At 43.6% G+C, this 57,500-nt stretch overlaps 1 protein-coding gene and 1 pseudogene across 3 annotated transcripts; one reads left to right on the top strand and one right to left on the bottom strand.

The window, feature by feature from the left end:
- Nucleotides 1-12,955: 12,955 nt before the first annotated feature.
- On the bottom strand, nt 12,956-14,266 carry LOC310796662 (vacuolar protein sorting-associated protein 4A pseudogene; annotated as a pseudogene). Its single transcript has one exon. The product of its transcript is annotated as a vacuolar protein sorting-associated protein 4A pseudogene (transcript).
- A 7,019-nt stretch (nt 14,267-21,285) lies between these two features.
- Nucleotides 21,286-38,489, top strand: tfec (transcription factor EC). Of its 2 annotated transcripts, none has more exons than XM_083658323.1 (8): nt 21,286-21,425; nt 26,555-26,809; nt 27,884-27,985; nt 30,263-30,308; nt 31,635-31,691; nt 31,806-31,881; nt 32,881-33,028; nt 35,820-38,489. In XM_083658323.1, the coding sequence occupies exons 1-8, from the start codon at nt 21,369-21,371 to the stop codon at nt 36,252-36,254; spliced, it is 1,176 nt and encodes a 391-aa protein (XP_083514449.1). In that variant the 5' UTR covers nt 21,286-21,368; the 3' UTR covers nt 36,255-38,489. The 2 variants fall into 2 exon arrangements, with proteins under 2 accessions (XP_083514449.1, XP_083514448.1); XM_083658322.1 differs by having other exon boundaries at nt 30,263-30,383.
- Nucleotides 38,490-57,500: the final 19,011 nt, after the last annotated feature.

The following is a 57,500-nucleotide window of genomic DNA, read 5'->3' as shown; positions in this document are numbered from 1 at the left end:
ACTCTTTCAGAGGCTTACACCAGGATCGCACTTCATCCCTGATCCAAACTGTGTGCAGAGTTCAACGCGAAGATCTTATCGTTCAAATGTTTTGAGATGAAACCGATTCGACGTGTCTGTTAGTTGCAGTGTTACAACATCAAGTTTTCTTGCAGAGTAAAGTCCCATTCGTTTTAGTTTACGCGCACATTATCAACACTTAAGTCGAACAAATCCAACGCATGCATCAGCTACACTGACAGCACTGGTGGAACAGCGTGTGAACAGGGTTCAGAGGGCTGGGGTAGGGTCAAAACATCTTAGCTGTTAACCGAGAAATTAAAAGGAGAACCCCCCTCCCTCCTAATTGATTTCCTCCTCAGGTTTCACTTCCTGTTCTCCGGTTGTATTCAATGTGCAGGCAGGCGTGGCCATGTTTCACTTTAATACACTGAAATGACATGAAGGACACACACTGAATATCAAGGAAAAGGAAACCCTGAAACAGCATGTTTGGAAGGAATCATCGACATGTTTTTTGTTTTCATAATCTAGAGATGTTAGTGAATATACAACATATTGACAATCCCCATCTCAGATGTCCTGAGAATCCTCCTCTAACTCATCTGAATCTCCTTATTTAAATCTCCTCCTTTGTAATTGGTATAGATTCAATAAGGGACAATAGCTTTCCCCCGGGTTCACCTCATCAGTGTATTTCATGAACAGAGTAACTGCCTGTACACATTCAGTGTATATTTAAGTGAATCTGACTGTCTATAACAATCTATTTTGTCGTACTGAGGCAGTGCAATGACATTACATCAGCATTGAGAACTCATAGCTTGAAAAACAAACAAAAATCATGACAACATGAACAAAAACGTTGACTTTTGCAAAGTAAAAATGCTCAATTTTGATGGAATAGCCTTTCAAGGAATTTCCACTTTATCTGCGTACAGTACAGTGGACAGTGACAGGAAGGATGACAACAAACGATGACAACAAAAAAAAAAAAAAAGGGAGAAAAGGAGAAAAGGAAATATGGTATAGTATAATATATTATAATATAACTGACGCAGAATGGAAACTAACAGCCAGTGGTGAAGAAAGAGCCACTTAAAGTCAAGGTCAAGTCAGGAAGTCGTCTTGAATAAATGTATTTTATATATCATTGCAATGAGGAGCAAACATGTACAGTACATCCACGAATGAAGTTACAGGCTTACACACTGTTGGATTGAAAATCAGACAAGTCACAAGGCATAGTCAGGTTTTCATACATGAGATTACAAATGGTTTGACGTACATTCGGAGCAATCAGGAAGGCAGGTCAAAGGTGACATTTATCTGTTGCTACTTGCTATCTAACGACCCTGACAATATGCTGACATCACTGGATGGAGACAGAGAAATAGCTGTGATCGAATGTGGGTCAGAGGCGTTATTATGGAACCCACCGCGGATGTGGGCAGACCCTACGCCCGCCTGCGCAGCAGTCAAACACCGGCATTGGCCGGTGTTTGACTGCCTTTGCCTTGACTGCCTTGACTGCCTCTGCCTTGACTGCCCGTTTGACAAGCCTTTTGACAGCTCAAATCTCCCACACCACAAACAGCAAACACATTATGGTCACGTACGTTCCTTAATGTAATACTGTATATGAACGTTAATGTGGCTTCATTGGATCAAGCAACCAATATTAGTCTTTTATTCAAGGCCGGATTAACCATAGGGCAACCGGGGCAGGTGCCCCGGGGCCCTCGGGGTGAAGGGGCCCTCAAAAAAAAAAAAAAAAAAAAAAAAAAAAAAATTTGGGTCGGGCTCATGTTGGGCTCCACAGAACTATGACACAAATCTAAGACCAATCAGGACAAAATAAAATGTGTTTCCAAGAAGATTAAGTCTGATGATTTAGGGCCCTATCGTTGCATCGGCGCAGTTTCTAGGCCGAGCGGCAGGCGCAGATCAAAGCAGTGGGCGTGGACAGGCGCACTTGATATCGTTGTGCTGGCGCTAGATGCAGCCCAAAGCATTACAACCACGCCTTTTAGGCGTAAAATTATGCACTGTCATGCTCATTGGATAAGTGCAATAAACGAATGGCACGCTTGCCTTTTTAGCTCCAATTCCACTGGTCCCGCAAAACCAGAGGAAACCCAAGCCTCTGATCCCCCCCCCCCCCCCACCTCCCTTCATCCCGTCTGTCTCCATATATCGGCTATTATTCCATATTATGATGCTTCTCAAACCAATCTAACTGCAGTTTAAATACTGCAAGCATGTAAATACGCTACACTATAGCAATATCAAAGTGAAAATAATGTTCTATGCATCAGCTAGAAAAATATAGCCTATTAGATTGGTGAAAGTTTGTCCAGAAAGATATCATTTTCTCTCGCCTGCTGCAGGAAGGATGATGCACATAAATATAGCCTACATTATGTCAAGTCATTGCATAAATGTGTTTTTATTGTAAAACTAAATGTGAAATAGGGCCAAGTTATTGGAGGGACATCACAGTATAGCAGATGCCATTAGAAGCGCGTTCCGAAGCGCGTTCCGCTGTTACTTCTCTAAATCACGTTAACTCGACAAGGGGTATATATAGGCCCAGGAGGACATATATGTTTCACATAGGGTGGTGTTTTCATTTCGATGTTTTATTTGGTCCAATATTGAAATGTTGACAATGGCAGGCTGTGTTACCATTACACATTAATTTAGAACTACCTTTTATATCTATTTTGGCTCATTTGGTTGCTATTTAGTAGCGAAATGGAGAAACACAATGCATGCTGGGAACTCAGAGAGAGAGAGAGAGAAGGGTGACAGAGAAGAGGCAGTGAAGGCACAGAATAGGCCTGCTTTTCAAAAGCGCAAAGCGCTAAATGTACGCCAGGTCCCAAGATATCACTAGGCTGGTATTTAGCGCCGACACGCCCACTTTGGGACTGCGCCACGCCCATTCGGCCTAAAGCGCATTTGGCAGCCTAAAGCCTATTGCTATCTTGCCGAAACAGGCGCAAGGCACGTTTTTTTGCGGTTAAGGCCCGTAATAGCGCCGATGGCCTGTGGGAGAATAGAGCCCTTAGTCTCATTGGATGCCTGTGGGCAAGTGGTGACCAGGGGCGCGGGAAGTGGGGGTGCTTGCGGTGCTGCGGCACCCTCTGCTGTTTTGTATTGGAAATGTAATGTCAATTATTTTTTCATCATTGTAAAGCCACAGCACAGTGAAGAGGATATTAATGTGAAGATTAGCCTCTTCCTTTTGCTCTCAGAGTGCATCAGATTCATGCATTTTTCTTTAAAATGTACAAAATTTCTTTGTCCGGGGGGGCACAGACCCCCCTAGAAACCCCCGTCAGACTAATATTTTTATCCTGCTGGTGCTACCTGTTTGCAAAGCCTAGAATCGCCTATGAGTGAGTGAGGAACTGAATCTCTGAAACTGAATAATGACATAATAACAGTATAATACTAATGTTAATTTAAAATTAGATATTCCTCTAAATATGGCGAAAAAACATCCAAACATCCGGACGATGGGTAGGGGGTCCCCTGGGAGCTTCAGTGCCCAGGGGCCCCTGGGGGTGTTAATCTGGCTCTGCTTTTATTTACTTTAGTAATATGCTACCCAACTTGTACCCAGCAATCGGATTTGTGCAGTGATCCCCACACCCCTGTATTCAAACATGAGTGAATTATCGCATATAATTGAACGCCCTACTACATGTATTTTTACCAATTGCCACACAGAATTTTCTGATTGCGTTTTTCTTGAGGGGGGGGAAGGTATGCAAGGATATATTCAATCCAAACTTTATTTAAGACTTCTAAGAGTCCATACAGAAGTAAAAAGCCATTAGATGAAAGAACAATTAGTAATTAAATTTAAAAAAAGTACTGTATATGAATGTAATGCAACAACTTGCAATTGAAATATATATAAATACTAGGCATCTTGCCTGCTACTTCTCATCTCTACTGGCTGCTCCTTGATGGCATACTTCAGGGATGCTGGATCACCTGTCCTGGAGCTGGCAACATACAGCTCAAGGCTGAAAATGGGGCTCTGAAGCCAGACTCCCACTTCTTTCAGACTGTCTGTCCCTGGGACTTGATTTTGCACTTATGACATCACTGCTGACGTCATCAGTGGGACTCTTATGACATCACTGATGATGTGAGCATGGGCGCCTGGCCAATCCCAGTGCTTGACTGCTGCTGAGACGGACGCAGGGCGTGGTCTGCCCATATCTGCAGTGGTTTCCATAATAACGCGGGTCAGAGGCTCTCGTTAAACGTGTGTGTGTGTGTGTGTGTGTGTGTGTGTATGTGTCTATGTATGATTCAAACTATTGGTATTAATAACTATGACTGAAATGACTCTTCTTCTATATAAAATTAAACTCGTATGATAAAACATGTTAGCACTCTATCCCTGCCAAAGAAAGAGGTACCTAATGAGTCAGTGTAGATATTGGCCCTTTAGCTGTCTCTCTCCTCAGTTTCACTCTTCTTCTTTGGCATCGCTGCCTGGGAAGAGCAGCACTGCCTGGGAAGAGCAGCACTGCTTGGGAAGAGCAGCACTGGCGCTCTGGCATTCCTGCCTCAGCCACAAGCGGCTCGCTCTCTCAAACAGCGGGCTGCTGGTTCAAAAAGCGAGGAAACAAAGATAGCTGAGCGGGGCGAACACACAGCTCTTTGTCCACAGCACAAACCATGTATTATTAGTTTGGGTAAGGTCAAAGTTGATCTAATTTTCTGCTTAGTTCTCATTAAACAGCTATTGCATTATTTAATTTCCCAAAATCAAGTTAAGAGGGAGGGGGGTGATCAATATATGTCCACGGAAAGCTTTTGAACAGCGGTTTTGCGAATTTAGCCTACAAATGAACCTTATGTTTGTTAGGGATAGGATCTTCCTTTTTTGATGCCCTGGTGAGCTTGATAGGTCAGACGGCTTGGATGGAAAGATTTGGATCTTCACTCTTACTTTCCGAATCAGGCTTACTCATAGCTGATCAATAAAGGCTTACTCATAACTGATCAATGGGAAATGATTGATAAGGCACAAAAGAAATGGAAAGTGAAAGTTAATTGATTTAATTAATACAGTATGGCCTTTGCAGCGCCTCCAACACGTGTAGAGTTAGCTAACACTTTACAATTAGTCCAGTGTATTAACTAATGTGCATTGTAAAATGTAAAGTGTAATTGTTTGTCACTTATGTGATATTACATATTATTCGGTGCATTATTTTGTTCATTGAAATATACTAGAATATTGTAATTTAAACACTTATTTAAGGGTAACACACATGTTAATAGACTGGGATTAATACTGTCTCTGATATACTGTACTTTACCTTGCTTAGAGGCTTAGAATTGATTCCAGTTTTGACAGTTCTACAGTCTATTTGGATAGAATTCTGTTGAGTGACGTGACATCATATCTGAGTGAAACGACGATAGCCTTGGGCCACCAAAGATTGCGTAAGGTTTTTAGTTTGGCCTTAATTGCGTGTGTGTGTGTGTGTGTGTGTGTGTGTGTGTGTGTGTGTGTGGTAGCAACACAACTAGAAACACTTCAGCGACCTACAGTACATCCTTTTCTCTACCAAATGTTTACAAAGGCAACTATGAGTCCAGACATTAAGGGACAGCAGTCTGCCTTCTACCTGGTTCTGAGGTCGTCCTGGCCTCAGTCAGGTTTCCCCAGAACATCTGCCATTCATCCCTCCTCTTCCTCTGTATCACTTTGTCTTAGGCCGTTATTGAAAATAAGAATTTGTTCTTAATTAACTTGCCTGTTTAAATAAAGGTTGATGATGATGCTGAACTCGGATGGTGACATTGACTGCATCCATTGGTTTAGAACATTTCTGCATTAATAGCCTACTCCATATAAGTGTGCAACTAATGCGAAAACCTCCAAATTGTGACCACACGTTTTCTTGTCTCGCATCATACTATGCTGTCCCATCTCCCTCTTTTCACTGTGGTCTTACTTATGTCTACTCTACTATTCAGTCCCTGCAGGAATAAAAATGAATGCAAATGGAACCAATCTCCGTAAGATTTGTGGGGGCTTTTGCAATTTTAAAAAATTCCTGTGATTTCTCTGCAAAAACAGGTTCCTCAACTTGTAATTTTTAACAGTCCCACAATTTTACCACAAAAAAATCAAGTAAAAATATTGCAAAGTGCATTGCAATTTTTGAGAAAAGCCACTGCAAAATCAGCGTTTTTGATCACAATGCCAAAGAAACTCTGGAGGAAGTGACTATTTAGAGAGAATTTGTAAAATAATGAAAGACTATTTAAAATACTACTATACTTAAAAAAACATTTAACTAACCAATGAAAATTGTTTTGAAACAATGCCTTGGTTTAATTCATTTATAAATATAGAAGTTTTGATCACATTAAGTGTGTCTACAATTATATGAGTGCATGTTGTTTGATGTAAATACACTACGGCCCCTATTCTCCCACAGGCCTTCGGCGCTAAAACGGGCCTTCGGCGCTAAAAAACGTGCCTTGCGCCTGCCTCGGGAAGATATCAATATGGCTTTACGCTGCCAAATGCGCTTTATGTCGAATGGGCGTGGCGCACTCCCTGAATGGGCGAGAATGGGCGTTTCAGCGTTAAATATCGGCCTAATGATAACTTCCCACCTGGCGTAAATTTAGCGCTTTGCGCTTTTGAAAAGCAGGCCTATTTCAGTGCGCTGGTTGCGTGGAGCGCTCCCCTCTGGCTCCCCTCTGTCACCCTTCTCTGTGTCACTCTCTCCCTCTCTCCTCAGTCTGACAGGCACAATACGACTCTCTCTCTCTGACTCCCTCACTCATACACAACACAGACACAACACACTTCCCATAGGAAAAATAAGTTGTAAGTTCACTGCCTGGCATGTCCCAGCATGCATTGTGGTACTCCATTTCGCTACTAAATAGCAACCAAATGAGCCGAAATATATGGTTACATGCTCCCAAAATAATGTGTAATGGTAACACAACCTGCAATTGTAGAACATTTCAATATTGGACCAAATAAAACATCGGAATGAAAACACCACCCTATGTGAAACATATATGTCCTCCTGGGCCTATATATATCTCTTGTCGATTTAACGTGATTTAGATAAGTGACAGCGGAACGCGCTTCTACTGTCATCTGCTATACTGTGATGTCCGCTCCAATAACTTGGCCCTACTTCACATTTAGTTTTACAATAAAAACACACTTATGCAATGACTTTACATAATGTAGGGTATATTTATGTGCATCATCCTTCCTGCAGCAGGCGAGAGAAAATGATATCTTTCTGGACAAACTTTCACCAATCTAATAGGCTATATTTTTCTAGCTGATGCATTTAGAACATTCTTTTCACTTTGATCTTGCTATAGTGTAGGGTATTTACATGCTTGCAGTATTTAAACTGCTGTTAGATTGGTTTGAGAAGCATAATAATATGGAATAATAGCCTATATATGGAGACAGACAGACTGGATGAAGGGAGGGGGGGGGGGGCAGAGCGCTTGGCTTTGTCTGGTTTTACCGGATTTGTCCAGGAATTGGAGCTTAAAAGGCAAGCGTGTGACTCTTTACTGCAATTCTCCAATGAGCGGACTATGCATAATTTTACGCTTAAAAGGCGTGGTTATAATGGTTGAGGCTGAGTGTAGCGCCGATACCAAGATAGCGAGTGCGCTGGTCCACACCCACTTACTGCGCTAGGCGGCCTAGCGCTAGGCCTTAAACGCAGTTTCTACGCCGATTGCAACGATAGGGCCCTACATGTCTGTGGATAGAAATCACATAGTACACCGTGGAAGATCTGAATGAGATTTGCCAGCTTAAGTGCGCAACAACAACAATGAAGTCAAAGCTGGCTTATGAGTGAGTGTACAGTCAGTAGGCTATGTAATAATATTAGATAAGTAGAATAACAGATCTGTGGAACACCACAGTATAGATCAATTTATCGTATAACTTCTGATGCAGATTGAATTATGGTAGTTTGAGAAAATATCCAGTAAAGTGGCTTTGAATGGCGCAACATTGCGTTAAAATAAACAATAAGGTTATTCAGGCTGCTTTTGGGATGCATTCTTTTTAAAGGATAAGTTCATCCAAAAATGAAAATTCAGTCATTATCTACCCGTTCTTCCATCGGCATGGAGTGCCATGCTGATGGAAGGACGGGTGAAGCTTTTTAGTCCACAAAACATTTGTTTTGAGTTTCACAGAAAAACACTGTTGCAGAATTCTCCTAAATAACTGAATTGGATGGTGACCAACTTTAAAACGTAAAAAACCGACATAAACAAGCGCGAATTCGCAATAGCTGCAACCAGATATGCGATGTCAGTCAGAGTGCGACGTCACCCACTCCATTGTTCAAGTTCAAGTTCAAGTTCAAGTATATACACACACACACACACACACACACACACACTTGACACCCATGCCAAATTTAATTATTTCTTCATTATTGCTTATCTGGTGTAATGCAAGTCTCCACAAGCCCTGAGATGGAAAGTTGACTTGAAAATAAGTTTTTTTTTAACATATTTTTTTGCTGAAATCTTCACTATAGCAGTAACTGCACCTCACCTTGTTGAGCACATGGCTACAGTGAAGTGAATGAATGAATGATGAATATAATTATATTTAGAGTCACTTGAGCAACTCGAGCATGCTCAGTTGACATCATCAGTTGTCTGTGACCTGATGATGTGTCAGTGATGTCAGCAATGAGCAATTGTGTCACTCACTGATGACATCACTCATTGATGACATCACTCGGGCTGAGCATGCTCAGTTGAGCAATTGTGCGCTGATGATGTCACAATGTCAAGGGTGACATCACTCTTGGGCAACTTGAACGGTGCGTGTGGGTGTGTCATCATCACAATTGCTCAAGTGACATCAGTGATGAGATCAGTCATTAAATCATCACTGATGACATCATCACTGATGACATCACTCACTGATAATATCACATAGAAATTGGTGATGTCGAGATCTCGAGTTGCATCGGAGCCAAAGTGAACGTGACTTCCTGCTTCAGCACTGTACCAGAGATTTTCATCTGCCATTTATTTTCCCATAGACATTTCGTAATGCTTATAAAAATAGATTTACTTGTTCAAACCAAACAGTTCAGATATATTTAGACAATAGAACATTTCTCTCGGACCAAAACGTAGCTAAAAAACAACATAGAAAAAATATTTTCTTTAAATCCACAAATTTTTTACATTTTGGTCGGAGTGAAATGTTCTATGCTCTCTCCCAATTGTAAATATATCTGAACCGTTTGCTTTGAACAAGTAAAACTATTTTTATAAGCATTTTACGAAATGTCTATGGGAAAATAAATGGTGGATGAAAATCTTGTACAGTGCTGAAGCAGGAAGTGATGTTCATTTTGGCTCGCTTATGTATATAATTGGTGAAGTCACCAGTGATGTCACTCGAGCACTCGATGATGATGTTTCAAGTGTCAAGTGTCAGCAAGGTCAAACGGCGCGGTGGGGCTGTCCTTTTTCTTGGCAAAACCCATCCAACTCTGCTCTGCCTCTGATTGGGTTGCGTTTAGGGTTGGTTTAGTTGCTTCTTCTTCTGTAGTGTTTTATGGCAGTTGGCATCCTTTAATGTTGCATTACCGCCACCTTCTGGATTTATCCATGCACTGTTTCCCTACATTCTGTTTGTCGATCCGGCAACTCCTGGTTTGAGTTGCATTAAAAGAGTTTGTATAAAGGCTATGTGAGTGAAGTAATCAGTAATGATCTCACCAGTAATGTCACTCAAGCAATTAACAATCTTACTACTACCATAGACCAGACCAGCACATCCGGGTAATTTGCAAAACTTGAAGGCCGTGCCCCTTTTTAGGGGATAACACAAGCCACTCGCGTTGACTTCAATGTAAAATAGCAGTACCCAAAACATCTATAGAAAAATAACAGAATTATCCTTTATAAATGACCCAAAGACACCATGACATGACAATATATTTCAACTCGGCCGGCCATAGAATGCGCAAGATACATCGACACGAGGTACTTGCCTTATATGAACGCTGTATCCAGTTTCCACCAGGTTACATGCATCGTCCACATTGACGGTGTCACGCCTACCCTATCGCAGACCAGTTTTTATTTTTATTTTATTGTTAGTGAAACTATAACAACACAGCAACTCTTCGGCATATCTCTATCAAATTAAACCGTTTTAAATAGTTTGTTTGAAGTGGTTTCGGCTTCTTGTACCGTCGTTTACTATGGTGGGTTTCCCCTAAAAAGGGGCGCGGCCTTGGAGCTGGACGCTTGAAGACGCGACGCAGTTCTGGTCTATAGGGCAACTACGAGCATGCTCAGATTGTGGGACTGTGCCACCCATATTAGTAAGACTAGAAATGACTGAGCATGTAACTTCGTTTTAACTTCGGGCAACTCGGCTGGTGTGTGTGACATCATCACTGATGACATCACTCACTATCACTCATGCATAGAATTGGTGATGTTGAGTTCTCGAGGGGGGGGGGACATGCCTAAACACACTTCTGTTGCCGTATGATGGTACGGTAACAGAATAACCTCATCACGATTCAGTCTATTTTTGTGAGAGCGAGGATATGATGTACTGTATGTCTTCCTTTTTGTCATTGCCCAGGCTGGGCAATGACAAAAAGGAAGAAATACAGTAGATCATATCCTCTCACAAGAATAGACTGAATCGTGATGAGGTTGATTAAAGAGGCTTTAGTTTAGTGAGCTAGTACTGTCTTGCGATCAATCATGTGCATAATTTTAATAGGTCTTCATATAGCTTGAGCCCACCGGGGCGTCTTTCCACCGTCTGCCAAACAGAGATTAAAGTTGTCTACAGTAATTGACATTCAGAGAAGCAACACTGAGTGACGGTCCATCCTGTTCCAACGCACTGGACTGGACAGTGAGCTGAGCTACACTACCCGGACCCCTAGCTAATAACAACATTAATGATTGATTGATTGATTGATTGAATGATTGGATTGATTGGTCTGAAAGCTTACTTACTATTGTAGAAGGAATAGTGGTATAGGCTTACTGATTAAGCACCTCCCACTCCATTGTAACCAATCAGAAACTACCACCTAGAATGGAGGCTCTCTTAAGGGCTGGGATTTATGCCTGTACTGTTTGACATTGAAGAAGACGCAGTGCGCGTCGAAACGTCAGTTTTGTACCTTTATTAAATTTATTTAAGTGACTTCGTGTGCTCCAGCTCACTCATTGGGTTAGTCCTTTTGGAAGTGGCCCATTGACCTGTTTACCTTACTTACTATTGTTGAAAATAAAATAAAAATGTGTTTTAAATTCATACAATCGTGGGTGGCCATGTTGAAATGATGTCAAATGACGCACTGGGAGAAACCAGGGGTTGAGAAATCATACCCGTTTGCGAATAGGAATTCCGAGTTAACGTGGCATTTTATTTGATTTTTGCTAGTAGCAAGTGGCAATTTGCGACCTCCAAGTTATAAACTAACGCAGCATATGTCCCCCGCAAAAGAAAGAAAGTGGCCAGGTCGCTGATGATGTCATACAGTCCTAGATGGCTCAGCCTGGTGGCCAGGTCACTACTATAGCAATCTGGTAACCCAACGGTAAAAACACACACAAAAAACTTGTTTATTTTTTTCTCTCTAACATCTGGGGACAGGCTTGTTTGAATGCATGAATAGTCGGAACTCAAGGGACTCCGGTCGGCAACGGAAGAAAATCCATTTCCGCTCGGTGCAGGCTCTGCCATTGGCTCTGACCGACCTGACCATTTATAGATTTTCTTTCCGGTCCCTGCATGTCGCTCTCAAATCCCTCCGTCGCTATGAAACAATGCTAGCTCGTTGGTAGTTGCTACACGCTGAAAATGGTAAGTTTGACTATACACTGTTTGACTCTCGGTCACTTCCACTCCATTTTGATTGGCTAAAGCGCAGCATGTGAGCCTGCCCCCTACGAGCGCTGTTATTCAGCTTTTCACGGAGCTTGCCGACAGATTTTCGATGAGAATCGAAAGTCAGTCTCGAGAGATTATGTCACAGACAGTGATGAGGTCATAAATCACCAATTGACGTCATACAGCTCGTGGCCAGGTTACTGATGTCATCACTAATGATGTCATAATGTGGGGGGCATATATTCCACGTTCACACACAACCTCATTGTGATGTCCACAGTGATGCAGCTTGAGCAATTATGTCATCTGTGATATCACTCGAGCAATTGTGATGTAATCAATGAGTGATGTCTTCAGTGATGATATACAATGGCTCTGTGCGTAAGTAGAGAAGGATATGAGATCAGTGATGATGTCACAATGCCTCTGTGCGTAAGTAGAGAAGGCTTTATGACATCACGGATGATGTCACAATGGCTCTGTGTGTAAGTGATTTGTAACAGACATTTGATATAAAAACTTGACGGGGTTGAAGCATGTTATTAGACTACGTACGGCTTGTTCTGTCATGCCCCCTTTTGGAGGAAGAAAAAACCTGACAGAGGGTCAGAGGGTAACTGCACTAGTTTAAATAATATCAAGATCATGAACATTCCTTTCACCTTTCAGTATTTATGTCGTGCAAAAAAAGCAACTTCCACTTCAACTTGATCTTTGTCATTAGATTGCCCCATCAGTCTGTGTGCTTTTTCAAAAATAATACAATTTGTAATCACTTCTCCTAGAACGATAACAATAAAGCTCGATCTGAAGGAAAACAAGCCGTGGAGTCTAATAACAGCGTGGCTTTGACTGACTGATGACATCTTATTTTCCCTGTTTCAGCCATTTACTTTGTTAAATCTGTGAGGTGGGTGAGCCAAGCATGTGCAGGCATTTGAAGGGCGGGTAGAAAGCATACAGGATGATCGGGTGATGGGGTGGGTGGTAATGCAGTCATAGTTTAATTTCTCAGCCCTCCATCCCAAAGTCCGCCGTGAACTTCTTGAGCTTCAGCAGGTCTTCGGCATTGACCGTGGGACGGGTGGTGGACAGGGAGCGCAGCATGTCTGACATGCAGACTATGGACTCCAGCAGCTTTTCACTAGGCACATCCATCCAGGTCATCTCTATGGCAGCGGGGTCGCCAGGGGAACAAGGAGTCAGGAGGTCATCCACCATCACCTGGTTGTTGCTAAGGGACGGACCACCAACCCTTTTGAAGTGCGTGGCCGACTGGACCTTCCTGATGGGCTGCATGAGTGCGTCTCGCACGATGATGCTGATGTCGGCTCCGGAGTAGCCGTGGGTCCTGTGGGCGAGCTGCCGAAGGTCGGCCTCGCTCAGGCTGTGCGGCGTGTTGCCCAGGTGAAGATGGAACATCTGGTCCCGGGCCGGCTCCTCCGGCAGGGGGATGTAGATGCGCTTCTCAAACCTTCTGCGTATGGCGGCGTCTAGGACCCAGGGGATGTTGGTGGCTCCCAACACCAGGATGCCTTCGTTGCAGTTTCCCACACCCTGCATCTGCACAAGGAACTCGGTCTTGATGCGGCGGGCCGCCTCGCTCTCGTTCTCATTCCTGGAGCTGCACAGCGAGTCCACCTCGTCGATGAAGATAATGGAGGGCTTGTGCTGGCGGGCCAGGTCGAACAGGTTCTTCACCAGCTTCTCGCTCTCTCCCAACCACTTAGACGTGAGATCAGAGGAGGAGACGGAGAAGAAGGTGGAGTTGTTGGCCTCGGTGGCCACGGCCTTGGCCAGGTAAGACTTCCCTGTACCCGGAGGCCCGAACAGCAGGATGCCTCTCCACGGAGTCCGCTTGCCTGTAAAGAGGTGAGGGAATTTGATGGGGAGGATGACGGCTTCATTCAGGGCCTCCTTGGCCCCGCCCAGTCCAGCCACATCGTTCCACCTGACATTGGGCTTCTCCATTACAATGGCACCCATAAGTTGCACCTGCAGTTTCTTCTTCTCTGGGTTTTCATCCTCGCTGTCACTGTCACACTTGTCATTGCTCTGTGCCTCCTTGACAGGTTTCTTGTCCAGCTTATCTTTCTTCTTCAAGTCGCCCTTGAGCTTCTCCGCTCTGTCTAGACACTCTGCGCACTTTCCTCGAATAAACTCTTTGGCCCTGTCACTGTGGGCCTCATATTTGAGAGCATGTAGGAAGCACTCCGCAGCATGCTCGTACAGGTGCAAGGCCTCCAAATAGTTCTTTGCATTGATCTCCTCTGTGGCTTTGGTCATATCATCCTTCGCTTTCGGTATGATTGACATTGTCATTTTATCTCACTCTTCTGTTATCCGCTCAGATTTCTAGCCTCCCCAATCACTCACTGATGGCATCTTCACCGATGACATCACAATTGCTCGAGTGACATCACTGATGACATCAGCACTGTCTGACATCATCAACCAATGTTGCGACTACGTTGCGATTACTATGCGTTACGATGGACAATTTGAGAATTTACTAATGTACGTTAACAGTCATGAAAATCTGCAGGGAAGTGTGTAACAAAACATAAATAATCTGTTTGAAGTTGCTATTGGCGTGAGGTTTCCAAAGGTTTAATCTTGCGTTTAAGGCAACAATGTCGTTAATTGACAACTTTTTGGGGGCGGATTTTGCTAGCATAGAAAGGTTAGCAGAGCAGCCAGCAGTTTCCGGTCACATCAAGCGAAATGGGTGTGATTTTCGGGGTTTGCTTGGAATGGCTGTGGGATGCATAAAAAGGCGTCAGGGTTACAGGCGTACATGCTGAATGGACTCAACTAAAAACTGTTGGTTTTTAATAATAAACTTTGTTAGTTGTTACCTAAAAGTATAGCGGCATTATTTTCATTCCTTTGGTTTTTGATTTTGCACCAAGGATGAGTTGCAAGTTGTGACTTGTGACAGTTTTTCTTTTTTAATTATTATTAGTACGGTAAACAGATGCACATAAACAACTTTTTGTGAGTAGGATCTTAATTGGGATATGACTACTCAAAATAATATGCAGATGGAAACACTCTCATTGAGTCAGGTATATTTTGAAGCGCTACTGACATAGTGTACAGTACATACCACAACCTAATCTGATGGCAGGACACAGGGATAAATAAGGAACTAACCTTTTTTAGTGTCTGTGTGTATGTGTATGTGTGTGTGTGTGGGGGGGGGGGCTTATGTGTGTAGATCTCTCAGGTGTGCCCATGAACAGGGCCTTTGTCATTGCTGATGTGCCCTAAACGATTTAGGGCAAAATCATATTATTCCATTTCAACTAATTGCATCTCCTCTGCCTGTGCCCTCCTCCTCCTCTCTCTCCCTCTTCACTTAGATTTCACAAGTCTTTCAGATTAATGCAATTGTTTATGTAATGTTTTCTGCTTGTAAAAGTGAAGGTGGGAAATTAATCAGTCTTGTTGTCAGAGTGAACCGTGTGGATATCGCAGTTGATATCAGTGAAGCCAGTAAGCCCAAAAGGAAAAGGGACACTACAAAAACTATGTATCTTAACGAGTCATGTAATCTAGTAGAGAGTTTTAAATTGTATTTTTTTTAGCTTGAGATGAATGTGGTCTGTTAATGCGGTTTCCAGAAATGTCTTGACTCAAGTGTCATTTTTTGATACTAATAGAATGATCTGCCTTATTTGACCTTGAGTGAAGATATTGACACTTGCTTCTAGAAAAACTTTTTCTAATCTGCTAAAAGAAAAGAAAAAAGGGGGGGGGGTTTGTGAAAAAGTCACAACTAATGACTTTTTCAGTGTAATTAGAACTACTTATGTTAACCCATTGATACCTGATGCAGCATTTGTGTGTGTATCCCTTTAAGACTGCGAACCGTGTGAGCGGGTCACGGTCTTAAAGGGATACACACACAAATGAGGGATATACACGCAAATGCTGCATCAGGTATCAATGTGTTAATGAGGTAAATAGGCTAAAAGAAACATGTTATGTTGTTGTGAATGACAGTATGGCTGCACGTCACCACCATGGACAGCGCTGTTTGTCGTTTGGGGTGCGAAAATGGGCTTCTGTGTGTGTGTGTGTGTGTGTGTGTGTGTGTGTGTGTGTGTGTGTAGGCCTATGTGTGTGAATGTGAACGTGTTGGACACCATCACTGTCCTTGGCCCATTCTGCACCCTTCCACTGTGGAAGGTGGAAACTTTGTGGAACTTGAAGTTCCACAAAGTTTCATGAAAATTGGCCCAGTAGTTTCTCCATAATCCTGCGGACAAACAAACAAACAAACGGCACTGAAAACATAAACTCCTTGGTGGAGGTAACAAGACTAAATGACTTGCTAAAATGGTAATTTTTCATACTGTATATATTTTTTGCAGTGGAGTTGCACAGACTGCTGCTGATTAACGAATTAAAGTTTATGAAGCTTGTGACTGATTTTCATAAAGTTGCATTGTCTGCATGGCAAAGAAAGCTACAGTACATAAGGCGGATCATTTTCATAAATTCAATATCCCATCAACGTAACAGGCACGCACGCATGCACACGCACTCGCGCGCACGCACGCACGCACGCACACACACACACACACACACACATACACACACACACACACACACACACACACACACACACACACACACACACACACACACACATACTTTCACATGTAATCCAGTTAAAATGGCTGTAATATTTAATTCATATGAGTATCATTAAAAGTGCAGTGGTGCTGTGTCCATTATGCATTCCTTTTCTAGCAGGATAAAACAGCCCTCAGATGTGGGAGCAGCACTTTGAAGTGTTGTCTCAGAAGCGGGCCAACTCTTATAGGAAGTCCCTGATGTTTTAAACATGGCGTGCGCAGGGACTAACAAAGGTGAGCACTGTGGGCTCGCCCCAAGATCAGCCAAAAATGGCCAGCTAGGAATTTGGGTAGATGAGTAAAGGTTGTACACACAGTGGACATCAAATAAACAAGAAGTAGACAAATACACCAGTGGGTATACTGCTGAAGTGGTGGGTGTGCAGACACACACCTCGACATGCACACCTACACACACACACGAATGCACGCCACACACACGCACGCACACACACACACACACACACACACACACACACACACACACACACACACACACACAAAGTCAACAGACATGAAGAATAACTGAGCATGTCATGTGCCATTCAGACCTTCCAAATGCAGCAAAAGTGATTTGGAACAAAATCAAGAACAAAAATACCATAAAAAAACATAACTGACCGATTTACTGACTTTATTCAGATTATGTTTGGTTATATCCAGAGTTCGTATCCTGTTTGCAGTCATCATATTTTTTTTATTTTTTTTTGCAATACATTTTTTATTGTAACTTTTTGTAACAAACCATACAAAACAAAGATATGCAGTGAGTGTGACTTTATGAAATATAAGATTACAGAAAAATAATTAGCAGTCTTTCAGGAAGTATGCATACAACGGGCCCAAGACATGGGATGCAACTGAAGACTATTGGGTCTACTTTAGCTTGATGGTTAACGTGTTTAGCTTGATGGTTAACGTGTTGGGCTTGTAAGCTGGAGACCCGGGTTCGCGAACAGGCCTCGCCTGTGCCGTTACATTGGTGTCAGAAGTGGGATGGGATGGCCGCGCGGTCATCGGAAGGCAGCCCGGATGGGATGCGTGAGGAAGCCGAAAGCGTCCGCCAGTTGCTGCACCAAGCTGGTAAGGCAGGGAGTAAGCTGAAGCGCAGGGGCTGCGCTTCCCACAGGAGGAGGTAGTGTAGCGATCCTGGGTCGCTAAGGATAAGAGCAAGCACGTGAGCCTAAGCTAAGGGGATTGTCCCTTTAGCTTGATGGTTAACGTGTTGGGCTTGTAAGCTGGAGACCCGGGTTCGCGAACAGGCCTCGCCTGTGCCGTTACAATACTGAGGATATGATGGCCAAACAAAATAGCATAGTAAACCTATGGAAACAGACAGACCTACAGTATGGAATTTAGATTTTATTTTAGTACTGGGAGGGCAAGGTATTTTATTTTGATATACATTACGAAGGGGTCCAGGGGAGGACATATCAAGTTTTTTATTTTTGCATTGTGTTTCGCTATGTATGTTTTATATCCATCGGCAAATGGTTTCTCCCTACCGTGTCAAACTTCAGGGATGCGTGCTGTGGAAACAAACAAACCAGGAGGGAATCAGCAATCAAATCAAAAGTAGAAAATGGAGATGGATCAGGCATACACTTAGAAAGGAATCAACCAACATAACAAGACCGGTGTGTGTGTGTGTGTGTGTGTGTGTGTGTGTGTGTGTGTGTGTGTGTGTGTGTGTGTGTGTGTGTGTGTGTGTGTGTGTGTGTGTGTGTGTGTGTGTGTGTGTAAGATCTAGCTGTTCGCCCTACTGGATGTGCTCGGCTCGGGGTCTGCGACTAACATGAAGTTAAACTCTCAACATTTTATTTTATTTTCAAAAAGTAAGGCTCATGTTTATGAGAAATGGCCCTGTACACTTGAATCATGATCATTGAATGTTTGTATGATTCATAATTGTAATGTATTAATGTTCGTAAAGGTCTGATAACATCAGTAGCTTAGCTTGTTAGCTAATCTAAAGATGTTGGACATTTTGGGCATGTTAATTCCACATGCCTGACTTACAGCCAATCACAATGCGTGCACAAGCCGATCTTGTAGGCGAGCAGATCTTACACCCACGCCGGCTCTGGACTACAACCCACATGGAAAGAGGAAGCCAGGGAGCCCAAAAACCAACTGGAGGCGGTCCACGCTCGAGGACAGATTTAAGCACACTAAATTGCGAAAGCTACATTGATCTTACAGAATGTCTTTCAAGGATTCATCCCTACTACGCCAGGCATACTGTATGTGTTCTCATTGGCACCATTAATTAAGAGCTGATGAGAGCTCCGTGTATTATGACATCTCAAAAGGAGAGGGTCCAAGATATAGTAAGAGAATGAGGAGGCTTCCTGTGAGTTGCAATCCATTCTCTTGGCTGCTGTCAGTCCGGCAAAAATGACACGCTTTTTGAGTTTGGAAAGATTAAGAGTTGATAGGTCATTTATGCATCAAAGCACATATAGTTATAGGCACTCAGGCATTAGATACATAATACTATCAAGACTGGCATTTCCTATATAATGAAATCACCAACCATGGACACATCCTGTATTTTAAACTGCACTGTAAGAGTTGAAGACATCACCTTATTGAACACTTCAGTGTCAAATTAAACGACTCTCCTCTAAATTCCTAATCTGCACTTGATAGATTTAAAATCGAGTCACTGTAATTGGATTTGCCTTATTGCATTCACTGTACTTCAGTTTAGTTCTGATAAATGTATTTAAGTGTTTGAAAAGGTAAGACCCTGAAGTATTAATAATCAGACTGAGAGCAGAGAGTCAGTCAACGGTGAATTTAAACTTAGAGGTACATAATGCTTTTATGTTGATCCACTGGATCAGCTTATCTTATCACAAGTGGAAATGATCGAGAATAATGTCAAGTTTTTTTGACAAGTAAAAGCTATGTTAACAGAAACAGTTAACATGTCTCAAGGATTTTTTTCTTGCCCAGGCAGCCAGCTAGTGCAGTGGCAGATTCCCTGCCTACATGAGGGCCGCAGGTTCAAGCCCCCGTGTTACCTCCAGCTTGGTTGGGCATCCATACAGACACAATTGGCTGTCTCCGGGTGGGAACCTGGATTAGGGCTATATGTCCTGGTCGCTGCACTAGTGCCTCCTCTGGTCGGGAGGGAGGAGAACTTGGGGGAATAGCGTGATCCTCCCACACACTAGTCCTGCCAGTGAAACTCTTCACTGTCAGGTGAATAGAAGTGGCTGGTGACTGCTAGTAGTGGGCAATATGGCCCTAAAATAATATCACCATATATCAGGGCATTTCTGCGATAATGATATTCTTGACAAAAAAAAAATATATATACATTTCCAGAACATACAATTTCAAAAAAATAAGTGTTATGATGACATGTAAAAAGTCTAGCATAAACATAACAGTTTGCCTTCAAAAAATCCCCGTGTTTTGTTGTACATGCTCTTTTGTAACCAAACCACTTCAACACTACTGAAGCCACTCCCCTTTTTGCAATTAACTCTTCCACCGTGGAGCTTCTTGTTGCTGTGTGTACGTCATATTTTACACAGCGTAACAGTGTGATGTCATTACATCAACAAGTTGGAATATTGCCCTTATTACAATATGATTTTTTTTTACGATATGAATATGAATTGTAACAACATATCGATAACGATAAGATATGGCACACCCCTAGCGACCTCACATGTATCGGAGGAAGCATGTGCTAGTCTCCCAGATCAGCAGAGGGGGAGGGGCAATGACTGGGACAGCAGGGGGAATTGGCCAAATACAATTGAGGAGAAAACTGGGGGCAAATCTGAGAAAGGAAAAAAAAATCTTGCTTTGCTGACCATGGTGAGATTCTTTTAGTTGATGAGTCCATTTTCCTGCGTGCAAGAAGTTCTTGGCTTCAGATTTAGCTGATTGTTTTCATGATCTCAGGTTGGGACTGGGGCTACATGGCTGATTTGCAATGACCCCCTTCCAGTTTGCTGTGTCAAGGGATTCTCCCAGGGATGTAACTTCTGGGAAGCCCTATACAGACCTTTCTCTGTGACCTGACAATGACTGGGATATGAAATCAACCAAGAGGTTGCGTTCTGTATATCTGTGAGTATTGTGCACGCATAGGCTACATAGATGCATCTGTGTGTGTTTCCCAATCCCTAGTGTGGGGCATGGTTGTGTTTCCCTAGTGTGGAGCATGGTTGTGTTTCCCTAGTGTGGGGCATGGTTGTAGTTTGCTGGTGTAGTTAAAAGGCCTTGCGAGGGAAGTGAATGTCATGGAGATAACCTGTGGGGGGAATGTGCTGAGTTGGGCTGGATGTTCTGCAGGCAGGAAAGTGTGGTTGATCCAGAAGCAGGAACTCACATTCTGTCAACCTACTAGCCCCCTCCCTAACCGCCATCTGTATTTCTGCCTCTGTCAGGCCTTTCAGTGACCACACACACACACACACACACACACACACACACACACACACACACACACACACACACACAGGAAACAGCCCGTGTGGCTCCCCAATAAGCTGATGTGTCATGTCTTCCTTTCCTTTCCGACATTTCTGCAAAGCTCAGGAAGGACCCTCTCTTCTCTTCTCTCTTCTCTTCTCCTGTCTCAGGAAGGACCCTCTCTTCTTCTTCTCCTCCTGTCTCAGGAAGGACCCTCTCTTCTTCTTCTCCTCCTGTCTCTGTGCGCTGGAACGAGAGAGGCAGAGCTCTATCCGTGACAGCTCCTCTTCTTCTGTAGAATTTGCAGCTCTGCGGCGGGAGACGCTGCCACTCCGGGAGCCATGAGTCGCTGTTGTGTGGTCAAAGTGATCACCATGACAGAGATCCAGCTGCTGCAGGTAGGGGTGGGGTGGGGGGGGGGCTGACTGAGCCACGGGCCCGGGGTGGGGAGGCAGAGCAGGATTGGATGTAGCAAAATGGATGTGTGTGTGTGTGTGTGTGTGTGTGTGTGTGTGTGTGTGTGTGTGTGTGTGTGTGCGCGCGCACACGCGCGTGTGTGTGTGTGTGCATTCATTCCTGCTTGCATGCATGCAAAATTGCCTAGGCTTTCTAAAAGGCATGCTCTTACAACCAGCATAACAGAGTAGTTCATCACTCAGCTGCTGTGGAATCTGGATTTTGCGATGGGTTTGCTATCCCAGGCTTATCTCCACTCACATTTCACAATCTGGAGTGTGTGGTTACAGCTATTTCCTGGTTAGCCGGCTCAGCAAAACTACAGCAAGCATGCCTGAGAAAGATTCTGCTGGTTCCACTTTCATCCTATCTCTGTAGATCCAAGATGGGGAAGGGGGGGCGATGCATTCAGACTCTGCACGGTTGACAGCGTTCTTTTAACTGTGTCAACATGCATTAAAATATAGCGTTTTGCAGAAATGAATCCAAAACTCCTACTCGGTTAGTCCATCATTTGCAAATAAGCTATAGTAGATGTTAGTGTCGCCTGGGGTTTCCGCCCGTTGTTAGATTTTTCTGAAGTGAAAGGAGAACTTGGGCAAGAGTGAAACTAGGTTAGGCAATATAGCATTTCATTTGGAAGAAACACCTGTGTCTGTTACACTGCCTTCCTCAGTGCACAAACTCAATGGGACTTATTTACTCTGAGGTAAATCACATCACTATACAACAGCCTAGACTCTTAAATAATACTCTGCAAGATTTAGCATATGTGTGTCTATTATCCAATGTTTTATTTTCATCGTTTAGCAGATGATCCAGTATTTTAGTTCTGGCAATTTGGCAAAATCACTGTAATTGGGAGCACAGTGCTATGATATGTTACAGAATTCTTTATTGAGGCTGACATATTGTTTGTTAGCAGAACATTTGTAATGACATGCTTTATGGTAAATACACAGGTGCTGACATGCATTAGGTACTGTACACATTCTTTATTGCTGCTTCGCATAAATAGTGTGATATGATTTCATAGGAGAGCCTAAAGCATAGAAGAGCGTTTGTTGGATTTTACAAACTCGCCTTGTGTTTGTTTGTGTGTGTGTGTGTGTGTGTGTGTGTGTGTGTGTGTGTGTGTGTGCGTGTGTGTGTGTGTGTGTGTGTGAGTGCATGCGTGCATGCAATGCACGCCTGTGCATGCCTGTGTGTGCATGTGCGGTTATGTAGACTGTAAGTACATGTTAATGAATTTATGTTTAATTATGTTGTGAAAGAGTCTGAGAAAAAGAGACAGCACGTGTGTTTGAGAAAGAAAGAGAGAGAGTGTGCATGTGGAGGGGTGGGGGGAGTTCTGGATCTGTGTGACATTCCTCATTTTAGTGGTTTAAACATTTCAAATGAAGTTAGCAGGACACAGCTGATCTCCTAACAGTCAAGTCTAGATCTATTAACCAGGTAAAAGAAGTCGAGTCCGCACACTGCATAGAGACTTCAACCTTCTACGCAGTGTGCGGACTCTACTTATTTTGCCTGATCATTTGTTTGTCCTGCTAATCAAGTGGATGTGCATGCTTTACTTTTTATTTATATCTATTAACCAGACAGGGGAATTAGAAAAACAAACCGAGCAATTGTGCTCTGATTCCATCGTGATGAAACATTGCTGTATGGAGAGAATCATGTTCAATGCTGAAATACATCCAGCACATGTACATTGTTGACTGAATGGCAAATCCAAGCAGTCTTCAAGACCAAAAATCGACAAATGCGTTGACTGATTGTTTGCTTTGACATGGGAAGATTAGGAGTGGATAAGCTCCAGCCTACAGACTGTACTAGACTCTATACCTGAGACTTGATTCGATTCTTATCAGGTCCCAGGTCGGTCTGTATGGTGGATAAACTCCAGTCTACAGACTGTACTGTAGGCTCTATACTTGAGACTTGATTCGATTCTTATCAGGTCCCAGGTCGGTCTGTATGGTGGATAAACTCCAGTCTACAGACTGTACTGTAGACTCTATACTTGAGACTTGATTACATTCTTATCAGGTCCCAGGTCTGTGTGTATGGTGGATAAACTCCAGTCTACAGACTGTACTGTAGGCTCTATACTTGAGACTTGATTCGATTCTTATCAGGTCCCAGGTCGGTCTGTATGGTGGATAAACTCCAGTCTACAGACTGTACTGTAGGCTCTATACTTGAGACTTGATTCGATTCTTATCAGGTCCCAGGTCGGTCTGTATGGTGGATAAACTCCAGTCTACAGACTGTACTGTAGACTCTATACTTGAGACTTGATTAGATTCTTATCAGGTCCCAGGTCTGTGTGTATGGTGGATAAACTCCAGTCTACAGACTGTACTGTAGGCTCTATACTTGAGACTTGATTACATTCTTATCAGGTCCCAGGTCGGTCTGTATGGTGGATAAACTCCAGTCTACAGACTGTACTGTAGACTCTATACTTGAGACTTGATTAGATTCTTATCAGGTCCCAGGTCTGTGTGTATGGTGGATAAACTCCAGTCTACAGACTGTACTGTAGACTCTATACTTGAGACTTGATTACATTCTTATCAGGTCCCAGGTCTGTGTGTATGGCGGGCATTGATAAACTGCAGCATGCCCTCTTCACACATGCACAGGCCTGCCATTGTCAAGGCATGGCCTCGGTGACTGAAGCACCACTACCTCTCAAATCTAATCAGATTCCCCTAAGTGGCTAACAAGCGTGTCTCCGGCATTTACAGTAGTGAGAGAAGCCAAGTAAAACCAGGACAATCCGCTGTCACACAAAGCAGATGTGGTGTGCAGCGGCCCTGGCATCCCTTCCTCCATCCTTAGTGGGGAAAAATGTTGATTGGCTAACAACTGGCATCTTGTTTGGACTGGAGCAGCCAGATAAGAGCTCTCAGTCGCTGGTGACAAAGTTGAGTATTGTGATGAGCCTCTTCTTAGTTATGCGGATTGGAGTGGTGAATAAGGGCAGCTTTGGCTGACGGGGGGAATTTACTGCTGACTTTTAGTATGAAATCCACTTCCCTGCGGTTCAGTTCTGCGGTGCTGTGTTGACACTTGACCCATAGGATTTCTTCCCATTGCTCTTAGTTACTGGAACAGAAAGTAATAGTCAGGGGGACTTATTTCATCACGTTAATACTTTCTGATGCTTGCAATACTAAGTTGTGACATTTTACCTGATAAATCATGAAGGCAAATGTAACCTTGTCCATAATGTGAATGACTGTCTTGTTTTCAAGCTGTTGGAAACAGTTCTGAATGTGATGTCATGGATATGAGAGCAGAGGTAGACAAGAGATGATGGAAAAATGGATTTTGACTTTTGCTCGTCGATGAGACATACAGTATGCCAGTAGTAATATTGCAGTCAATTGGATCAGCAGTTACAACAGTTACATTAGTTGCCAATTGCCGTTTCTTCCTCTTCCTATCGATTAGCTGCGGTCAGTGACATCCATATGGCTCTGGGGCATTCCACTGGGTGATACCTTGAGTTTTGGAAAGTCAGGCAAACCCTGCAGTGCAACAGTCAAAAGAGTACACTTGAGAGGAAGTACTTCAATCCTTTTGAGAAAAATAGCTGAACACAGACAAGATGACAATCACCCCAACAACTGACCACATGAACATAATCAAACCATTCCAAACATTGAATGTTATTTTTGATTTGTACAATGTTCCCAAAATACTTAACGGGCCATAAACTAATAAAGCGAGGTACAACAATGATGGTCTTTGTGAGCCCCAGACAAGTGATTTTTTTTCCAGGCAAGAGAAGATCTTTTCTGAAAATAGCCCCAAACACACAGTGATAATGAGACCAGAAAGCCCTCAAAACAACTGGGCACAATTCTTGTTTGAAAAAACTGATGCTACTAAATTGTCTACATTGACACTAGTCAATGAATGAAAAAGCCTGGTTAAAAATGGCATTGGAGGAGTTATTTAAAACCCCCACTGAGGAACAAGGGTCAATTGTACTGTCACATCCCCTGGAGCAGGCAGCAGAGGAGTTTGGGAGTTAACCTCTGATTGGCCAGTCAGACAGAAAGGGGCGGTACAGATGAATTAGTGATAGACGCTAAAGGCATATATCCTGCAGTGATCAACCCCTGGGTGATCTGACAGTCCAGTGTTTGAAGTGATTACGACGCTACGCAACATAAAGGCTTACCCCCAGCTTTGGGCCCAATTAGTTCACATAGGGCCCTTTATAAGACACTAGACGACTGGAGGGGACAGACACTCACTACATAGCCAGCAGATCAACAGGATAGCAGCAGCAGATTTGGATTTGACCTACTGCTCCAGCAAAACAAACCAACCTGAAGATTATCCTCTTTCCTGAGAATGCCACACTTAACTGACTGTAGTTACTACTCCATGCGGGACGCAACCAGAGCTTCAAATGTAAGAAATTGCTGTCTGGTTTTCTGAAACGTTCTTCTCATGTTTTGAAAAGGGACATATGTAAGATTGTCATTTGGCTACTGGTTTGGCAAGTTCAAGCTACATTGTGTACTATTGCAGATTAAAAAGGTAAATAACCAAATGTTATGCCTTTTCTTTAACCGTTTCATTTCGGTCCTATAGTGGAAAATGCTTTAGTCAAAACTGTGGTCAGGAACAGAAACTTTTAAAAATAGAAACAGAAACTGCTGATGCTTTGCTTGAGAAAAGGTCAAAAGATGAGTCTTGATTCTTGTAAAGAATGTTCTTGATCATTTCATCATAAATACAGTCAAATGTGACACACTATAATCTTAGTGTTTACCGTACTTAGTCATGAATGTAACTGTTGCAGTAATCCAATTACGTATTGCCTGACTAATTGTGTGGGAAAGTTTGATTTACAACTATTTCTGTGTGTTGGATAAGATCACCCTTTCACAAAACCGTTAGCCACCAATAACTATGAGCGATGTGCACATATTTCATACTCAGCGCTGTTTCCGCAATGTGAATCGCTGTCTGTGAACGCCCACCTCCTGAATGTACATTCGGGTTGACTGACTGATCGGGTCCGTGATCTGTTTCTCTGCAGGTACAGAACCACCTGGAGAACTCCAAGTTCCACCTCCACCAGAGCCAGAGTCAGCAGGTGAAGCAGTACCTGACGCTGGGCTCCAAGCTGGCCTCCTCGGTTGGGCCGGGCCACGCCTTGCCGCACCCCCACCTGCCCGGCCAGCCGCTGGCCGCCGTGCCCATCATGAGGAATGGACACATGCCCTCCGTCAGCGACGGCAGCAACCCCAACAGCCCGGTCACCTTGCTCTCTCTGGCCAATCACGACAGCGAGGTGAGTCGGCGGTCCGTGCTCATTGGATAGGGATAGGAGGGCATGGGGTTGTTTCTGTTTTCACTTTCTGAATCTGAATTTTAATGTGGATGATGTGGTGAAACAGAATTGACCGTAAATGTACCTTATAGTAACTGGAAAAGAGTGAAATTGCAACAAAATGTATTTTGTATTTTGTATCTTAGTCTGTCTTAGTCCTTCTGAATGAATTTATGAAGAGTGATCAAGTGTAAGGTGGTGTATTGACCACTGCACTCATCATGGCGGGCACTTTGTTTGGACCGAGCATCAAAACATAACATTGGAAGCATGAATAACATCTCAATGGCCTGCATCCACAGTGGGTTTGACTCTGAATAAAGTCGAGCATTTCAAATTAATCATCAAAACAAAGCAATGCCATTATTGATATCCTCTCTCTGATGTGCTCATCAATAACTTCAGACAGTCTCTGATGAGAGAACTCTTTCAAAGGAGGAAACTAGTTTGATAACAGCCAACACTGCTAACTAACTTCAGACATGGCAGCAGTTATTGGACTAGTATCTGAACACTCCCTCCCTTTTGCATCTCTTGTCTACTTTGGTTTGGATGTTGAGACTTTTGCAGGGTTGAAATAGAGAGGCAAAGTGACCGCCTACTTCCTGCTTCAGCACTGTACCAGAGATTTTCATCCGCCATTTATTTTCCCATCCACATTTCGTAAAATGCGTCTAAAAAACGTTGGAGCTAACGCTATAATCGGGAGAGACCATACAACATTTCACTGGGACCAAAACGTAAAAAAAAATTGGGTTTAAAGACAATATTTTTTCAATGTTGTTTTTTTAGTTTTGGTCCGAGTGAAATGTTCTAATGGTCTCTCCCGATTATAGCGTTAGCTGAACCGTTTGGTTCGACGAAGTAAAACTATTTTATAAGCATTTTACGAAATGTCTATGGGAAAATAAATGGCGGATGAAAATCTCTGGTACAGTGCTGAAGCAGGAAGTGACGTACCACTTTGCCTCTCTATTCTGGTATCTTCATAATGGGTCTGTCCTTCAGTATACTGAAATGACTGTTTTCTTTTAGTTCCCAATGGATGAAGTTATTGATGACCTAATTAGCCTTGAATCCGGTTTCAATGATGGAGGCTTGGATTGCATGGAGCCTAACATCATAATGCAAAACAATGTAAGTATCAATCATATTAACTATTGTTCTAACAGCAATAGGCTAACACTGTTTAGAGTTCTATAACGATGGATTATCTACAGTGTGAAGGTCCTGTCTATTGATTTTTTGCAGATATCCAGCTTGGTTCATTCTTTCTCTTATCTTGTCTTGTCATTTGCGGTGAGATGTTCTTCAAGTTAAGTTGCTTAACTAATGATTTCTCTCTTTTAAAGAGGAAGGGGACTTTTGAGAGAGTTTCCTCCACCCAAACATGAATGTTCAAGCATGACTAGCTTGGGAAAAAGGGGGCCTGTCTTAGTTAGAGGTCAGCTTAAGTCCAGAGATGAGTCAAAGTTCATCTGGCTGGGGATCGGGGGCTTAGCAACATTTCTGACATTTCTCAAGAAGACCAACAATGCAGATTAACATACAACGACAATATGAACCATGTATTTACAACATGACAATAGACGGCAAATTAGAGTACGAGCTCAGATCTTGAGAACCACATGACTGTGAATTTATAGTAACTGTCTTACTAAGGTCCATTCTTGGGTAGACAACCAACAAGACTGGGAGCGACAGGGCAAAACTAGATAACGGAAAGCATTTTATTCAGGAAAGGCATTCCAATCGAAAAGGAAAACATGCAGCGATGGCACCACGAACAAGCGTTCCCAGTGCGATTCATAGGCAGGACGGAATTCTAAAACTCTGAATGGAAATCTGGGACAACGAGTCCATTGGGCTGGAGCATATAGCCACACCTGCACCCAATACAGAGGTAGTTTGTGGGATGGAAACAGTGGGATTCCAGGCAAAGGCAGAGTCATGGAGGAATCCGGGCAGATGGGGGAGTAAGAGGCAGATGGGGGAGTAAGTAAGAGGCAGTAGGTTGCCAGCGAGGACAGAGGCATGAGGAGGAGGAGGAGGAGGAGGAGGAGGAGGAGGAGGAGGAGGAGGAGGAGGAGGAGGAGGGAGTGAGAGATTTGGAGGAGAGAGTTACTGAGCCATTTGATTGGGCTAATGCATACACTCCCTGTGGGCGTGTTCCAAAATGATACCATGCCTAAATGGATCAATTCATCCTAATTAGTCATACAGTACGATGCATCACGCCGTTTCGCCGTGTCAACACATCCAGGAACACAGACGGGAGAGGGATTGAAGTGATTATAATGGGAGTAGTAGGGGAGCTGTCGCAATCTTTCATTTTGATAAGCACCCCCCGCCTCTTCCTCTTCTCCTTCCGTCTTGTTGAGATAATGAGAGAGAAACGCACATGCGAACCAAACCAACTGCTTCTATCTGAAATGTCTGCAGTTTCTCCTCTCTTATGTGTCTTCCCCTCCCCCTTCCCAACTTCTAACTTGACCTCCATCCTTATCGGGTTGTGCAGTCTAAGCGGCTCGATTTCACACACACCCAGTGGATAAAATTGTACGCATCTTGGGATTCACGGTGGCTTTTGTAGCATTTTCCCAGACATACACAGACGTGCGAATTAGACACACATGTGTCGGCACGCTATATCTTCACATTCCACCAGAGGCAGTGAAAAGGCGTCATTATCACAGAACTGAAGCGTGTTTTGCCAGGGAAGACGGGCCCAGTAGGAAAACAGTTTTGCCTCTGTTCAGCCAGTTGACCCAGCTAGCCTTTTCATCTAATGGGATGCTATTTTCAACACACAGCTCGTCTCTGTGTTGGAAATGCTTTCAAGTGGAGGGGTTCTGATAATGGTGGTGGTGGATCAAGGCCCTGTGCCAGGTCAAGACAAATCCCAACGAGAGTGGCTCGCCGGGGTTGGAGGACAGGGTTGGATGGACTGCTGGAGGGTAGACCTTATCTGACCTAGATAGAGCTGGGTTCAGTTCCTGTTGTTTTTGCTCATTACGATGCGAGATGAGCAGAGGATCTGAATCCCATTCATCTCTGGAAATGGCTACAATCCATAAACAGCGAGCTGAGTTTCCCCTGCCCTGGTGTGAGGGACAGGGGGGGGAAAGAGGGGCAAAGCCAGGGACCTGGGGGGCAACAGATGATTCCCTGCAAGGCTCTGATCGCTCTACCTGCCCCTTGTCATGTTTGACCATGCCCTCTGCCCTTTAGGGGCCTTTCAAATGAGTAAACAAAGGCACACTAAGCTGTGCTAAAAACAACTATTATTTGTGTTGTGGCTTTTATTGAAGTGTGAATGACATGCGTGGTAATATGCTTGTATCTGCTAATGTGCTCGCATGCTTCCCTGTTGATTGAGCCTTTCTCTTTCTCCCTCTCTTCCTCTCTCTTTAGGTGTCCCTCAGTAGCAGCATGCTGGACATCTATGGGGGTGAACCAGGTATGAAAGCCCCTAATGGCGGAATGAGTCCCACCTCTAACCCCACAAATTTCACTGTAAAAAGGGAATACACAGGTATGAACTCATACCATAGCTTTGATCAACTAGCTAGCCAATTAACGAGGTATCACATGCACACATATGTTAAAATAAATAAATAAATAAATAAATAAATAAATAAATAAATAAATAAATAAATAAATAAATAAATAAATAAATAAATAAATAAACAAACAACAACAACAACAATAATAATAAATTGATGGAATTTATTATGGAATTCTAAAAAGTATGTAAGAAGAATGCAATTATGTGAGATGCTATTAATAATAATGGCAACATCCTGCTAAAGTAAGTATCCCGCTTAGATCAATCTCCTCTGAGGGACTTTTGCAGCCACTTGCTATGTGTGTCTGTCCCTGGCAAATATCAAGTCCAATTAGGTGTGTCAGGCTAACAGACAAATGTGTTATAATTGTGTAAGTTGATTTCTTACACTGTAAAAGTCTCCAGTGTTTGGCAAACAGTTGCACTACTGTTGCTGTTCGTATGCCGATTGTCTTTGGTGCTCTTGATAAGCTGTAGAAACGTGTGGACGTTTGTGCCGCACAGCAACAAACAAAGTGCTCTTTGAGGCATTTCTTATTAATGTCATGCATCAAGCAAAGAAGCCAAATTGATTTAGGAAATAGAAAGGATGCCTGAAGAACTCTTCACTCTCAACGAGAAAATAAGTCAATTGCCATCTGTTTCATTTGAGTGGGTGGAGTGGGGACAATGGGCTGTTACACAGAGTTTAAAATGTCTTGATTGAATCAACAGAGACAAATTGGGAAATCCAATCTCAGGACCCTAATTATGTAATTTGGAAGAATGTGAATGCAAATATGGATGCACTGGCATTTTTGTCCCTCCTCAGGAAAGATTAGCAAATTTGTTAAACTGTCTTAATTACAGGCCGAGTAGTTTAAAAGAGGACCCACAGATTTTTCACAATGAACTACAGACATGCCGGAGGGGATAAATTGGGCCCTTTCAGTGTGTGTGCATGCGTGTGCGTGTGTGTGTGTGTGCATGTGTGTGTGCGTGTGTGCAGGGTGGTGTGTGTGTGTGTGTGTGTGTGTAAGCGTGTGTCTGGTGTCTGTAGTGAAATGCTGGGAAACTCCACACTCTGGTTGACCCCAACAGTCAACTCCCTCAAAATAACCAATTGTGCATGTGCTGACTAGACCGTTTGTGGTGTTCCGTGGTCGTTGTCTTTGGGTTTCTAAATTAGTATGCGTAGCTAATCAATCCGTTTCTCTTTGTGATTTATTTTTTTGACAGAACACGACACACGAGTGATGGCCAAAGAAAGACAGAAAAAAGACAACCATAATTTGAGTAAGTGTGTCCCACTGCCTTTCATCTCACTCATAATTCATCCGATAATTACGGCATCCCTAAAGCAGAAGAACTGACAATGTCCCACCATCTCTCCCCCTGCTGCTTGCTCAGTTGAAAGAAGGCGAAGATACAACATCAACTACAGGATCAAGGAGTTGGGGACACTCATACCAAAGTCAAACGACCCGTAAGTTGCACGTTCTCCGTGTATTTAGCGCTACTGAAACATCGCACTACTTCACTTTATTTTTTGCACTCCTGTTCACCCCTGAGCCATTCGGCCTGTCAACGAAAAACGACTGCAAGAACTTGTCAGTCGGGGAAGCATATTAAATTCTAGGCACAAAGACGCTCTGAACGTTGTTCATTGAATTCAAATGAGTACTCGAGCACATTTCACTCATATTTCAAGGGTGCAATTGAACTTCCATTGTAGTCGACGAGCCAAGAGCTGTACATCGCCTCTCGCTGGGTCCCGGCAGTTCAGCTCAAAGCATGAATGATGAGGAAAGGGTCAAATGCAAAGAGGCAGGCCATACCATTTGAATCAAAGTTTGAAGCACAATTGGCACATAGAGATGGAATATGGACCTGAATTGAAATCCACCGGCCATCTTTCACAATTGAACTTTGCCTCAAATTTAAATGGAAGGTTAGCGTTGTCGTCGCGCCATTAACATGGGATAAAAGAGATTATTAGCACAGATCAGAACGGCGTCTCACTCCCGTGGAAAAGGACAATTTTACGACAGCCACCTTTTTCCTTAAAAAAAAAGTAATAATATCTGCAAAAGAATGACTTGCACTCTGGCACCTTAAGTCCAATTCTCCATTCCCACCTCCCTGTCCTCCTACTTACTTCATTTTCCCACACCTATTTTTACTCAAGGATTAATTTGGCTGAACAAGGAGGTACGAGAATGGACTTTCCACATAGCTACTTAACTATTCTATTAAAATTCCCATTCAGTGTCCCCATGTAATGTCCAAAGGATGAATAATTGCCCCCGTGTAAATCACCATTTCTTATTCATATCATAAAAGGAGGAGAGAAAAAAATCTCTTTGTGTGTTAAAAGTTTTTTTCCCCACCCCTCCTTTTTATATATATTTTTTCATTTTGGAGAAGTGCCGACGTCAGGGGCTTCTGTGTAAAAGGTTATCTTTTACGTTTCTCCTTTCTGCAGCGACATGCGCTGGAACAAAGGGACCATCCTGAAGGCCTCGGTGGAGTACATCAAGTGGCTGCAGAAGGAGCAGCAGCACGCGCGGGAGCTGGAGAGCCGTCAGAAGAAACTGGAGCAAGCAAACAGGAGGCTGCTACTGAGGATCCAGGTAATAAAACACCAACGTCTAATTGTCTTTGGTTTATTTTGGTGACATGCACAGGGACAAAACACATACGTGAAGCAATAAAACATCACAGAATACCGAAAGGGAAGGATTACAAATAATGCAGGTGAGATACAAGAAGAGGCTAATAAAAAAGTATTTTCACCTCATAAATCTGAACGTATTCCTTACACTGGATTTTTTTTTTTTTTTTTAACAGATGGTGCTGATAGTAACTCTTAAAATGTTATTTATTCTTTAAACAAGTGCAACAATGATGCTGATGGGTTGAGCTAATTACGCTTATGTCCAATGCGGTTTCACTTGTTTCAGGAATGTTCTAGAAACGAGTAGAGCAAGGCAGGCTGGGAAAGATCAGTCAAGTTTTTTTCATTTGTTTTAGGAAAAATATGATTTTAAGACTCAATACTTGATTTTGTTAAGATGGATTTTTCAGTGACATTTTTCTCAAGGTTGTCCTTTGGCATAGTACAGTATTGAACAATTATGAGCTTGACCATGAGATACTCTCTGAAATCTTGGCCCAGATATTGGAAGCAAGTACACATCCTTACACTCGATATCTACTCTATATCTACTAGGAATTCTAACTGGAGTTCCAAGGGACAGCAGTTGGAAATTAGCCATCTGGCTAGCACTGGCGCGTTTACAGTAATGTGCATTGTCCCTCAAATAAGTAAATGACATAAGAAAACACATGCTTCTGCTCTTACATTCATACCTCCTAATAGGACCTCAGCATCCAGGGGAAAACCACAAAGATAGGTTTGTCACTGAAGTCTTACTGTAATAATACTGAGAGCAGATTGGCTGCATCAGCTTGGACTGGAACAAAGATACTGTTATCCATAAGATGCATTGGGAACACTGGGCCAAAGTACTGTAAGCACACAGTCTTTCACCCAATATTTATTTGTCCATCTTCTTGTGCTTACAACACAGTCCCAGTGCCCCTTGGCATCCTTGAAGTGAACTCATTTGAACATCCTGAAGTTATTTAAAGAAACAACCTTTTAGTCCCTCATCCAATCATCTAGCACAGTGTTTCCCAGCTTTTTTTCTGGGGACCCACTTTTTAAAAATGACAAACCATCGCGACCCAATTCACAACAGGCCTGATCTATAAAAAATTATCTGAGAAGAGCGAAATTGTGCATAAATGATTTTTATTGCAATTTCTGCATTATCTTATCTTGAAAAGGTAAACCAGCCATTATGAAGATATAGCCTATATGTTTGATCAATCACAACTTTGTATGCGCATGTAACCCGAATCACTCTTCGTGAGTCCCGAGTGTTAGCGAGTGGGTTGCTTACACTCACTCCCCAGTATAAAGGCCCGTTAATCAGCGTGTGTGCTTTGGAAGCGGGAGGTCGGCGGATCAAATCCTGCTCCACCCCTGGGCAAGCCCTCAACATGGGTTGCTGCCAGTGTCGTCAATACAATGCAGGTTACACGCATGTTTGTTTTAAGTAGTTTATAAATGAGACCAAATAAGTGCATTTTAGCAAAGTTAACAGGTTCCAATTTTACCAGGTTCTCATCAGTAAAACAATATAGTGCCCCCCCTCCACACCTTGGTCATACCTTTATACTTTATACACATTCCTGCTCATTTCCACCTCCAACGCACTTGTGAACCTCAGAGAGCACAGTGATAATGACCTGATGGATAGATCGAGAGAATACATGTAAATCGGCTCAGAGTTAGATGATGAGCACTAATAACAGAGAGGAGATACTAATGCTTGTATATGCTTTCGTGTGTGTGTGTGTGTGTGTGTGTGTGTGTGTGTGTGTGTGTGTGTGTATGTGTGTGTGTGTGTGTGTGTGTGTGTGTGTGTGTGTGTGTGTGTGTGTGTGTCTGGGAGGGGCTAGTTGAGGTGAGTGACTGTCACTAGGGCAGAAAACGAAACCCCTAATCATCTCCAAGGATGACGATAACTGTGCAGGAAACACTGACAATCACTGACGGTAAAAAGACTGTTAACAAAAGGTCAAACAGGGCTCTGTCACGACAGCGTTAGGCAAATAAGTGTTGATTATAGGTGATTATGATAAGATACTGTGTGGGCAGAGCGTCAACACCCAACCTTCCCACGTACATTTTCTCCCACACTCCAACCTAACCTCAGTCTGCTGTAGTGGAGGTGGAGGAGGAGAGCTTCTCATGACATGACACCACACCATGCTGTCATGGCCAGTGTGGTTTGATCTGAGCAGGAAGAGGAATTTACATTTACACGTTAGGCATTCAGCCAGGTCTTAACCAAAGTGACTTTCAGTGAGTAAGGCAAATAAGGGCTTTTCCATGGGCACATTCGCTGTTGCTGGATCAGATCTGTGACGTTTTGGTCATGAGACATTGTCGATAGAAACCCAAAGGTGTGAGTGGTGGGTGCTGAAGATAACATGTGACCAAGTGGTTGAAAGAGATTACCTTATAATTCACCTAATAGATTGACACCCAAACCAATCTCAGCTGATGATTGTCAAAATGTTTATGATAGATAAGATCTCTTTTTGCATGAAAATCTCTCTTCATGGTCAAAGAAAATCCTTATAATAGCGCGAGTGCTCGGTAACATTAGCATAAAAGGGCAGCGGCTGGGTGTGTCGAGTCCCGGTTATTCAGGTGTTGAAATGTGCCTACCCCCAGAGGTTTAACAAATATAGAAACATTGATTTATCTTTTTAACCAATGGATTCCCAGATTGTGATAGATATATCTCCATGTCTGACTTGGGGTCTCCTTTCTTTGTATTTTTGCAGGAGCTTGAGATCCAGGCGCGAGCCCACGGCCTCCCCAACATGTCCGCAGCCTTGGCGACAGTAGAGCTGTCCTCCCACCTCCTCAAACAGCAGCAGCAGCAGCAGCCTCCCCAGGCGTCTCTGTACCAAGAGGACCTGAACAGCGACTACCTCCAGAGGACAGCTGCCATGCCCTCCCTGCCCCCTGCTGGCGGCCCGCAGGATCACACGATGGGCACCGACGGCTCCACCACCTTCTCCGACCCGCTGTCCCACTTCACAGACTTCTTCAGCGCCACGCTCAAGGAGGAGCAGCGGCTGGACCAGATCCTGATGGATGACCCGCTCTCGCCGTTCGCAACTGACCCGCTCCTCTCGGCCGGGTCGCCCGGCGGGGCCTCCAAGGACAGCAGCCGCAGGAGCAGCTTCAGCTCCGCCGAGGGAGACGACCTATGATGGGCCACCCCCTCCGCTCACTCGCTCTCCATGCCTCGTCATGTCCACAAGTCTGCTGTAATCCCAGTGTAAAGGTATACTATGTCAAAGACAATTTGGGACCCCTCAAACTTAAACAAACTTTTTTTTTTTTTTTACATTTTAAAGTATATTTTAGCTCTGCCAGAGCTCTTGATACATGGAATATCCGTTTCTAAGAGAAAAATGAGTTTTAGATGTACTTGAAAGTAGGGATGCACGATATGGATTTTTTCAACCGATACAATAACCGATAATTATTATAAAATATATATATATATATAAAAAATATATATATTTTATGCACACCTGGGGTTAAAAAAAGGCAGATGTAGTGAGCATAGCTCTGGCCTAACCAAATCTAACTGACATCACTGTGAACACAAAACAAAGAAAACTTCTGATATAATATGATTGTTTTAATAAAGTGTATCACTAAATTATAGTCAATACAAAAATAAAGGCTTTTATAGAACGGGAAGCCAATGGCTGCTTAGTCTGCAGATAAAACACAATGACAAAAGGCATAATAATTTAGACTCTTATTGTCATGTTATGTTGACTGATGCTTTTTATAGCCTAATGTGCGCGACTGCACCTTTGTTTTGGCTCTGTTAGATGGCTCTGTCCAGCTGCTGCTGGACTCCAAAGTCCCTTTGTTATATTGGGACTCCCGGCTAGCGTGGTTAGCTTAACGTTAGCGTGTTGTTTTTTGGAGTTAAATACACAATCTCTGGATGTTTCATTTCGGGTAAAGGGGTTTCCATTAGTTTCTATATGTTTACACCAGCTTTGTGAGTATGAAGTGCTTTTGCGGGGCTGTTTGATCACAAGCAGTGTCAGTGTGTTTGCCAAGCGGGTGAGCCTGAAGTGTAGGCCGCGCTACGAGCTAACACTAACACTCGCTAAGCTAACGTAAACAACAGACAAATCCGCTGCATCATCGCCAGCTTTGGTTTAACGTAATAGACATTTGCACTCCTCTCTGAACCCATGCGGGACATGGATTGCAAATTACAATAGCTGTGATCATCTAAACTGTGAAAAACGGCAACATACTGAATGGCAGTAGCCATGTTTGGTCGTCGCAGCTGTGATGTCACGAGCGTGCGACAACAATAGCTCTGGTCCGAGGCAAAAAACAAAGCCTGATTATCTGTTAATTTATCGGAAAAAGGCCATTATCGGAATAATAAATAATAACGCAAAATGGCCATATCGGCCGATAATTTATCGGTCCGATAATTATCGTGCATCCCTACTTGAAAGCTGTAAACGCTTTGTTTAAATTTGTATTGTTTGTAAACATTGGAGCAAAACAGGCTTGTGTTTTGAGTTGTGGTGCAATAATAACAATTAAAAGAGCACATTGTCCATGTAGAAGTCCTACTCTTCAAGAATATGACTTTAAGATGTAAAAAAGAAAGAAAGAAAGTTTGTTTATGTTTGAAGGGCCCTAAAAAGTTGCATAGTATACCTTTAAAGGGCATACGCAGAGCTGTTTAGTTGAGACACTGGCTGATGGTTCCAGGCATACGATGATGATCACTCCCAGGGTTGCAAGATTTAGTTTCAGTCCACTGCTAACACACCTGACAGCCCTCAAAGTGGCAATTGTATATAAGTGTATATATGTGTATATAAGTGCATAGGTCTTGTTGAACAGGTGGGTGTTAGAGCTTGATTGGTCCAATAGGTTGCCTTCCTCATGGCTGGCATTGACCAGAGACAGCCCATGGACCTCCTGCTCATTCTAACTGTGGTCAAGAGAGTCAGGACGTTTCTCTGCCTCCCGGTCAGACAGAGCAAGAGCGGACACAGACTCATAGAAAAAGGGAGTCATTAAGTAAACTGATGTAAAGTAAATGACAATGTCTACTGTTGTTTGGTAAATAAATACTGTGGGTAGCTGTACACTGTAACAAAAACAAAACAATCGTTGAAAACCTGCCAAAAGTGTCTGTTTTCAACAGTGAAAATGATATTGCTTTATGAAAGGATTTTGAAACTGTTGCGGTGGAGATTGTGGTTGTGTGATGTGCCTTATTCAAAGCTGGTTACTCTCAGTTTTGTCTTGATTGAAAATGTAACCGATGTACTCGCCAGAATGCTTAACATGTCCTTTGTCTTGTCTCTGTCTTTTAAGTGTATTTTTTAAATATTTCTGTATTTATGTATGTTTTAATCCATGTATTCATAAAAAAGTTATATATTATTATCTAACATGTTATCTTTTTTATTCTTAGTAGGGGTGGGAAAAATATAATAAAACCCCTTTTTTGATAAACCAGATTATTTGGCGTCTTGTTTTTTCGTACCACCGAATAAGACAGCAGTCATGCGTGCAGGCACCCACCCACACACTTACCCACAATACAAAAGACCAATAGGAGTTCTATTCCTTAATGCTACATTTAATTTGTACTTTGTACTAACTTCTCTTTGTGAAACAGTACAAATGCAAGGGTCACTAAACTCCCACGTACATCAGGTGTATGATGGCAGAAGCATGGTAGAGAATGACCGGTGTGAAGCAAAGTGAACTTGCTGGACTACGATGAAGCTGAGAGGGCTACATCAAGTCTCTGGCCTGAAAGTTTCATCAGGGAAGGCTAGGGGGCGCTGCTTACAGGGCGGCTGATTGGAAATGAGAGGCAGAGAGAGGAGGGAAATTGGATAATAAAGACAAGTAGAGGAGTAATAATTCTGATGAGCCTACTGAGAGCTGATGAGCCCTTGAGGATGTGAATAATGGGTAGAAATAAAGAGGTGCTATAGGAGAGCTGTTACCCAAGAGTATAGAACGTTTCCTTTGAGGTAAGCTGGATGAAGAGATGTGTCCTTTTATAAGAATATGATCAAATATTTTGGTTGTTTCATCCATTAGAGTAAGTTCGCTGGGAGAAGCTGTTTGCCTCGAAGTCATCAGACACTTTGACCTCCAAATCATCTCAAGTCTTAAACAGTGTACAGCTTTGTCTAGTTGTGTATGATGCGGAATCGCTTGAAGAAATCCTTCATCAACACATGCTTTTCTAATCTTGAAGTCATGCATTAATAATACAACAAAAACACACCAGTCTTAAAAAAAAACATGTCAATACTTCCCAGTGGATGTCCTACGTTCTTCATCAAAGCTTCTCTGAATTAATGTTTCAGAATGTTATTAGCTTGTGTGTTTCTCCATAATGAAATCGAAACATTCCTGCTTGCATCTCCTCTATAGCCGCAAAATAAGATTGAACCAACCAATCATGATGGAATATATATATATTATATTTATATATATATATATATATAATATAGCCACTCCAACTACAAAGTGCTGAGTGATGTTTAATTGGCGAAAGCAATTATGGAAGGTAAATATAGATTTTCATTATGCCTAAAAACATGGGAGTATCTGAGAAAGTCTGCATGACTGAAATTCATTTTCAAAGGGCTCAATTTACATTTTGATTTTCAATGATATTTCTCCATTGCCTTCGCTCTCATTACTAAACTTGAATAACTAAATAAATAAATAAATAACTAAAGTAAAGTAAATAAACCAATCCAAGTTGTCTAACATGGCAATTGATGGAAGTCCAAGCATCTGGGTACAATAATGCCAAACCAATAGGGGATAATGTGGATAACATTTACCTTTACTTTAAATTATTGGAAAAAACAAAACAAAAAAACATCTAATTTCAAAATCCATCCATACACATTGCCATAACACTCTTTTGAGGGTGACTCAAGAGCCAAAGCATTTCACCCTGAAAGTCAGATTAAAACTTTCTAACTAATTCATTTCCCTCCATATCAAAGACTATCATGGACAAAGTTCAAGGCCAGTTACGCACACAGGCTTCAAAAGGCAATGTGGTCGGATGAGGCAACGGTGACATCAGAACAAGGGACTTTTATTTGGAATATCACAGTTCATCAACCACGGTTTGGAAATTCACAGAGCTGATGTGAAACGTCCTCAGTGGATTGAGAAAACAGCACGGGTATCCGATAACGCTATAATGTTAGAGACATTAACAACAGAACATTAATTTGGAGATGTGAAACACATTTTGTAAAGCTTGTAATCCTCCAAACGTCCTCATCTCTTTCTCTCTTCCCTTCATAAGACAGAGATGGATGCGTCCTCTCTTGCTTGAATATCTGCCAAAAAAAATTACACCTTGTAAAATAATCTCCCCATTCCTTTTGTGTTACTACTGCATGCACAGCAAACTGGTCTCCCCTCAATGAATTACCTCACTCCAAAGATGAAAGGAGTGCTGCATCATATTTCAAGCAGTAGGTGGCAGCAATGGGCTGTGTTTTGCAATCAACAGTGCCATACAGTTTATTAATAAAAAAGAAGAAACCCTATGCAGTAGTGTAGTACCACAGGGAACAAATGTGGTGGATTATTTAAGCAAGCAAATAAAGTAAAGCGATTCTGCCCAACCTCCTAGTTGCCATTTAGTGTAGAACATTAAATAAAATACAACGGTCGGGAGACTGCCTGGGCAGTGTGAGCTAAAGTCTATGGTAACCCCCATACTTCCCAGTATAAACTGACAAATCTAAAGAAGGCAAGTGATGTCGTGAACCTCACAGCGGAGTCGTTCTGTCACCAAAACAACGTTGTCACCCCTCCTGCCACCCACCAACACTGACACCAGCACTGAGCTGGAGAAGCTGTCACCTGTGCAGATGCCAGAGCTGCCAGCTTGCTACAATGCGCTCACCTGTCGAGCCTGCCATTGGCAACTCTTAATCACCTCCCGCTGAGGTGACTCACTTTGGAGCATGGCAAATACTCCGGCACACACACTCACACGTGCACACACAAACAAGCCCAATCAAATGTGCATGTGCGCAAACACAAATGTGCACACGCAAGCACAAACACACACATATGCACACTATACACACACAAGTACACACGTGTGTATCTCGCTGCACCTCGTTGCCACACATCAGCCCCATACCATGGAAGTGGAGGAGGGGGGAGGGGAATAACCACCTAAAAGCCCTCATCAGGATCTGGACTGTGACAAGACTTGTGCACAAATTAGGTGAAATTTGAGTGGGAATAACAATATGACAGCCGGCAGTGAGGCACCAAACATCAAGTGTCATATCTATTTCCAGCCGTGACTCAGAGCTGTGTGACAAACAACACCATGCTGCCTCTCAATCAGTCAGCCCATCCTCCGGAATTGTGGCAACTAGGCCCCCGGATGAGTTTTTCCCTTCAGGAGAAATAGGAAATGATCTAAGATTATGGTCATGTTAAAACTTACCCAAGATTTCAGCATTAGATTTCAGCATTAGCAACTCAAATAACAATCGAAGCTGTCCCTGCAGTAAAGCACAGTAATTCATCCCACAATTCTGTGGGGCATTGGACTCCATAGCTGCCTTTATGAGGGACCACACCCTGACCAGTGCTCGACAAACTCCCACGTCACTCGGCTAGCAAGGTCCCGCGTGCATTAACGATGGAACACAAGAGAGACCAGGGAAAAAAAAGAGCAGAACCGGCTGGGCCGTCTCGAAATGCTATAAAATTAATGCGATTTCCAGAGTTTTTATGAATCGTGCCAGATGCCAAATACATAACTTCAAACAAATTGACTTCCAATTATTGGTGCGGCGCACCACTTCCAGATGTGCAACAGATGGGGCGACCAAAGGTGTCTCAAGCCGCGCTTTGTTTTATGCTGCAGTAAAGCGGCTGTACAGTTGTATGTGTTTTAAATCAGCGCGGGCCGTGGGCTGGAGGTGAAGGGAAGGACAGGCGGATAGCACAGGCAAAATGAAAGCACATCATTAGGAACATGTAAATCCACACAGTGCAGACAGTGCAGCTCCATATATGCAGCATTAATACAGGCTGATATGTAAAGGCAGAGATGCTGCAGCTGTATCAAGGAGGTGGGGGATTCACAAATGTAAATGTTAATGTGATCTCGGCTATATCTTCCAGTGCCGGGATTAAACGGTAAAAAGGAACAATTATGGGGTTTCGCTTTTTGCCTGCATATGTTAATAGCTTACACTATTCCTCATGCATAAAGTACATTAGATATGATTATAAGATATCCACAGTATATATTTATATATACTAGAACGGATTACAATAGTCGTAAGGAGCACTACACTGTGTTCAATTGTTAATGAAGTCTCTTTTCTGAAAACTTCATGTCATTTGATTAGTCGCTGCAAAAGCCACATAAAAGTAAAACAAAATTGGGTCTATTATGAGTGAGAAAAGTAGCTGAGCACACAGACTTCTTATCAGTCCAGACTAAACTAATAGAATATCTAACGGTACTACGGTGTCCTGGGAGGGTCATGGCTCTGATCCCATTATAACCAGAGACCCAGGCCCTCGGGGAGCCAAAATGGCTGTGTATTTTGCCCCGAGCCCATATAGAAGCGGCCTACTGGGGCCCTATCCACTTCACTAACAGTCTGCCTTAGCAGCACAGGTCCCCCCTCTGATCCTGGGGGCCAGAGAGCATCTGGCCGCTCGCTCCCTGCTCCTCCGTATCGTAGGCTGGCTATTCAAATAGAGAGGAGAGCCCACATCATCTGCTTGGCCATCTTACCTCTGTGCTGCCTTTAAGTCCCTCACTCTGTCAGAGCTCTATGCTAATCCAAGTAGCGACAGTCCCCCCAGGTCTCTCTGTGTGCGCGCACACACACACACACACACACACACACACACACACACACACACACACACACACACACACACACACACACACACTTTAACCTTGCGTAATCTGGGTGACCTTGGACTGAATGGAAGCTGTTGAAGAGAAGCTCCTGATTGATTTGTAATTCAAAAGCAGAGCGATGGCCACTGCATCCCCCCCTTACCACTGGGAACCCCTCTGCCCTCCCCCACCACCACTGGGAACCCCCTCTGCCACCCCTCCCCTCCCCCCCAAAAAACTCAAGCCAGACAGGCTATAAAGAAAAACATTGAAGAATAGTTATAGAGTCTGTGGAATGTGTGTGTGTTTGTGTGAACGAGACACATTTGGACCTGCCATGTTTAAAGTCCTCCCTTTCCAATGTTGATTTGTGAGGGAGCGGGGCGCGTGGCGAGGTGCAGGGACCGCCGGGCAAATGTCAGGTTTACGGGTGAGGGGGTGCAGGGTGTTGGGGCGTGGGCGTGAAGGGGGGTTTGAGCGTCGAGATGATCATCATTACCACGGTAAGATAATTGGCGCTGCGTGGACCCCGACGTTCAGGCTCTCCGATGGACATCTCGTCTGCATTATTCATTCATAGTCTCTCTTCCCTCTCTCTCTCTCTCTCTCTCTCCACCCAGGCCGGGCCGGGCGCCGGGCCTTAGAGGAGCCGACTCATCTATTATAGATGGGTAATTGTTTATTAAATGCAGACCTGACCCGATTATGCCTATTACCCCGTGCTGCACACCGGTGTGGCTGGCAAGCGTCTGTGCTTTTCCATATTCTAGAAGATCTGACGATCCCCTGTCGAGGACGTGAGGCCGCTCGGCATGGCTAAGTGTCAGTATCCACGGCCGAGGACAGAGAGGAGGCAAAAAAAGAGAGCGATAGAGATGGGATGAGAGGAAGAAGCCGAGGGAGGAGAGGAGAAGGGGATGATGAAAAATAAAGTCAATGCCCGTGTGGCCGCCACTGGCAGCCCTGGCCAGAGAGGTATTTCTCTCCCTCTCCTCCAAGGCTCGCTAGATGGAGGGAAAGACAAAGGCTGAGCTAAAGAGGCGCTTTGCCTGTCATTACACCCACTCCTAATCTACCTCTGCCCTATCCTGGCCAATCCCTGCTCCGGGCATCTGCAGGCTAAAGCTTCCAACTAGGCAGTTTGTCCAAAGCCGATTCATTACCTTAGATAGGACTACCAATGAGCCTGGTGAAAATGTCATGTTTAGAACTCACAGAGCAGCCGGTAGCCGGGCCAAACTGACACTAGAGGTCAGTGTTGTAACAGAGTTCAGATGCCGCTCTCTTCCTCTCCCCCGTGCTGCACCGCCAGACGACAGTGAGCTTAGAGCAGATGCAGACGTTACAAAAGAGATAGGGGAGACTGGAAAAATAATTCAGGTGATCGAAATGAATTGAAATGAAATGATTAAGTTCAGTTAATTACTCGGTAGCTTAGGCAAATCAGCTTTACTTATATCAAAATCATTATTTCAGCCGGGATGGCAGATTCAGCGGGAAGATATTTAGCGAACATGTACTTAAAAACAGTGTCTGTAAAGTAGGATGGAGCTAATGGCTTAGATCAGATACACGTGGCAGGCGGTGTGGTGACAAAAATGAATGTGCCATTAGCAATAATAAAGTGTTGGGGGAAACATTCAGGATCATTTTGAAGCCACAGATGGCTCGAAGGAGCCAAGGGTGGTGGTGGTGACACGTTTCTTTATCACAGAGTTGCGTTCAAGTATTTATACCACATATCAGTATCGCTATGTGAATGACAGTGTTGCTCAATACCAACTTCCTGCTCGGGGAAAGAGGCTAAAAACAATTCCCTCATACTGTGAAAATGAGTCAAAATAGTGATTGAGGACACCCACGCAGGACTGCAGAAGAAGGGGAAATATTGCCTGGGCTTGGATGTACTGCTGTGCTGTGTGGTATGATGCAGTGATGTAGTGATGGCATGTCATTGGTTATTGGCTGGGTTGAGAGTGATTAACATGGGGTGTTAATTAGTGGGTCGTCAGGAGTGGGTGTGTGGCTAACGACACGGCTCTGAACAGCTCCCTTACACATAAACACACAGCACAGGCTTTCTCTTAAAATGAAAATTAATTAGACAATTAGTGCTGAGGAAAATAGTTTAAATTACATCTTTGTGTGTTAGGTTTAATCAAGGGGGGAGAGGAGAGGAGATACAGAAATAGAAATTACTTCAGCAGACAAATGCAGAATGTGAGGATGTGCCCTCAATTAAGAGAATTCTAGGAACATTAACAGGAATGTTATCTAAATTATAACTTTTGTTAGAATATAAGAAAATGTGGCTTTAAAAACAGTTTGTCGTGCAAGCTCAGACTGTATGCGAAATAGTGCTTTTCGAGTAACAGAACAGGCTGAACATGATCGGCGCAATGCAGAAAAATAATCCTTATTTTTCTGCCTCCATCAAGCAGTGTTTACTGGAAAGATTCAAACTGGGCAAGGCAGAGGAAATTAACAGCAAAAAGAATCAGAAATGTATTTTTTTTGGTATGAACCATAAAAAAAATAAAAAATAAAAATGAGTATACAAAACAATTGATAGCTTTTATTTGAAGGTGTATCAAGTGTGAATCAATTAAGTAATATTTGCAACTGTTTGTAACTAAAACAACTCATCAACAGTGGAACAAAACGCAGAAGTAGAGTCGGGTAGCGGGGATCCAAGTGGGAGTTTTGCCGTAATGCTGTTGAGTTGATTAGATGAGTGAGAGGAGAGTGACTGAGAGAGAGAGTGAGTGTGTGAGTAAGAAGGGAGGGAGGGAGAGAGGGAGGGAGGGAGTGAGAGAGTGAAACCGCCCCTCACCCCCAAAGCTTATTTATTCCACCAGCGTCCAGCCCACTGATTAGACAGCTACAGACACCCCACAATGAAGGAGCTGCAGCCGTTTCAACGGGCTTATCTGTTGTGCTGTGCTCAGTAAAGAACGCCGGAGCTGCTGTCAGCGGCCTCCACTGCATCATCCACCTAGCTAATGCTACGTTGGGATTAGCTGCGTTCAATGAAGTCTCGTCAAGCTCCAAACAGTTTACCAGGCCCTCTCTGCCCCGAGTGGAACAAATAGAATGTAATTAAGCAGAGACGAGAGCATGGAGGAGGTGGTGGTTAGACAGGGATAGACACACACACACACACACACACACACACACACACACACACTCTCTTCATACGCACACTTACTTCTGCAAACGCCTCTTTGTTAGTTGCCGTGCCTGTTAATACCCAGAGAGTAAAATACCTTTTTTTCCCTCTCGCATTCTGGTATTTGTCATGTTCAGTTGGAGCTGTCATATCTAGAACAGTGTGCACTAATGTGTGTAATCTGCTTTGCAACACATCAATTATGATGGATATTACTGCAGTGCCATGCTTCCAGGGTTTTTATACAAGCCTACAGGGGAATCAGTCTTCTCTTGTTAGGCAACCTGTTTAGTAAATAATGATCCACTTTGAGCCTGGCTGATGCCAGTAATGTGTTGTGTGTGCCTGTGTGTGTATGTGTGTGTGAGCGAGTACAGTGTTTGTGTGTGTGTGTGTGTGTGTGTGTGTGTGTGTGTGTGTGTGTGTGTGTGTGGGTGTGGTGTACAAGGATCAAGCCGACCAGATCAAAAAACACTTAGGCGCAGGGTGGAATTCAATCATGGCGGCGCTGCGTGAAACCCACGTCGCACAGAAACCTAAAGCGTTTCCAAAGGCGCTGCGAGCCCATATGCAAAAACTATAAATATTATCAGTGACTTGTACAATTATTTCCAGAGCCGTCTGAACTAACACAGAGACAGAAAGAGAAATATTTACGTCTTACACTGTGTCAAAACTAAATTGAGATTTTTTTTGTCTCCCCCAATCGGCTTCTGCCGAATCTCTGTCTGTCTTGAAGGGGTGCGCCAAGGCACACGTACACTCCCTCCACCTCTCTACACTCCCTCCACCTCTCTCTCACTCCTGTGTCACCTCTCCTCTCCTCTCTCCCACTCTATCTGTCTTTCTCCCCCTCTCTCCCACTGTCCCAAACTTCCCAACTCCTTTCTGAGCTCCCTCTCTTTCCTCGGGGCTGTGGCTGATCCCTGGCTCTCTCCTTCTCCTAACTCTTCCTATATATATATATATATATATATATATATATAAAGTGTATACAGTATAACACTTCTCAAGCAAGCTCCGTTCATAAAACCCTTCACTCCAATTATGAATTACGTTCCTCCATCTTCCCTCTGTCTACAGGACAGGATGGTAGAAAACATGGACAGTGACACAGATTTAATCTTGGACTTGCTCTGAATCCGGAGGGTGAATGATAGCAGGGGGGCATCTCGTTCCTCTCTTCCTCTCTCTACCTCGAACAACGGTGTGTTTCTTCTATTGACCCTGCAGCTGGAGGAAAGCCAGTGTGAGTGTCTTCAAAAATAAATACACACTAAACCCAGGCCTATCTTTGCTGGACTTTGGCTCCTCCACAGCCACAGTTCAGTCTACTTTACACACACAGAGGAAAGGCTTGACTTTGGCTCCTCCACACCCACAGTTCACTCTACTTTACACACACAGAGGAAAGGCTTGACTTTGGCTCCTCCACACCCACAGTTCACTCTACTTTACACACACAGAGGAAAGGCTTGACTTTGGCTCCTCCACACCCACAGTTCATTCTACTTTACACACACAGAGGAAAGGCTTGACTTTGGCTCCTCCACAGCCACAGTTCAGTCTACTTTACACACACAGAGGAAAGGCTTGACTTTGGCTCCTCCACAGCCACAGTTCAGTCTACTTTACACACAGAGGAAAGGCTTGACTTTGACTCCTCCACAGCCACAGTTCACTCTACTGTACACACAAAGTGTGTAAAGTAGGGGGGGGGGGGGGGGGGGGGCGGTGTGCAGAGTCTTGCTGAAGGACACTTTGACAAAACACACAAGTTTGGGACTTCCCAAAGTTCCCGTTAAGGGACAGTCTCTCTAAGCACTGGGGCCACCCCACAGGCTTTGCTCCACTGTAGTGTCTCACCAATGTGCTGCGTAGTGGCTTTAGCTGTGTGACCCATCGAGAGCTGAGGCAGATCAGTCAGTCACTCAGTCAGTAAGGCAGGTAGACAGGCAGGGAGGCAGGTAGACATGCAGGGAGGTAGTTAGGTAGACAATCAGGTAGACGGCAAGGGGGGCAGGCAGGTAGACAGGCAGGGAGGCAGGTAGACAGCCAGGGAGGCAGGTAGACAGGCAGGGAGGCAGGTAGACATGCAGGTAGAGAGGCAGGAAGGCAGGTAGACAGCCAGGGAGGCAGGTAGACAGGCAGGGAGGCAGGTAGACAGGCAGGGAGGCAGGTAGACAGGCAGGGAGGCAGGTAGACATGCAGGTAGAGAGGCAGGGAGGCAGGTAGACAGCCAGGGAGGCAGGTAGACAGGCAGGGAGGCAGGTAGACATGCAGGTAGAGAGGCAGGGAGGCAGGTAGACAGCCAGGGAGGCAGGTAGACAGGCAGGGAGGCAGGTAGACAGGCAGGGAGGCAGGTAGACAGGCAGGGAGGCAGGTAGACAGCCAGGGAGGGAGGCCCTTCACTCCTAGACGAACACATTCTTCCGTGTCAGCACAAAACCCGGAGCTGCTCTGGGAGCCGCGCACACAGACACAGCTCTGTGTGTACTGTATGTGTTCTGTGTGTGTTTAAAGGTGTGGAAGTGTGTGTATATGGGCTCTGTCATCGACCGGAAAACACTGAGATTTTGGTGGCTTAATCCGTGATTGGGACACACACCTCTGGATATTCTATTGACTCCATGCAAGCTACTCCCCCATGTCCTATACAGCCCCTCGCCTCTCAACTAAGCTGGCCAGGGTTAAATCCCCAGTGACAGGAGACTGAGTACCTGCCCAGTGTGTGTGTGTGTGTGTGTGTGTGTGTGTGTGTGTGTGTGTGTGTGTGTGTGTGTGTGTGTGTGTGTGTGTCTGTGTCTGTGTGTGCGCGCACACACACACACACACACACACACACACACACACACACACACACACACGCATGCAGTGTAATGACTTTATTTATGAAGTGGCACCAGCGGTAACAGGCAGGCGATAGGAGGAGACGGCGGCCTGCAGCCATGCTATCCTTATGGCTTTTAAAGATTGATACTGTTTGACGCTGTGTGCCCGCCACAGATGAGCTACAGCTGGAGAGGCAGGACAAGGTAGCAGGCTGAGAACTAGTGATTCAGCTGCTGCTGCGAGGAACTCCGCTGTTGAGAGTTTCCAAAACTTTAGACATTGTTAGGGATGCATGATATATCGGCAGTCATATCGGTATCGGCTGATGTGATGTTGGTCGTTTTTTTTTTTTTATAATCTGTATCGGTCCGATGAGCAAAATAACTACAATGTTAATATCGGTTATCGGTATCAGCCAACATTTTCATATTGAGAGGAAACAATGCGGTAAATCTATGATTTATGGGCTTTTCTAATTTTTTTGGAAATAAAGACATAACTTTTTCAAATTCACAGTGTTTACATGTGTTTTTCAGTATGTACAACATTTTATTATCATATACATTTGTTTTTATACAGATCATATCGACATTGGACATCGGCAATAATATCAATGTTAATATCTGTCCCTAGCATCCCTAGCCATTGTAGGATTTTTTTTACTAGATACTAAATACTAGTTTGAAATTAAAGAGCTTGAAATAGCTCATTTAAACTCTTCACTCATTTTAGTCATTTTCATGCTTTTGGGCAATTTTGTCTATTATTTTTCAAAATTTGGGATGGATTTAGGAAATAATCTCTTCAGTTGCTCTTTGAGTGCCTGTGTGTGTGTGTGTGTGTGTGTGTGTGTGTGTGTGTGTGTGTGTGTGTGTGTGTGTGTGTGTGTGTGTGTGTGTGTGTGTGTGTGTGTGTGTGTGTGTGTGTGTGTGTGTGCGTGCGTGCGTGCGTGCGGGCGTGCGTGTGTGTGTGTGTGTGAGTATGCTGAGTATGCTACACTGATTGCACTAACATACAGTGACAGATGTTGATTTAACTTTAACAGAGACAGTGCGGAGTTTAAGTTAATTTCCCCCCAAATATTACATTTTCCACTAAAAGTTCATGATAATAAGCAGGTTGCATAATTTGTGCAAGAAGAAATATGGCAGCAGATTCTATTCCAATAATAAAGTAATTGCATAGTCACTGTAAATATATCCGCATAAAGCCAGGAATAATGCGTTTTGACATTACTGCTGATTAGGAACAAAATACTGATGGAGTCAATGAAATGACATTGTCCATAAAAGAAGGTGATAGATAACAGATGGGACAAAGGAAGTCAGCATGTGTTCACACACAATCTTCAGATCTTTTTCGCAAGTTTCTAGAGGCCCTCATGAGAGGAGAAGCACTGACTTCTCGTCAATGGATCCTTTGCTACATACTCCACCTGCACCTGGGGTGCTTTACACACACACACACACACACACACACACACACACACACACACACACACACACACACACACACACACACACACACAGGCGTGCCTCTAAAAACAGGAAATGAGGACATTTCCTCCGTATTCCCCGGGGGAACAACCTGTGGGCCAATGAGAGCAGCAGATCTGCTGGAGATGCAGAGACCTGTTGAAACACACACGTCTCCTGCAGCCATCTCCATTTCCTCCATACTCCTCTTCCTCTCTCACCTTTTCCAAAGTCCAAATCCCATCCCTCTCCTCCTCGCCTTCCTCCAGCGCAGCAGCACAACTTTCCCAGAGTCTGCTTCAAGTTTTCACTAGTAAACTTTAACCTCTTTTACCGCTGCTTCAACTTCCACACACCTGTGGCACGAGTAAATTCACCACTAAAATTAACATATTACAGCCATTAAACGAGCACTCTCTCACCATGTTTTTCTTTCTCGTCCTGCCATAGCTAGCAAACTCCCACCGCACTCAAGCGCCATAATAGACCTCTGGGGTACCATTGCAAAGTTGTTTACCTGAATAACCAAGGTGATTTACTATTTCTTTTAGACACAATGACACTAAATTGATGGCGTCTGGCTGCGAGCAACAGTGCATGACAGACCCATAACAGCCATGCATTCACATGAGCAGGGGGACAGGGTTTAATGTAAACCAAATGCCGATACAAACGCTGCTACACCATATCTGCCGGCACAGTGGATCCACGAGGCAAGGCTGTTGTCATCATCATCGCCTACTAGTGTGCGTCTCAGAAAAAGACAGAGAAGAAGAAGGAGAGGTGGAGACACTTTCTTTCAGCTCACGATTCTTCAAGACTAAATATAGCGTCTGGCTTTTGTAGCCTCGGTCGGATCCCATTTTTCAGTCTGACCCCGTTCTGAAGACAAAGCAAGCGCTCACTGTTTCTCCTCTTGTCCCCCCCCCCCCCCCCCCCCCCCCCACACACACACACACACACACACACTCATTGAGTGACTTGTGCTTAGATTTACAGCTAAAACAACAGAGCGTGGGCCGTTCAGATGTGTCATCTCAGTAAACTGCTCGTTTGTTAGCGGAGATGTTATACTCGCTGTCACGCCGAGGTCCCATCTTGTTTTGCCAGGTGGACGGGGGCCCCGAGCCCGGCCGGTTTGATCCAAAGCAGCTGGCAGGGCGCAGATACCCGTTTAGTCTGAGAAATCAGCTTGTGCAAACAAACACCTTCGCCGGCTCTGTGGCCGCTGCATCTGCCAACCATTAAGACCTCATATCTGCTTGGAGGGCCAAACCCTCCCCCACCCCCCCCTGCAAAATAAGCCAGATCCTGTGTCCAGGCCAGCAAATAAACAACGCGGGCCTCAGGCATCATTATTCATTATTAAAGATGATATGGCCGAGGCAGGGGCAGTTTAAAAAGCACACCTGCACACTGCCCACACATTCCCACCCTGTGAGAGCGGAGTGGCCCAGTCTGCATACCCCAAACCTCATGGGAGATACCAAGAGGCGCTTGCAGGTGTGGTGGTTTATATATGCCACGACTGACAAGGGGGTTAAGTGAAATGTCTTTTGGATAGGCAATTACCTCATATGCAATTCATTCATTCTCATTCATTTATTCATCAACGCTCGTCATCAAACACACAATGCAATTCAAATTCAGCGTAGGAAGAGCACCACCTGTGAAACTCCAACTTAGATCTTATGGGAAATTCTTAGTAGTTTTCCTGACACGTGCGAGTGCCGAACGCGCACCTGATGACTGTACGCTCTCAGTCGTTCCACTGCAAAACTGCCAGGCATGATGAGAAAATGTGCTGTGTTAAGCAACTCTACAGTGTCACGGTGATTGAAGTTAACTTAACTTAGTTAAACCAAGGGCTTCTCCCGGGAGTACAAAATTGTTACAAAGTGTGGAAGTGCTTTTGTGTCGGTGGGGGGAAATTGAAAGCCACTATGGCTGCTTACAAGGATACAGTATAGTGCAGGCTGCTTCACTGCTTTAACACACCTTACTGCACTGCCAGGGATAGAACAAAGAGAGAGAGGCGGGGGAGAGAGAGAGATGGAGAGAGAGAGAAGAGAGAGGGGGAGAGAGAGATGGAGAGAGAGAGAGAGAGGGGGGGGGGGGGTAAGGGCAGACCGGGAGGTGAAAAACAAGGAAAAAGTGGGGGAAAGTGGAATAAGCATAATGTGACTGTGTGTGTGTGCATGCGTGTGTGTGTGTGTCTGTGTGTGTGTGTGTGTGTGTGTGTGTGTGTGTGTGTGTCTGTGTGTGTGTGTGTGTGTGTGTGTGTGTGTGTGTGTGTGTGCGCACGTGCAGAGTGTGTGTGTGTGTGTGTGTGCGCGCGCACGCGTGTGTTTGTGTGTGTGCATGCAGAGTGTGTGTCTGTGTGTGCACATTCATGTGGATGTTTGAAAGGGTGGAAGGGGTTGGGTACTTCTGGCTTGTTTGGGTTGGCACACCTGCCCCGAGAAGCGGCCGCGAACAGGAAGGTCTAAAAGTTAATGACATCAGCCGTCCCAGCCAAAATAAATGTCAGGCTGTGATGGAAGCTGACAGAGACTCCAGTTGAGTTGACACTATTAGGACCTGCTCACACTCAGGGACCCCCTGGAGCTGCCGCGCCGCAACATCTCCACTGCTTTGGCTCTCAGCAGGCACCTCGCCCGCTTTAAGGTGCATTTCAGAGTGGCAGCAAAGTGTGCATTACCACAAAATGCATGCACATTTGGCTCAGATGAACTGAAATCTAAATATTGCACCACGCGCAATTACTAATCAGAATGTGATGCTCTGTACACTAAATCCAACTATGTCCAATAAATAAATAAATAAATAAATAAATAAATAAATAAATAAATAAATAAATAAATAAATAAATAAATAAATAAATAAATAAATAAATAAATAAATATAACAGATTTGTTTGAACAATACTTTTCTACATTATTAAGTTAAATAAACATAATTGAAGGTAATGTATTTAGAGAATTAAAAACTCCCATCTATGTTTTTATTGCAGTCAAATCCCACTTTACTAACTATAGAGTTCAACACTCAACTGCTTTGGCATACCATCAACAAATATTGTTCTGTAATATCAAATGTATTTATTATCAAATAGTGTAGGCCCAAATCCATATATTTCTATAAGTTAGAACTATAAGGGTGGTCTATCTGAAGTCCCACTCGGACAAGATGCTGGGGTTTAGCGGCTCATTTGTAAACAGTAGGCATTTCTCAATGTTAAGGCTCCTTCCTCGGCAGGATGGGTCCTTCCATGGTTTTAACTATCTAGCAAGGAAGGACTCTTGCCTGCCCTCTGTAGGAAGACACATCCTGCCAAGAAGGATTCTTAACATTGAGAAACGGCGAGTCTCTCAGTGCCAGTTGAGGACTCTGCTATTTCACACCCGCCCAGGTTGGTCCCGCTTACATTAGTTAACCCTTTACTGGCTGTTGTTGAGCTTTTTGATGAGAATTGATAACTTTATTTGGGTGGGGAGAAAATCTCCCTTGACTATTCGACTCCCTTTTGGGAGTAATCGATGACTATTAAAATTCAGTAGTCGTGAATGCCCTAACCACGCGTCAGCATGTGTGTGTCAATGATAGAGAGTGAGTGTGTGTGTGTGTGCGTGTGCATCTATTTATCTGTATCTCCACCATGGTCTTCTTCTCCTGGCTATAGACTCATTAAATAAGCCTTGTTGGCCTGCTCTACAGCACTGCTCCTGGTCTTTCTTGTTCCTTAACAATTCTTAATTTCACATAACACCTAAGGGCACCCTGCCTTCATGTGTCCAGCCCCTCTGGCCCTCGCATGCCCGGTACCGAGCCAGCCCACCATGCCATCAACCTCCTGGTACCGAGCCAGCCCACCATGCCATCAACCTCCTGGTACTGAGCCAGCCCACCATGCCATCAACCTCCTGGTATCGAGGCAGCCCACCATGCCATCAACCTCCTGGTACTGAGCCAGCCCCCAGCCTCCATGCCATCCACCTCCCAGCAATGTGGACTTTCAAACATATTATCAAACATATGATTTTCTATAAACATATTATCTCCCAATACCTTAGGATGATCCCTCCATGCTCATATTAGCATAATGTAACCCAGCACCTCTGGTCAGCCCTGGCTACTCACTAGAGAGAGAGAGAGGGGGGGGGGGGGGGAGGGAGACACTTGGACTCAGATAGACCACTCTAATTTATAGTTCTAACTTATAGAAATATATGGATTTGGGCCTACACTATTTAGTAATAAATACATTTGACATTACAGAACAGCACTGAACCGATGTCTGAAAAAGAAACAATAAAAAAACTATATACTGAAGTAAAGTGGGATTGGAGTTGGTTAAAGCCCCTTTTTGTAGCTGATATTATAGAGAGGCAAAGTGACCACCTACTTCCTGCTTCAGCACTGTACCAGAGATTTTCATCAGGCCATTTCCCCACATTTCGTAAAATGCTTATAAAAATTGTTTTACTTGTTCAAACCAAATGGTTCAGATATATTTAGAAACAGGAGAGACAACATAACATTTCACTAGTACCAAAAATGTAATTTTTTTTGCGGATTTAAAGAAAATATTTTTTTTGATGTTTTTTTTGTGTTGGTCAGAGTGAAATGTTCTATGGTCCTCTCCCGATTCTAAATATAGCTGAACCGTTTGGTTTAACGAAGTAAAGCTATTTTTATAAGCATTTTACGAAATGTCTATGGGAAAATAAATGACAGATACAAATCTCTGGTACAGTGCTGAAGCAGGAAGGAGGCGGTCACTTTGCCTCTCTATTGTTTCCCTCATATTAACATTTTCAAGTTCAGTTCTGTCTTTGCTTAGCATCTTGATTTATTTTTTATTTGTTTGATATACCTGCTGGAAACAAACCGCTTAGATCAAGCTATTTATTCAGATTCAGATTCACTTTAATAGCCACAGTACGTAATCAGATTACATGCAAGTTATTTGACATCGTGCAAGTATGCAGTGTAGTGGTCAAATCAATAGTAGAAGACAAAAACAATATGGGGGGGGAGTGATAAACTACTTATTCGTGATGGCTTTCCAAAGCGGATAGCAGTTGGGAAGAAGATGCTGCTTGTCATGCTCTGACTTAGCAGGTTTAGCATGACCAGCTTGTTAGATATTCTGGGCACTGTTATGCTGGTCTATGGTCTACCAGCATCATTTTCTACCACCTTAAAGGGATAGTTCGGTTTGTTTGAAGTTGGGTCCTATCAGCTAGTCAGATACACTAACGTAATTCGGTACAGTGGTCTGGAAGCGAGGCGCAGTGTCTAACGAGATCCGGCACCCAGAGCAGCAGCCAAACCAGCCTTTTCTCTCTCAGTACTGGGTGTCAACAACTAAAACTATAACTGTAATTTAGCCACCTAAAACAACGCCCACCTAAACAAATCGATATCCGTGTACATGCACGCTCTATTTTGACAATTTTTAGCGCTTTACTTTTCCGCAAAACAGCAGTTTCATTCGGCACTGCTTTTTCTCCCAACCGTACAACCACCGTATTAGGGATGGGCATCGAATTTCGAATTTTCGAATAATCGTTGTTATTATCAAGGTCGACTTTTATTATTGAAATTCGAAATTCGAAATTCGAAAAAAAAAAAAAAAAAAAAAAAAAAAAAATTTGAGTGAAATGTTGCATTGTCTCCCCTGATTCTAAGTAGCTATAGTCAAATCGCTTGGTTTGAGCAAGTAAAACAATTTTTATAAGCATTTTAAGCAAGGTTTATGGAAAAATGAATGGCGGATGAAATCCCATGAAGAGGGAGAGGGGGTGACTTTGGCACCCCTTTGGCACTCAGACCTGAGCCTACTAAATATTTAATGAACCACTCATGATTGTCAAAACTGTTTTTTATTTTCGAAAATGTCAATGTCATGTAACATGTTCTTTACTTCAGTGGTGCAATGCTTGTTTGAGCTAAAAATCCACAGCAGAAGCTTTTTATATTAATTAATAAAGCCGTAGACTTAGAATCAGGGGAGACAATGCAACATTTCACTCACAAAAAAAAAAAAAAAAAAAAAAAAAAAAAAAAAAAAATTACATTTTATTTTTATTTTCCAATTTCGAATTAAATTCGAATTTGGCCAGCGAATTTCGAATAGTGTTTTTGCTAGAAATGCCCATCCCTACACCGTATTCCTCCGCTAAAAGCCAGCTCCGAGCCGCAGCACTGGATTACTCCGCAGTTATTTGGGGGTAGGCTATTTTATTTCTCCCGGTTTGAAGACACAACAAATAGAATACACGAACGAAAATATGAGTGATTTTGATAGCGAGGATGATATGCCATTCACCTTGGTGACAAGAGGATACAATTATGAACCAGAGAGAATACAGAAGAGGAACTTTTGCAGAGAGTGAACAGGCAGAGAGATGCGCCTGCTGCCTAAATGCCTGGGTGCCCTGGCTGCAGACCTTTTTCACCATTCCCAGGATAAATTGTGGAAAACGACCCAGACCAGAGAGGCCAGGTGACTTGTTGTCTCTAAAGTAAGTCAGTGTTTTATCTCTCTTCTAAGCCTTCCTGTTTTGTAAACCGCGGCTCTGTGCTCTGTGCTGGCTTTTAGCGGAGGAATACGGTGGTTGTACGGTTGGGAGAAAAAGCAGTACCGAATGAAATGACTGTTTGGCGGAAAAGTAAAGCGTAGAAAATTCTCAAATAGAGCGTGCATGTACACAGATATCGATTTGTTTAGGTGGGCGTGTTTGAGGTGGCTAAATTACGTTTTAGTTGTTGACCCCCAGTACTGAGAGAGAAAAGGCTGGTGAGGCTGCGCGAGGCTGCTCCTCTGGGTGCCGGATCTCGTTAGACACTGCGCCTCGCTTCCAGACCACTGTACCGAATTACGTTAGTGTATCTGACTAGCTGATAGGACCCAACTTCAAACAAACCGAACTATCCCTTTAACCAGCATCAGACCAGCTCTGCACAAGTGCTCAGAGACTGGCAAAAGACCAGCAGTGCCCATCAAAAACCAGCTTAGATCATCATCAGTGAT

Source organism: Poromitra crassiceps (assembly GCF_964638095.1).
Source record: "Poromitra crassiceps genome assembly, chromosome: 2".
NCBI lineage: Eukaryota > Metazoa > Chordata > Actinopteri > Beryciformes > Melamphaidae > Poromitra > Poromitra crassiceps.
Note: the sequence above shows the minus strand (reverse complement) of the source record. Positions and strands in the feature narration are given on the sequence as shown.

Coding starts and splice junctions, on each gene's coding strand:
- tfec (XM_083658322.1), top strand. CDS start 21,369: ATGAGTCGCTGTTGTGTGGTCAAAGTGATCACCATGACAGAGATCCAG. Junction 30,384..31,634: donor TGTAAAAAGGGAATACACAG/GTATGAACTCAT, acceptor TTTTTTTGACAG/AACACGACACACGAGTGATG. Junction 31,692..31,805: donor AAAAGACAACCATAATTTGA/GTAAGTGTGTCC, acceptor CTGCTTGCTCAG/TTGAAAGAAGGCGAAGATAC.